The 71894-nt window shown below is 42.9% G+C and overlaps 2 protein-coding genes across 3 annotated transcripts; one reads left to right on the forward strand and one right to left on the reverse strand.

The window, feature by feature from the left end:
- The first annotated feature begins 6254 nt into the window (after positions 1-6254).
- Positions 6255-23976, forward strand: LOC110073583 (transmembrane protein 198). 2 transcript variants are annotated; one of them, XM_020782941.3, is made up of 5 exons: positions 6255-6577; positions 12208-12453; positions 15287-15862; positions 19618-19769; positions 21754-23976. In XM_020782941.3, the coding sequence occupies exons 2-5, from the start codon at positions 12267-12269 to the stop codon at positions 21889-21891; spliced, it is 1053 nt and encodes a 350-aa protein (XP_020638600.3). In that variant the 5' UTR covers positions 6255-6577; positions 12208-12266; the 3' UTR covers positions 21892-23976. The 2 variants fall into 2 exon arrangements, with proteins under 2 accessions (XP_020638600.3, XP_072847079.2); XM_072990978.2 differs by lacking the exon at positions 6255-6577 and adding an exon at positions 6600-7559.
- Positions 23977-28211: 4235 nt separating this feature from the next.
- MMP19 (matrix metallopeptidase 19) lies at positions 28212-59210 on the reverse strand. The gene is made up of 9 exons (XM_020782926.3): positions 40988-59210; positions 39207-39295; positions 38941-39071; positions 36217-36432; positions 34471-34716; positions 33228-33353; positions 31706-31870; positions 30340-30467; positions 28212-29476 (listed from the first exon to the last, which is right to left on the reverse strand). Exons 1-9 carry the CDS (start codon positions 41078-41080, stop codon positions 29249-29251), a joined length of 1422 nt encoding a protein of 473 aa, XP_020638585.1. The 5' UTR covers positions 41081-59210; the 3' UTR covers positions 28212-29248.
- Positions 59211-71894: the final 12684 nt, after the last annotated feature.

A 71894-nucleotide genomic window follows, 5' to 3' on the forward strand; every position in this document is an offset into this window, starting at 1 on the left:
TGTTTCTGTACTCCTAAAGATGCCTCTCCTAAAGATGCCTCTCCTTTTCCATGGAAAGAAGACTCCTTGAAAAAGACCTTGATGTTAGGAAAGTGTGAAGGCAAGAGAAGGACGACAGAGGATGAGATGGTTGGACAGTGTCATGGAAACTACATGAATTTGACACAACTCCAGGAAGGCAGTGGAAGATAGGAGGGCCTGGCATGCTTTGGTCCATGGGGTCATGAAGAGTCGGACACGACTAAACGACTAAACGATGACGAAAGATGCCTCCAATTTAAGGCAACTACAACCTAAATTCCTTGCCCTCTCCTTGTTCTTTTTTTCAGATTTAAACTGTGAAACAGTTTCTAAACTGCTTTCCATTCTCTTCCACTACTAGGATAGTTCCAGGTTCCAAAACCCTTAATTTCTCTATCCCAGACAGGAGAAGAACTTGGCACATTGGCTGTAGAAAGATTTGGCACATTGCCGTTATTTTCAGGACTTTTGCCACACATTGTTTGCCGACAAAAACAGTAATCAAGACTACCTAGATTCCTAAGACTAGAATGTGGTACTTGCCAAGGCTTTGCCATGGCAAGAATGAGCCAGTATAAAGTGGCAATGAGCCTGGCTCAAAAGAGGGTGAGAAAATCTTGCTGCCAGGAAGCATAAAGCCATTGGCAGTGTCTCGGAGGTTCTAGCAACATCACCGAGGGCTAGGCTTGGAAGGCAAAAATTAGAGAAGGGAACCAACCAACAATATAAAAGACAATGGACAAATAGTTGACCAATCTATCTTTGTGGGCGGGGGGGAGGAGGCCCTCATCATTGGTGATCACAGCAGGAGGAAGCCAAGTGGCTGCCTGCCACTCATTAAGGCCCTCCTGCAATGCCGAAGACAGGAGACCAAAGCTAACCTGACTATGGCCATTGCTGGGGCCATCTGCTTCTGCCTTCCTGCTTGCTCCATGATATCTCAGCCGCCTTTGATACCGTCAACCACGGTACCCTCCTGGGGAGGTTCTCCAAGTTGGGGATTGGTGGCCTTGCTCTTGCTTGGGTCCGGTCCTTCTTGGAGGGCCATCCCCAAAGAGTGCAACTTGGCCCCGTGGTCCCTCAGTTGTGGGTTTCCACAGGGTTCGATCATCTCCCCAATGCTGTTTAACATCTATATGAGGCTGTTGTGGGGTTGGGGTCATCTGGGGATGTGGAGCTTCATGTCACCAATACGCTGATGATACCCAGGTCTACATCTTTTTTCTGTCTGCAGTGGATGCCGTTCCGTCCCTTGGGTGCTGCCTGGAGGCTGTTCTGCAATGGATGCAGTCGAATGGACTAAGGTTGAACCCAGACGAAACGGGAGGTCCTGCGGGTGGGCCCCCCTGATATTAGTGGTTTGGGGAACTCCCTCTCTTTTTTGGGAGGATGACTCTCACCACAAAGAATTTGGTTTGCAGTCTGGGGGTCCATCCTGACCCAGTGCTTACCATGGAGACCCAGGTCCGTGGTTCAGTCTGCCCACTTACATCTTTGGTGGATTGCCCAGCTGCATCCCTATCTAGACATGGGGGAACTCACCACGCTAGTCCATGCACTCATAGTCTCAAGAATAGACTACTGTAATGCTCTCTACATGGGGCTTCCTTTGGGACTTATGCGGAAGCTTCAGATGGTCCAGAACACGGCGGCCAGGCTATTGTCACCTTATTTCCTGCACTCTGACCGCCTTACACTGGCTACCTCTCCGCTTTCACCTTGATTTCAAGGTGTTAACCATTACATATAAAGCCCTTAATGGTTTAGGAGCTTGATACCTGGCAGAGTGCCTTCTTCCGCCCAGTTCTACCCATATCACCCGCTCCAGTCAGGCTGGGCAGCTGAGTGGCCTAACGCCAAGAGAGGCCCGGTGGGGGAAAAAAACAGAAATCGGGCCTTTTCAGGAGTGGCCCCTCGGCTTTGGAACAACTTACCTGTTGAGATTCGCCTGGCTCCCTCACTGAGGGCCTTCAAGACTAACTTGAAGACATGGCTATACAGGCAGGCCTTCCCTACAGCCATTACCTAGCTAGCCTATCTCCCCTTTTCTTTTACTTTTCTCTCCTTCTACTTCTTCCTCTTCTTTTTCCCCCTCTTTCTTTTTTCCTTTCCCATCTTGGATTAATCTGGATTTTATCTTAGTTTATTTTTTATATGTAAACCGCCCAGAATAGGAAACTTCTAGATGGGCTGTATATAAATCTAATAAATAAATAAATAAATAAATAAATAAATAAATAAATAAATAAATAAATAAATAAATAAAGAAAGAAAGAAAGAAAGAAAGAAAGAAAGAAAGAAAGAAAGAAAGAAAGAAAGAAAGAAAGAAATGAAGAAATAAATAAATAAATAAATCAAATAAATCAAATAAATAAATAAATAAATAAATAAATAAATATTGTTAACCGTGGAATAGCTGTTGTCACCCTTGCATTACTTTCACATGGACATGGAGCAATGGTGAGGCTGACTGGAATTCAAAAGAGAAGGGAGGACGGAGGCAAGAAATAGAACCAAGGAATGATCAGCTTCCCATGCTTAACGTTTCATGAGAACTCAAAAGGTATTTCCATAAGATACAGTAAGAGTATCTTTTGATTCCCCCCCCCCTCTATTTTTATTTTTGCATTATTTGTAGGGATGGGAAAGATTTGTACAAGATAGGAGGATGGTGCTGTTTTTGAATCAAATGTTTACTGTAGCTATAGATATTTAGAGAGGTACTGTACAAAGGATCTTGATGAAAAAACAGATGTAGATCAATGGAACAATATACGGTATAAACAAGAAACCACTTAAATCTCTTAGTCCAAATAAGAGGAAAGGCATTAAAATAATTAATTAATGGTAACCATCTGCATTAATTCTGAGAAATATTTACAAAGAAATTATAGCAAGGTACTAAAAATCTAGTAGGAATATATTTCCATGTGATGCAACTGCAATGTTATTAAAGATATTTGGATGAATATATGTGAAGAACGGAATAATATTAATACCCTGTTTCCCCAAAAGTAAGACCTAGTATGATTTTTCAGGATGCTCGTAATATAAGCCCTACCCCCAAAATAAGCCCCAGTTCAGTGAAACCCAGCCCTCCACCATTGTGCCTCAACCAGAAGAAGATGATATGACTGTATTTGAATAAATGTAGATTGTTGTACATGAAAAAAAATAAACTATCCCTTGAAAATAAGCCCTCATGTGTTTTTTTGGAGCAAAAATTAATATAATATGTCTTACTTTCGGGGGAAAACGGTAAGATTATATATCTAATGTATCTAATGTTATGTATCATCTCAAATCTGCCTTACTATTATTGTTATTTGGTGCAAATAAGAATGTGCCACATAAAAAAGTGTCAACATTTTTATTAGTGGCAGGAATAAAGGAATAGTGAGATACTGAAAATCAAACACCTCAGTCTCCATAGGATAGTGGCATCATAGAATTGTAATAATAACAATGCACGATCAAGTCAATACAGTACTGACTTATGGCAATCCTTTTCAGGGCTTTCTAGGTACAGTATGCAAAAGTACTTTATCATTCCTTTCTTCTGGAGGCAATCAGGGGCTGTGCTGCTTTCCCATTACACAAGCAGGCTCTTTTCCCAAAAGGCACAGTAGGGAATTGAACTTTCACTAAATTATCTAGCTATTTCCACAACAGTATTGCACTAGCAGAAAAATGGTCAAAACAGGAAAGTGCTTCAGTATGTAACACAGACCATTTAATCCAGGCTTGGTACTGTTTTTTCAAATACAAAAACATTAACAATAGTACTCCCTGTTTCCCTGAAAATAAGACCTAACCTGAAAATAAGCCCTAGTTTGATTTCTCAGGATGCTTGTAATGTAAGCCCTACCCCAAAAATAAGCCCGTTAGGTGAAACCCCGCCTACCACCATTGTGCAGAAATCAGATGACATGACTGTACTTGAATAAATGTAGAGAGGTGTACATGAAAAAATGAAACATCTCCTGAAAATAAGTCCTACTATGTTTTTTGGAGCAAACATTAATATAAGACCCTGTCTTGTTTTCGGGGAAACATAGTACAGTAATACAAAAATGCAAGACATACATATCACTGTGGACACCTTATCATACACCTTGTATGAATTTCTTCTGTGTTGATTGCATGATAGAATTAAGAGTTCAGACTTAAATAGATTTTTGCACGTTTGCTTTCTTCAGAGGGATCTCTGACCTGGGCCAAAACCAACCTGCACAGTTAGGATCTCAGGTCCTCTGGTTACTCCTGTCCCTTTCCCAAACTCCATCTCTTAGATGTTGTGCTGTGGTAATTGTATAGGATTCCCCCAATCAGAAGGAAAAGGGGTACACAAAGCTGGCCACTCTCAGCCACTGTTTGTAAGCAGGGGAGGAGAGTTTGTCAATTTGTGCCTGATTGTGAAGGCCCTGCATCAACGCCTCATGGAGGGTTAAATACGTAGCAAGTGAATCCCTATAACTGTACCTCAATATGGTGCTGCCTCATGTCTTATTTCTTTGTTATGTTGTTATACATTTTGCAATGAACTGTTTGGTTCATTTATGTTCTATTATTTCCCTATTGAAGCAGTGCAGGTTTTATATTTGCTAACCAATTTTGTGTGTGCTGTTAAGTCTTGACCTATGGAGCTGGGGTCCCGAAGACAGCATGTGTCGTTCTGCCAACTCCTGCGACATTGCTGGAACCAGTTGTATTGGCTCTTGCCTTTCCATTGGACCACTTCAGCAATGTGGAGAGGGGGGATCTGCTGCTTGGGTAACAGCCTATCCTCCATATTATCTTACCCGGGCTTCATGCTCTGGAGAGGACACTCCTCGATTCAGAGCATGTTACCATAGTCTCTTGAGACTGAAGGATGCCTATGATGGTGATCCCTTTTTCAGGTTTTTCTAGGTAGAGAATACTCAGAACTGGTCGACCACTTCCTTCTTCTTGCGGCACCCTGGGGACTGTGCAGCTTGCCAAAGGCCCACACAGGCTGCCAATACTCATAAGGAGGTACAGTGTGGAATCGATCGCGCAGATCTCTAACCCACTGAGCTATCCAGCCAGCTGTAAACAACTGTAGAAAGCTCCGAATTGTACCATTTTACATGACTATGAAAAGGCCTCACGCCTCACTATGGGAAAGGTGTGTGCATATGTGTACTAGTGAGCTTGTCCAAACCGGACTGGCCAATCTCCCAGTCAGGAAGCAGGCAGTTGCATCCCGGGGGCCTCCAGTCTTCCTAAGGGGGCATCCCCATTTTCATCTACTCTGCTTTACGCCCAGGCTGTGTTTGTCCAGCTCCGGAGAGTCTGGCCTTGCTCCAGGCACCTGCTCAGACAGCTGGCCAGCTAGTAAGCCTGTGAAGAAACCTCATCCCAAACTGTTTTAGGTTGTCCACTGCCAGCATTCCAGGAAACTGCAGGGCAGCTGATGCTGGTGGGCTGCGGGCCCAAGGAACAAAGCCCAGGCCTCTCAGGAGGAACACAAACCCCTGAACTATCCTTTTCTTTCGAGGTGTTGCTATTTCATGTTTTGCAGTACAGTAGTTTTATTTCTAGTGATGGCCTTAAGTGCTTTTGTGGTTTTCTGCCCCATTAATACTAGTTTATATTTCTACACCTTTCCTCCAATTAGTTGAAGCCAACAAACATGAGCTTCCCAACATGACCACCATCCGGGGAAGGAGACTTTAAGAACCTGGGCCCCCCCTCTCCGGCCCTCCTAGCCCAGCATGGAGGGCACGTCTTGCTGCTGCGCCCGAGCGCGCAAAATGTATCTCAGGCCAGGCTGTTTTGCAGAGATCCCACCTTTTGAAAAAAAAAAAAGGGGGGGGGAGTGGCGGGAATGGAAGGCTGTCGGTTGCAAAGCCCCTGAGCTCTGGGAAAAGAGAACTGCCGCTTCCCCCCCTCGCATGGAAATCGTGCCTCTCCAGAAGCCCGCCAAAGAACGCCCAAGGGCGCATCATCCCCACCACCACCACCGCCGCCCCAATTGTGCTTTGCTCTCTCTCTCTCTCTCTCTCTCTCTCTCTCTCTCTCTCTCAGACAATCAAACAATTATCCGTCGTGCCTGGAAGGAACCAACCCTCGGCTGGGGCTGGGCTTGGGCAACTGTTTCCTCAGTGGCGGCTTCCCGACCCCTGCGAGCGCCCTGCGCCTTTCCAGCGCCTCGGCCCCTTGGCCGCCCCTCCTCCTCCACCACCTCCTCTCCCCCCCCCCGGAGCCCCCTCTCGTCCCCCCCCCCTCTCCTTCCCCCGCGCCCCGCCTCGGGTCACCCAACTTCTTCCCTGGCCCCTCCCCGCGCTCGGTGAGGTCACTTTTCAGCTGTCGTGGGGAAAAAGGTTATTTTGCAGAGATTTGAACGGGAGGCGAGAGGGCCCGGGGATGCTCGCCGCTCCGGGCAGGAGCCGGGGCAAACCGAGGCTTTTCTTTAGGCGGCTCGGTCCGCAGCTCCCAACAGCTCCTCTCCCGGGTGGGTGGAGCGGGTGGGATGTCGCTTCGGCACACCAGCCCTGCCTCTGTGCGGTGGTGGGAACCGTCCTCTAGGCTGGTAAGTTTTACCAGGGAGTTTGCTTCTTTTTTTCCCGGTCGGGTCCTGCGACGTGGGTCGAGAAGACGGGTCTATTTTGTTCTGCTTTGCCTTCGTGCTGCAACTAGGAGAGGGACCTTTTCCTGCCTGGATTCTCCCCAGGTTTTTTTTTTTAAATTGACGTGCTTGCTCTCTTCTGGCCGGACAGCTTGTCCTAAGGCAAAGTTTGGAGGGGGGGGGGGTCTTCCCTTGGTGGCTCTGAAGGGAGGGAAGCCGAAAAGAGGAGAGATCTCCGCAGGAAGCGAACAGTGGAAGGAGAGAATGGAAACGATAGGCTGGCGCAGCGGGTGTCCCAATCCTGATCTCGACGGTCTCGCAGAGCGCCTGCCTCGATCTCGGATTTGGGCAGCGAAGCGCAAAGATGAGCTGGAGTCAGAAACAAGGGACCGGGAGCAAAGAAGCTGGCTAGCTCTCCTCCTGCCAAAGAATCCCTGTCATTATGTCGGCTCTTTCCTTTTCCTGCCTCGCGTGGTGGAGCTCTGTTAACAACCAAGAGAACTTTTGTTAGGAGCGCTCTGGATTTTAGGGATTGTTGGCTTAATCCTTTCCTCCCACCTCCTGGATTCCCAGCTGCGTCCTTTCCTCCCTCCCTCCCTCCCCTCCACACAAGCCAGCTAGTAAGGGTATGCTAAAACTGATACAGTACTCGCTGTCTGATCCCGAAGGGAATATTTCCGTTCAACTCAGCACCATTTTCCTGTCTGGGATCCAAGCCATGGCTGGGGAAGAAGAGCCAGCAACACCTCTGTTAAGCCCTTTGTTGTATATCCATGTCCATCTCTGTGTGTACAGTATATATACAGACATCAATAGCCAGGATGTGGTGACCGGCTGGGTCAGCTGAGCTGCAGCCCCTGAAGGTGGCGGCACATGTACTGGAGTGGATTATTGCATTGGGTATTGCTTGAGAAGAGGGAGCATCGAGAACTTCTCATCTGGGAGAGTGAGAGCTTTTGTTTGAGCCGAGGTTTAGTATCACTCCCGGAATTCGTTTCAGACCGAACTCAGACATGAAGATCTTAAAAGCAAAGCAATCAGAAAGAGAGAGGATGAGAGAAAGAAAAGGAGTATTGTATTATCCCTTTCAAGACCCCCACACTTATTTTAGTGTGATTCTTCTGACAAATCACAGTCATAGGAATAGTGCTTCTGAGCATATGCAGAGTGCTTTCACCTTCTGCCCTCCCTCTGAATTAAGAAGAAGAACTCTTAAAAATAGGACAGGAATGGCTTTCAGCAGATTTGAGCTCAGACACCACAGTTTGAAGGAAAACTATTGAATCTGAGCTTAATTGATTCAGGTTAACTACTGTATAAAAGTTGCGGTTTCTACAACTGAAACTTGCCACACTGGTCCTTCCTGAAACAATAATCTAGAATCTCCTAGATGGTAAATTTTCAACCACAGAAATCTGAGCAGGTGGAAAGAAGTTGGACTCAATAAATCCTCCCTGGTATATAGGCTGACAGTGGGAGATTAAAAGAAGCTTCACATCTTCTATGTCTTCTTTCCATAGCTTCACAGAACAAGTTGTATAAAACTTGTACGCCATGTATATCATGTTGTTTCCTAGGATCCATACGTGAGCAGAGACATGCACGATCCTCTGACTCTTTATATAGGGGCTTTCCTTTGTACCTTTGAAAGACAGGCTATAGTGGAGACTTGCAGATTTGTAGTGCTTCAAATTGTTTAATAGGGGCAAGTTACTATTTAGCTTGATTTAGCCACCCTGCTGAGATAATTGTGATGAAAAAGGATGTCATTCGCCCTTTCAGGGCAAGATGGTGGATTCACATTAGTGACTGGGAGTGCAAACTTGAAGCAATAATGTGGATTAATTAGAACAGAATTATGCCTATAATATAGCAGGAATGTTGTAACCTGTTTACAGCCCTCAAATGGTGGCCTCTGTGCATTGTGGCACAGATGCTGTCTGAGTACGTTTTCTGTGCTTTGCCCGCCATTCACATCACCTCCTCTTGCCACCTGCCTGTCATTTTTCACTGCCGTGTTACAGAGCTGCTTTCTTTTAATTCCTGGGTAAGCGTTGACTGAATTAGTACTCGACTTTTAGGGGCATGCTTATGCAGTTCAGAAGCTAGCTGTGTCTGGGCCAGATGTCCCACTTGTCTATTATGGATATCCTTACATTGATATCTAAGAAAAACTCAGAACTAGGGAGTTTAATGGACTCCGCTCCCGCAATCACCTAGCTCATAGGGCCACGGGTTGTAGTCCAAAAAAGAAAGCTTTCCAAGTTCTGTCGGGGATATTACAGTTGGAAGACAAGCAAAGTTGGCATTGGAACTTTGCATATGGAAACAATGCTGCACAGAAATGAGGGGACCTGTTCCCCTGTTTTGTGAATCTGTGATGCCCTGAACTATGGGGATATTCTTCAAGTAGGAGGAGGCACTTGGCAACCCTGATCCTAGGTGGGTTTGTCGGGAGGGCTGTCTTTCTTCCTTTGCCTTCTACCCAACTTGAAACAGGACCCCTGTGAAAAATGATGGATGCCTTCCCTCTTGAAGCTGGGAAGGGAGCCCAGAAAGTTCTGGCTCCTCGTTCTGCCTCCTGCTCCAATTCACCGTGCTTCCCCTCCCAATCCGGGAACGGGACCCAGAAGTCCTGGCTGATGATCAAGTTTAAATCGTTGTGAATTTAGATGTAATTATGGACTTCCACCTCTTTGTGTCCCTTGTCAGCCTTCAAGCTACCCCCTCCCCCCCCCCCCGATGTAAAGCAAAGGGATTGTAGGTGGTATGTAGAAATGTTGGCTTGGGTTTGGCGTGATGGCTGCAAGACATGGAAAGAGGGTGAGGAATGATGCATCTTGCCCATTCCAGCTGGGGGGGAAGGGGGGGGGAGTTAGTCATGCTTTCTGCCACTTGAGTCATGTGAATAGCTTAACCCTTAGGGAGTGGGAAGAGGGTAGGAAAGGAACTCCTTGGGGAGCTGAGTGATGGTAGAAGCCAGGTGGATAAGCCCTAGTGAGCAATGAGCCTACGAGCAATTGTCCTGAATCCTACTGAAGGAGCATCTAGTCCAACATCTTGTTTCTCTTGGTGGTCAACCTGATGCCTGTGCGAAACCTGGACAAAAGGCGTGAGCACAATACTACTACTCCTCTCCCTCACTGAATTCAGAGGAGCCTAATCATGCTACTCGTTTGAACCACCCTGGTTTCCTCTGGACCTTCGGGAAGCTAACGCCCATTCCTGTTTTCCATTTCAGTCCATGTTCCGAAGTGTAATAGTTTGAAGTTACTGACAGCCATAGTTCATGAATGTTTCCCATTAGAAGTGAACTATCTCCCACTATTTCAGCTTTCTTTTGAGGATCCTGGGTTCTACGGCAAGAAAGAAAAGTTTCTCTTGTAGCCATTTTTATGTATATTGTTTGTTTGTTTGTTTGTTTGTTTATGGCCAGTATTTCTAGTATGTGGCTTTATATGCTCCTGGCATATCACTCCTCATCTTTTTTACTTGAGCAGCAAAGCAAAACGAAAACAAAAGGTCCAGATCCTCGCAGAGTGGTTGCTCCAGCCTCCTTGATCTTTTCTGATTGTCCATTTTGCCATCTTTTTTCTGCTTTATAATATTTCTTTTAAGATGTCTCAGGAGGCCTGGTTTCGAATCCTGTCTCTGCCATAGGAAACCACGAGGAGTGTGGCGCCGGCAAAACCACCCCTTAAATATCACACTTACCTTGAAAGAACATCAGTGGTTCCCAACCTTGGATAACCCAGGCATTCTTTGACTGCAATTCCCAGAAGCCTTCACCAGTATCTGTGCTTGCTGGGTTTTCAGGGAGTTGCAGTCCAGGAACACCTAGGTTACCCAAGGTTGGAAGCACTGGTATAGGATATCATGCAGGAAGATCAGCCCTCAGACAACAGATCACAGAGATCAAGAGCCACACAATCTAAGCACAACCTCAGACAACATTCTAATCAACAGAGGGTTGGCAGTCTTTTAAACTGGCAAATTAGTTTTACTTACTTTCAGTACAAAAACACAGAGCTTTCACCAGTGTCTGGCTACGTGCTCTGCTCTCAGTAGTCTAGGAAGAGAAGTTTAAAAAGATCCTGTACGATCAGCACAAATGTTTTTGTAATTCTGGAGGGATAGAAGCAATAATGCATGTTGTTTTGCTTTGCCCTTTTTTATCATAAGCAGAAATCTCTTTTGAACCTTGTTTAAAGAAATCTTCTAGACTATCAGTCATTTCCCACTCTTTCATGGCTTCCAAGACAGAATATAAATATGTTGTCTAATGTGGTGAAATTTTGTGCTGCTACAGTCCAAATCTGGGAAGGAATTTGTAAAGGAATAATTTTAGAATATCTGTAATTAGTATTTACAGTAGTTAACAGCAGCAATCTTCTAAAAAGGGAATACATCCGGTACTTATTATGCCACTAGGAGATTACACATTGGATGTATTTATAGTTTATTGTATTTTGGATCGTAGCCACTGACCATAATCAAATCTACTTACAGTGGGGTCTTGACTTGAGAACTTAATCCGTATTGGAAGGCAGTTCTCAAGTCAAAAAGTCTGTAGGTCAAGTCTCCATTGACCTACAGTGCATTGAAAACCGATTAATCCCGTAACAGGCCGTTTTTGTTCCATTTTGGTTTTTTTCTGGTCTGTAAGTCAAATCTTACGGTAGTCTCCAAGTCAAACCTAAATTTTGCGGCCAGAGAAGTCTGTAACTCAAAAACGTCTGTAAGTCAAGCCGTCTGTAAGTCAAGGGTCCACTGTATCTACCTTAGGGGTGCAGATTATAGTTGTATTATCCTCAACCCTTCCTCTCTCCATCAGGTACCCCTGGCACTGCTGTTCTCCTGCAAATTTGGCACCAGAGCCAGTGGTTTTAGAGGGCCCGGGTTATGAAATGCAAATCTGGAGCCAGCAAATAACTAGCAGGAGGAAGCAACAGATGGTTATGGTGATGTAGTAGGATTCACAGGTAGCAAGAAGGGCAGCACCCACCATGGTACCTGCATGCTCGAGCTGCTAACTTTTCTGCTGCCCCTTATCTTTTGCTCTCCTTTGACTTTTAGTTGGACGTGTGCATGGCACAGTCCACCTGCCTGGATGCATGGCCTAAGACAAAAGGGACCACCCTTTCCTGCCTGGCCAGCTGGGCTAGGTAATGCAGGATTGTTGCAGAGCAACCAAAGTACTGATAGGGATCATGGATGGATGGATGGAGAAAGTGGGGTGCCGGTAGTAGACGTATTCATCAGTAGTGGTGGACAGTAAAGCCTTCTAGCCTGACCAAAGTTCCCCCAAACCCCTAACAGTGCACCCAGCCTTTCCTACGTACCTTGCTGCCCACCTAGAAGGAGTTGGAGAAACAAAGAATGACCCAGAACATGGGAAAAAAAGTGGGCTTCACTTCTAGAATCATTCTGCAGGCATGGCTGCTGGCCCTGTTGGAGGAGCTGTCGTCCCAGCGGTAACTTTCCCCATTTCCATGGGCTACTGGAAAAGTCGAATGGGTTTGTGGCTCTTGTACATTCTCCGAGGTTGTTGTCTCTGGCAGTTTTGAAGCCTAGATGAAACTCTCTTTCAACAGGTGTCCTTCCCACTTGGATGGCTCTGGTGGAAAACTGAGGTGCACCTTGGCTGGTGATCATGGAGCCCACATCGCTTCTTCCTGTCCTTCTGACTCCTGACCCCCAGGACTTAAACCAAGGGACGACCGAGTCAAATGAGCCTGCTGTGGATCCCTGCAGCCTCCTTTCTGGAAGGCACTATGAAGTCGTGCCTTGCATCATCTGTGCTCTCTGCTGCATTTTTGGAGTGGTTTACTGCTGCTTTGGTAAGCAAAAGGAAAAGACACATCTCTGCCTGGGAGTGCCTTCAAACTTTCCCACTTGTTTTCCTCCCCTGCTCTTAAGGAGTTGTCTACAACTCTGTCTTTCTTGCTTCTACCCTATAATAGATGAGGACAAGTATCCTTTTCACTGCAGTTCTTGAGCAAAGACTCTGCATAGTTGGGAAGCTTCAGCTGTCCAGGGATTTGGGACTACAACTCCCATGATTCCTTATGATCACGACTGGCTGTGCTAGGAGCTGAAGTCTAAATGTTTTGGATGGCTAGTGTTTCACCAGTCCTAATCCTAGTAATTAGTACAACCTTGAAAGTAACTTTATAATTAGAACACAATACATATTTTTCTTATCAAATCAAGCTCCCCTTTTACATTCAGATGCTCTGGAACTACAGTATGTGCAATTCAAAACTTGGAAAAGTTACTACTGTTGAACAGAACTCTCCTGTCAGCATGGCCCTTTTTTAAAAGGTTTTGAATTCTTGGCAGTAACCCCCACATCAGAGTTCCCCCACACACCTGCAGGGATAGACAGGCAGACCAACACGCACGCGCGCACGCATGCGCACACGCACGCACACGCACACGCACACGCACACACACACACACACACACACACAGGGTTGCCCTACCAAAGTAGCCGATACAAAGCTGCCAGTGAATGAAAGTGGTAATTACATCTGGTATTTATCTCTACCAAATATGAACACTGCAACAAACATTAGTAAATGGCATATTTTGACCCTAACAAAAAGATGTTTCATAGTTTGAATCGTTATAAAGGCAGAGGCGCAAGCTTACACTTTCTAGAACTGTGGATGAGCTTTGGTGGGGAAGTGATGACATGCAGTTCCCCACCATAATAGAGTTTCCCTCCTAGTGATGACCCCTCCCCCCCATCCTCTCCCCCCATCCCTTCTGCTAATAGCACAGGCTCCACTCTCATGATGACGTTTACACATTTCTGAAACTGGAGTGCACATGTGCAATAAGGCTTACTCTTATTTTCCTTATTATTGCTGTCCTGTTTAAAGCTGTCACCATCCCACCCTAAGTTGCTAGTGTGCATTAAAGTATTTCAAGCTATCTGCTGCCTTCTAGGCTTATTGGACTATATCTCCCATCATGTAGTGGTGGGATTTGTAGTCCAACATACCTGAAAGGTGCCAGCCTGTGAAGTTCTCTCCCCCCCCCCCGTGCCTCCGCAGCTGAGGCCATGGGAGGAAAGGAAGAGGTCTGTGGATAATTTTTTTTTAATGAAAGAGGAGGAATGTGGTCTTCCCCTTTTGCAAAGGAGACCGTATAAAATATATTGCGGGCGCTACTGCCCCTCTTTTCTTTTTACCCTGTTTTATTGGAAAGGTACTATGGAAAAAAAAAACTCCAACTCACATTCTGAAACTCTAGCCTCATATGCTGTTACCTAAGCGTAACCATTTCTTCTCAAATAAAGTGACATCTGGTAAATCTGGAAAATGCAAGAGAGAGACAAAAAATAAATAGCTTCTTGGCCCGGGGTGGGTTAATTGGAATCTAACTCTCTAGATGGGGAGTAATCCAAACAAATGTACACTGTATGGCAAGTTTTCAGTGAACTTTTTAATGTACTCATTATTCTGGTGATTTTAACATTGAAAGAGGAAGCAACAAAAGTTTATAATTTCTTAATCTGGATGTTATACTTATGCTAAAAATTAACAAAACAGTGTTGTTGTTTTAAAAGTCGCAAATGTATGTGCCCTATCAGTGTTGCACATACATTTCAATGACACTAAATAGCCAGTTTCTTAACAAGAACAATGTGTTCTTCATACTTGATCTATTTCACATCCCTCACGTAACAATTGCTTTTACAGCCATGGTGATAATTGCAAGGCTTCGTCACAAACTGCATGAAACCTTTGTTCTGAGTGACTACAAAAGGAGGGCCAGTTTTCATAATCACACTTCTCTCGCCATGCGGCTTAGAGCGTCTGGGACTGTCTTTGCTTGGCCCACCAGCTGTGACCATCCTCGGACAACCTAGCTACAGTAGTTCATGTGCTGGGAACCTCGCTGTTAGACTACTGTAGTGCACTTTAGGTAGGGCTGCCCTTGGAGACAACACATACTGCAACAGGTGCAATATGTGACAACTAGATTGCTAGCAGAAAAACCCTTCAGAGCCCAGTTCTTAAAAAAAAAATTACACTGGCTGCCAGTACACTGCCAGTCTGAGTTCAAAGTGTTGATAATAACCTGTAAAGCCCTAGGTTTGAGATCTTGATACTTGAGGGGACATCTCTCCCTACATATACCTACCTCATCACTAACCTCTGCTTCCTCTCCTGCCATGTAGAATGATCCACTAAACTGTACAGAGATGCAGGGGGACTTTCTTGGTTGTAGCACCCTAGCTGTAGAACACTCTCCCCTTAGAGGCTTGGCTGACGCCAACTTTAACCTCATTTGATGACAAAATTAATCACCAAGGCCTTTGGGAATTAAGGATCATGGCCCAAAGGCTGTGGAGGCTTTTTTTTTTTAAACTGTTGTTGGTTTTAATGTATGTTTGCAGTTTGAATGTTTTAAATGGTTTTAATGTATTGAATTTATTGTTGCTGTTGTACAGTACCTGGAATTTTAGGGCATACTGTATAGTGCAATATAAATGTCCCAAATAAATGTTTTCTGTGCATTGATATTAGCAATTCACTTAATCCCCATAATAAGAATTTGGGTTATTTGCCAGTTGTCCTTGTCTTGGCCTGCCTTTGTGTTGGCAGAATATGCCTCCCATGAAATGTCTTTGGATGACTTTGGTTCTTTTTCTGCCCACAGGTTACCGCTGTTTCAAAGCCATCATGTTCCTCTCAGGTCTGCTCTTTGGTTCAGCTGTGATCTTCCTGCTCTGTTACAAGGAGCGCATCTTGGACACGCAGCTGAGCTTGGAGGTCAGCGCCGGCATTGCCCTGGGCATTGGAGTTCTGTGTGGCTTGGTCACCATGTTGGTGCATTCCGTTGGGTTGTTCCTGACTGGGCTTCTACTTGGCTTGCTGGTGGCCACTGCTGGGCTGGTGGCCACGGAGCCTTTGTACGAGCTGCGCAGTGCCTGGGTCCCTGCTGGATCTCTCTTGGGCTCTGCCCTCTTGGGTGCTGTCTTGGCCTTGCGTTGGCAGAAGACCCTCACGGTGATCTCCACGGCTGTGTTTGGGGGCGCCGTGCTAACCCTCTGCTTGGACTATGCTGTGGAGAACCTGGCTTTGGGCCAGCATGTGTATGACCGCCTCCGCCTGGCCCCTGCTTCCCCACTCTGCTGGTGTGGCTGGGCCGTGCTGGCCACCTGGCCCGTCCTTGCCTTAATGGGAATCCTGCTGCAGTGGAAAGTGACCGCTGAGGGCTTCTCTCACACCGATGGTAAGAGGAAGAACTTGAGCTTGTACATTTAGCCAGGGTCTGACAAAACTGAGGGGGAAACTGCTAAATGGGTTGCTTACATGAACAAGGCAGACATTTAAACATGTACTGAGTACTGAATGGTGATTGAAAGATATAGTTAATTGAAAGTGGAAACCTAACCTGTAAGTATTCACGAAGGCTTTCACGGCCGGGATCTGATGGTTGTTGTGGGTTTTTCAGGCTCTTTGGCCATGTTCTGAAGGTTGTTCTTCCTGACATTTTGCCAGTCTCTGTGGCCGGCATCTTCAGAGGACTGGAGGAGGAAATCTGTCCATGCTCTGTCCATGCTCTGGAGAGTTCCTACTCCAGTCCTCTGAAGATGCCGGCCACAGAAATTGGCAAAACGTCAGGAAGAACAACCTTCAGAACACGGCCAAACAGACCAAAAAACTCACAACAACCATCTAACCTGTAAGCCTCAAGAAAGCACATCTCTTCCAAAGTGTTTCTCTTCCTTATTAAAATAGGCTTTACAAGCCTTTGTTATTTGACTGGCTCTTGCTATTTAAGCTCTTAAGCGAACTTAAGAGTCCATGGTTTTCTAAGGTGATTTAAAATTATTCTGTAGTCAAGTAAATGTATTCTGCCATTAGTTAAATGTAATCTATAAACTTTACATCTTAGTGGATTTGGCAGAAAATGGTGAAAAAACCTTTAGTGAATTGAAATTACGGTAACCTTTGATCATTGTTACTTAAGTCTGAATGGGTTTATGGGAGAAAACATTTCTTAATATTAATTTCTTAATATTAAAATATTTCTTCATATGAATGCTTCTTAATATCAGTATTTCTTAATGTTAATATTAAGAACCGTAGTTATAAAATGAAACATTTGTAAACAAATGTAATGTAATGAAATACTACATATTTTCATAAAAGCAGGAGCAAAGCCCATTAAACTCCACATCTTCACCTTCAGCCATGTCCTAGTTGTGTGTGTGGTCATGGAGTAGTTGGCCAACTGGAAAAGTTGCCTATAACCTCATGGAACTTGTTCATCCTTACTTTGAAGGGTTCAGATCAACCCTTTGGATTGTGACTGGGTACTTAGAAGGAAGGCTGGATAGCTCAGTGAGTTTGGTATCCAGCTGTGGAGACAAAGGTTAGGAGTTCAATTCCTCACTGTGCATCCGAGAAGAGCTAGCCTGTGTGGTTTTGGGCATGGTGCAAAGCCCCAAGATGCCCCCAGAAAAAGGGAATGGTAAACTCCTTCTGAGAACTCTCTACCAATTTATCCCTGAAAAGGGTTGCCGTATTTGAAAGTACAGTGCTGCCTCGCATTACAACGTTAATTCTTTCCAGCGAAATCGCTGTAGAATGAAAACGTCGTAATGCGAAAATAAAAAGCCCATTGAAATGCATTGAAACCCCTTCCATGTGTTCCAATAGGCTGGAAACTCACCGTCCAGCGAAGATCCTCCATAGGGCGGCCATTTTCGGTGGCTGTCTTGCGAGGAATCCGTCCCAGAAAACAGCGGGGACCCATTTTATTTACCTGGTGGCCATTTTAAACTGACGATCAGCTGTTGGAAAATCGTCGTTTTGCGAAGAATCGGTTCCTGAAGCAGGGAACTGATCATCGCAAAGCGAAAAAACCCTATTCAGACCATCATTTTGTGATCGCAAAAGCGATCACAAAAACGTTGTCATAATGCGTTTTTGTCGTAATGTGGGGCAATCGTAAAGCACTGTAGACCATCTCTGAAATTCTTAGAGGTTAGAAAAACTGCAGTTTTCCCAGAATCCTGCAGCAAGCATAACTAGTGGTAATGGTCTCCCAAGCTCTGGAAGAAACACACTCAATCTACCTAGCATGTTTATTCAGTGCTGGAAGCGTCCTGTATGAATTTGAACCTGAGGCAGAATAGGAATAAAACAAGACTGGAAGCATATGATCACTACTTCACCAAATATGAATTGTGCACAGAGTCAATTACCCTGAGGATTTTCTTTCATTTTCTCTTAAGCCAGAGATGGACAGAGTGTGGCCTTCCCCCCATTCCTCACCATTGGCGAGAGCCACACATTCCACACCCCCTGTTTTAATTAAAAGTTCTAGTGATCAAGGCACTGAAAAGATAGATTTGAGAGCAGTACTTGAAGAATTCTAGGTGTGTGTCAGACACACTAGTCTTAATCTGGGGGCAGAAGCTTAGTGCCCTGTAAAGGTGTCCCCCCCCCCAGCCCGTGACCAGCAGAAGTGAAAACAAGTAATGTAGACAAAACTGTAAGTAGATGCACATTGGTTTAACTGTATATTTATACTATTCTTAGTTTTTCTTCGTGTGTACCTCTGTGATGAAACCATCAAATTAAAAAAAAGTACAAGTCATGGATGGAAAATCTTTACTCCTCCAGATGCATTGGAAAGCTGCAGCTTCCATCATCCATTATCACTGGTTATCATAGACTCATAGAATAGAGGAGTTGGAAGGCTATAAAGCCATCAAGTCCAACTCCTGCCAGGTGGTTGTCTAAATTCCTCCTGAATGCCTCCAGTGTTGGAGCACTCACCAACTCCTGAGGTAACTGGTTCCACTGTCATACCGCTCTAACAGTTAGGAAGTTTTTTCCTGATATTAAACCAAAATCTGGTTTCCTATAACTTGAGCCATTGTTGTGTGTCCTGCACTCTGGGATGATCGAGAACAAATTCTGCTGCTCCTCTGTATGACAGCCTTTCAAGTATTTGAAAAGTGCTATCATATGCCACCTAGGGCTGATGGGAATTGCAGTTCAACAGCATCTGGAAGGCCACAAATACCTGGTCTGGGTAACTGTGGATGAGGAGTAAACTGGAAGTATGCTATCAGGAGGCACTTCTGCCCCACTCCCTTGCCACTAATGTTTGTTGCACCTAGATCTTCAGTGCCAAAACTTTAGTGTCCTTCTCTCCCTCCCTCTGAGTCCACAAGGAGAATTTAGCAGAGGCAGAAGCATGAGCCGGAATATAGATAAGAAGGGTATAAACTGGCATGGAAGAACCAAACTACCTTTTTTTCTTCATTCTTCCAATTCCTCTGCCTTTATGACGGAGTTCTAGAACATTGGATTGGGGTTTGTGAGACCCAGGCTCAAGTCGTGCTCAACCACTATTTTTCTTACCATAGGATCATTGTGAGGTTAAAAATGGGTTCAGGAGAGAGGAAGACGCCTGCCCTCAGTTTCTTAGAGGGAAAATGGAGTAAAAATGGATCATGAGGAAGTACTGCTTATACCTCCACACGCCCTTGCACTCCACCTGGAAGTAGAGCAGTCAGATCTATAAAAGGGAAGCTGATATTCTCAGAGTTCAAAGGAGAACAGCAGAGGCAGCGTGACCATAGTGGAGAGCTCTGTTCACTTTCCTTGTACGTTGAGAAGCAGTGGGCGGGGTCAGCAAAAGTGAATGGCCCAGAGAAGGTTGTGGAGCAATCTTGCTCTTCCCTTCCCACATCTGATTTTGTGGTCAGGAATGGAAGTCTTCATTTCCCGCCTAGCTGAAGTGTTTCACTGCCGGAAGGCAGTAGTTTCTTGTTTCTCATCTCCCAAAGTTCTGAGTCTGGTTTCCTGTGGAAGGGAGTTCCACAGCACAGTAACAACCACCAAAAACCCTCTGTCTTGTCTTCTCACTAAGCATGCCTATGGGAATGGTGGCAACTGAGAGAAAGTCTCCTGGAAAGATGTTGGGACAAGCATTTTCTGGTTTAATGCTCCCTTTCTCTTACCCAGTGGTCTTGAATCGGCGCCAGAAGCAGCTGCAACTATTACGGATTCGGCAGCGTGAAGCCAAGAAGAGGCAGCAGAGCCAGGCTCCCCAAGAGGGGTCCTACCGACACAAAGCTACTGCAGTCAAGCGCTGTGCGGGAGATGTCCTTGCACCAGTGAGTAGTTGTTGAGATACAATTTCTTCCTCTTCCGAAACCTTCATTGTACTGATCTCCACCCTGTTTCCTATGTACCAGATCAGCAGCAGACATAACACATTACTTTTCTCAAGAAACACCTGGTGTTTTTTTTTACTATTATTAATGTTTCTAGGCTCTTGTTACAATCATAGCTATTATAATTATTTTATTTTATTTCCACTCCACCTTTCTCCCTGTAGAGGGACTCAAGGCACCTTTCAAATCATTTAAAAACACAAATATTTTAAAAATTATAATGGTAAAACCCACATTATGAAACAAAAAATACACAAATTAGTTATTAAAAATCACAAAATAAAGTATTGCTAAAACCAGTTAAAAACACATGTTTTAAGAAGGTGAAAGGACAATTCTCCCCTTAAAATTCTGTCCTCCACAGGAGTTTACATATTAAAAGCTTGCCTAAAACAGAAGCTCTGTCTGCAGAAGGACAGAAGGGAGGATCCAGCCTGATTTCCCATGGAAAGGTATTCCATAACGTTGCAGAAGCTACAAAAAAGGCCCTGTCGTGTGTACTCACTCAGCGTGCCTGTGACGATAGTGGCACTGAGTGAAAGGCCTCCCGTGAGGGTCTTAAAGCCTGGGAAGAGATATGAGCCCTCAAATAGCCAAGCAAAAACAACAGTCTTATTCTCCATGAATAATGTTTTATCAAAACTGGTGGCCATCATCGCCATATCCTCTCGCAGGAGATTTCAGAATGTAGCTATGTGCTGAGCGAAGAAGCATTTTGACTTACATTTGCTATCTATTTGGTAGTGTTTTCAGCTCTTTGTACTTTAGTTCCAGGGTTAAGCTTGGTCTTGAAAATGAGAACACAGCCCATTTGGGACCGCATGTATCTGTCCTAGATAGCTTTGTTTCTTCTAAAGGAGCCCAAATGAATGCTTCAAGAGTCCAAAAAGCCTATCTCATATGGAAAAAGATCATCTCCAAAATTTATTATGATGAGATAATTTGCTATTTGATTTGCAATATATGTGGCAGGTTTGACTGCTACTAAACATTAGCATGAAGCCGTCTGTGTGTGTATAAAGCAGGGGGGGGTGATGTCCCAAGGGTAGGCATGTCCATCGTTGAACTTGGAAGGCACTCTTGCAACCCCCAATATTTTTTGAGCTCAATACCTACATATTTTTTTCCACTGGAAAATTTGCCTTATATCCTCCAGCGACCAAATATTTTTTTTAAAAAAGAAGAAATATTTTGGGTGGGAGCCCACAAAACTTGGCTGGACTGCCCTGAATTAGCCTCAAGAGCACAAGGAGACCTTCTGAGGAAATAAATAAATAAATAAATAAATAAATAAATAAATAAATAAATAAATAAATAAATAAATAAATAAATAAGTGAATAAGTGAATGAATGAATGAATGAATGAATGAATGAATAGATAGATAGATAGATAGATAGATAGATAGATAGATAGATAGATAGATAGATAGATAGATAGATAGATAGATAGATAGATAGATAGATAGATAGATAGATAGATAGATAGATAGATAGATAGATAGATAGATAGATAGATAGATAGATAGATAGATAGAGGCAGGGAGCCTGGGGGAACCAGAAGAGCTTGAGGGCCCAAGGAAGGTGGGGAAAGATGGATTTGTGTCCAGCCCTAGCATAAATGTTGAAGAAAATATGTCTTTCTCCAAAGAGACAGGGACACAAGCCGGATGTGTACCTTCAAGTTGGGCTTGACTACAATCCGTTGATCCTCCCTTGAAGGCTTACATGTATCTTCTGCAATTGACACGCATTGGTGGCAAAAGACCATTTGGGCTGTGGCGGACTGAGTCGGCCTTGAAAAACATGAAACCCTTCTGCCACAGTAGCTTAATTCAAGGAAATATGCTGTTCCTGTTTCTTGGTTCATGAGCTGACATGTCTTCTTTTTTTCTCTCTCTCTCTCTCCCTTTTCCACTCTGAGAAGAGTTACATCCAGAGCCTGCGTGATCGCCAACAGCTGGGAACGGCCACCTCGCTGAGCTCCCACGCTCACACCACGGTGGATCTGGATTACGACAGTGGGTCTACTGTGCCTCTCACCATTCCCCGAGGCTGCCTCTGAAAAAGGGGTGACTTCGTCCCCCATTTGTGCCTTAAAGAGGGACATAGCCCAACTCAGCCCGAGGTTCTGAATATTATTGTCCTACACACAAACGTCCTTGGCTAGCCTGCGATTTTTTTTAAATGCCTTTTTTTAAATGTTTAGAATGGGTGGGCTTTGTTTCTTCCCCCTTTGGAAGGCAGGGCTTGATGCCCTATATGACTATATCATAGTAGGAGAGAAGGGATTTTTAAAAATAGTCAAATAATTTATTACCTATTAAGTCAGGTAAAGGAAGAAAACCACCTTATTCTGCAGGGTATCCACAGCTGCCTTCTAAGCTCTTCTGGAATGAACTGGCTACTCAGCAGTGCCTGTCCTGATCTCTGAGGCTAGTTTAGTGTCTGCTCTGACCAGGGTTGAGCTCAGCCACGATCATTCACTTTCCTTCGGAGGCCAGGGCTCTTTGCCCTAGAATGCAGGAGGGCTGAGAAACATTACTCTGTGCTAAGTACTTTTTGTGGCCTAGATCAGTTGCCTTTTGTAGAAATGCTTACCTCAGGGGTAAAACATCTAGGAGGTAACTTGAAATCATTAACACTACTACAAGTTCACGGGATAAACTTGCTTTTATTTGTGGTGCTTTCTCAACACTTTTGGTATGTGTGCCTTATGATGACAGACTCACGTGAGAATTTCCAGAGTTGCGTTACTTTTTTCTGTAAGACAATTCTGGGCTGCCTTCCCCAAGAAGGGAATGTTACTCTTCAACCTTCCCTGCCCTGTCTAGATGAAGATCTATGACGGACACTTTTCAACAATATTCAGGCATTCAGCCTTCACACAGTTAATGTTGCCTGACCCGAGTGTAGGGCTACACTCACCGCCTTGCCTCCGGACCACATCATTATTGGCCAGGCTCTACCACTGTCCGTGAAGGAGGGGAGAGTGCAGAAATAATGGTCCTCTGGATGATGTTGGGGTTCTAGTAAGCCCCAACTAGCATAGTGAATGACCAGGTATGGGCGGAACTGTAATCCTAAAACATCAAGGGTTCCCAATTCCTCATCCCTGTATTAGAGGAACGTCTGAACAGAGTTTAATGACGTTACCTGTAATGCATTACTTTTGAAGTACTGTAATGACATTACCATAATAGAACTATAGAAGAATGGAGCTGGAAGGGGCCTATAAGGCTGTCATGTCCAGCCCTCTGCTGAAGGCAGGAATCCAATTCAAAGTATACCTGACAGGTGGCTCTCTAATTTGCTTTTGAATGCCTCCAGCACTGGAGTGCTCACCACCTCCCTCGGTCATTGGTTCCATTGCCACATTGCTCTAACAGAATTACTTCCTAAAAGGAAAAGGATGATTAGTACTGTCATTGATTTTTGATATGATGAGAAATGTTTGATCCTAAAAGGGTTGCTTTTAGAGCATCATATTTCTGTTTTTTAAAAAAATTCTGTTCCTGTTAAAGTGCATTTTTTAAAAAAATATATATGTATATTTGAAAGTAACTAAAAAGTAATATGTTCCTGACATGTTACTCTTAGAGCAACTTTGATGAAGTAATGCCTAATGTGTAAAGTAAGGCTGGTGAAGAACTGTGAGAATGCAATTTGAATTCATGAAGGGAAGCCCTCATTTGTGCATCAGGTATCTTTCTTCAGGCCTTCTTCTCAAGTGGATGGATGGATGTTGAGACCGGACCACCAGGGTCCCAACAAGTGTGAACAACTCATCCTCTTATGTGACCGTAAGCCTGGTAGTAGTGAAGGCCAAACAGGGCCCTAATTATCCCAAGTGCCTTTTCTAATGGACACCCAGCCTTACTTGCACCAAAGTAGTTTTCAGTGTAACTTGACACTGGTGTTTTCAAACACATGTAGATAAGGATTTAAATCTTTTGTCAAAGTGCCAACTCTTTAGCTATAGGCTGAAAACACAGATTCCAATTCCTGAACTATTAATCTGAATTCAGCAGTTACACACTGGGTTTGGAACCCTATTCCAGGGATCTCTTTGTTATAGCAGATTATTTCCTGTGGATTGTTTTTTGTTACTATTTTATAATGTCTGTTCATAAAACTTAACACAGATGCATTTGTGCTGTATTATCTTTATCCACTACTTACACTAAGCAAAAAAAAAAAACTTGGGATGGGGTGGGGGAGTAACAACAATAATAGTAATAACAGCAACAATGTATTTGTTTGTTTGTTTATATTATGTTCTACATCAGAGTCCCTGCCAATAAAACCGATAGTGTAGAAACATGTGACACATTTAACCACAACCTTAATACAGTGGTGCCTCTCAAGACGAATGCCTCGCCGGACGAAAAACTCGCAAAACGAAAGTGTTTTGCGATTGTTGTGGTGACTTACAAGACGGCTTTTCCTATGGCCGTGCTTCGCAAGACGATTTTTCCCCCCGCGAGAGCGATGCCTCGCAAGATGAAAATAATCCATTCATCTTGCAAGGTTTCCCATAGGAATGCATAGCAATGCATTCCTATGGGAAACTGCGCTTTTGCAAGATGAAAATTTCGCAATATGACGCTACTCATGGAACGAATTATTTTCGTCTTGTGAGGCACCACTGTATATGTAATTCTATGGATGTACAAACATGCAGCCTACCTTTTGAGCAACCTTGAAAAGACAGCAGCTGCTCACACCCATTAGGTCAGCAGGATGACGTATGAGCCTGTTTTCTACTGAGTCAGAAATTTTGGCTCATCTAGCCCAGTGTTGCCAACTCAGAGTAGCCGTAGTGAGGGAAGAAGACATGCCTTGTTCTCTTCCCTCAGCAAGCTGATCGTTTTAATAGAAAACTGTATATTGAGCATGTGTCCTATCTTACTGGAGGACATGGAGATTTTAATGGCTCCTGAAGGGGCAAATTAGGCCTCAGGACAGATGTAGGTTGTAGGGAAAGTGGAAGATGGCCTGATTGTTGTTCTCGCAGGGGGCTGCGAGGTCAGGTGCCCGGTTGACACCCAAAACAGCTCCAGCTGGCTCCCCTGTGCTTTTGGAAGGATTTTTTAAAAAAAATTTATTTATTTATTTATTTTGTTACCCCAGCTATTCCAAAGCACAAGGCCAGCCTGGCCTGCATTCGTTTGGCAACCATAGCAGTGCCTGGTTCAAGGCACCATACACAGTACATGAAGAGCTGGGAAAGTGCTCCTGCATGCCTTTGCAGAAAGAAGGACACCCCCCCCAAAAAAATGTGACCAAACTGCCACCTCCTTCCTCAGCTACACTTCGGTCCAATAACAGTGAACTAATCCAGGGATCTCTGCAGCTTTTAGCACCAGCCTTGTTACTGTGCATCGCAGTCAAAAGGATGTTTGTTCCCTGCCAGTGTTTCTGCATAGGCATTGTGTGGCTCTTTTCTGTTACAACTGATGTGCTTCTAGGGGAAATCTTTCTTCACGTAGGGTGGCTGGTTTTATCCGTTCTGATCACATACCAAGAAGATGAGCTGTTTCTGAGGCAGAGGGCAAATTCGATCTTGATCTTGCCTGAAAATTAGCAGGGGGCAAGGAGGAAGTCAAGGGGACCTGAAGGTTCTTGCTTACATGTACGTGTATTTCCCATATTTACCGTGGTAGGTGGCTATTTAAATTTCTAACAGTGGGTTAGGGTGAAGCCATGTTGGGTATTCTGAGATAAAGTACTGTGGGAAATTTAAATGGCTGCTCAGTGCTGCCACCATTGAGGTGGCAGGCCAGGCAACAGGACTGGTGAGTGCCAAGTTCAGGATGAGGGTTTGTATACTTACATATTCATATCTGTTTCACCCGGCTATCACTTGTGTACAAGCAAATATTGTGGTTTTTTGAAGAAAAACTTGTGAATAGAAATGAGGGTACAGACAACAGTGCCTCATCTCATACTCCATGCAGTGCTCTGAGCATGGAACAGTGAGTCTGTCTTCAGCCTTCATTGCCTCTGGAATCATACTTGGTTTATACGTACAGCCAATTCCAATTCTCTCAGCACCCACAGTCCTGTTCTGCTGATTTTGGCCATCCCTCTTCGTCCACATCTAGACACAGCTGCTTGTGAGGGAATGTGCGTGCATGTGCATAACAAATCCTGCATGTGGGCAAGTGCCAGGAATTTGCTTTCTGAGACTACAGTGGAAATAAAGTGAAAGAGGTTCTGGTGTCCGGTTTTCAAAAGCTAAAAAACAGAGCTGAAGCTGTTGCCAGCCCGAGACTTAAGAGTAGGTTAGAAATGATCTCTCAGTTGCCAGGTTTTCTCTTATAATGCCCCATGATCTAGCCAACAGCTTGTTCTTTCCCTTCGCAATTCCCCTCTTTGTTATATTATATGTTCAACTTGAAGGTTAAGGTTTACTGTTTCCTCATCGTAGCTGGGCATCCAGTGACACAGTGGAGCCTAACCTAGCTTGAAGCCTATATCATATGCACACCTAGATTTCAAAATGTGCATTCCTTAGTTCCGTATTTCTTAACTTCCAGTAACTGAACTTCCAACATTCACAGCATGTGAAAAATTAAAGAATGCCATCTTGTTTAATTAAGTCTTATATACTGTATATATATGGCTGGGTTCACTCTGCAGGAAGAGTATGACTGAATGGTTCTATTGTGCCTGATGTGAAAAACATCTTCAGCAAGCAGAAGCTGATTGGAAGGAAGCAAAGCCAGGAAAAGGACTCGTACAGATTTGCAGCAGGTTGCCTCATTTCTGGAAAAGCCTACTGGGCAATTTCACAAGGTCTTTTTCATTCTCCTGGCGTGCTGCTGTCTCCTGTCCATAGTTTTAGGGATGTCTGTTTTAGCAGGATGAAAATCCAGGCATATATATAGTTTTGTTCTTCTTCTTCTTCATGCATCCCCTCACCCTGCGAGCAATCAGCCAGTTAGCCTGAGTACTGTCCTTTGTAGGAAGCAGCTGCAATGCGCATGTATATGTAGACTGGGGCCTAAGATTTTGACTGTCTGCCATCACCTGGGATTTGGGGAGAATGTATCCCACTGACTGCGCGCACCAGCAGCAGCACTTCCTCCTCCTCCCTGTTGGCCATGATGGGGAGGACTGATGGGAAGGGCAGTTGTAATCACATCTAAAGGTTTTCAGGTTCCCCAGCCTTGTAATATTGGTTGTATTAGGAAACAGCTGAGTTGAGTTGGTGGAATGTGATGCTGCCAGGAATTGGTCTATTACCAACCTGTGTTTCCTCCCTCTTGGGGCAATTTGGTTTCTTTCTGTGCCTGAGCAAAGAGGTAGAAAAGAGACGACAGGAAGCCAGGGCTAAGATAGAGTTCTGAATTGCAACTTCTGATAACATGGAGAGAGTGAGTTGTATTGCAGAACCTTAAAACTGGCCTTCCGCCTAGGACAAGTAATAGCATATCTTATCCACTTGCTAAAAAACTTTTGTGGCTTATTTTCTTTAACCAAATGATAAAGGGCTGTTGTGGGTTCCTAAGACACATAGGTTACTGGTGCACAGGAGTGCACCAATAGATATTGTGCAACAGCCCAATTCAGCATTTCATAAGCCAATTCAAAAACTAGAGGTGCCCCAAACAAAAAATAATTATAACACTGAAACTGGACCTCAAATCAGAACCAAATTTGGCACAGATGTAGCAGACAGACTGCTCTTGTTCTGTATCAAGTTTGAGGATGTTTGTACAAATGTTTTTTGAGTTAGGAGTTTTTACAAAGTAACACAGTTTTACCCCTATGCAGATGCCAGCAAACTTATGTGTCTGGAGATTTAAAACAGATCAAATATAGTGAAGAGACCAAACTTGCTTATCTTGAAAAAGAGTGGTTAGTCCCAGCCCCTTTTTTAATTTGGAAGGAATCCAGGCATCTGGGACTCTAAAACCAATCTTGAAAGTAGCCATTTGAGAGAGGCAAAAACTTTCTGAGTTTCTGGGTATTTCATAAAACAATCTTATTTAGCTGGAGGGTTTGAACTACAGTATAACATGACAGTCTTGACAAGCAGCCATTTCAGAATGTATCTGCAGCATGGTCACTTCATGGGTGAAACACACTGTTCCACCCTAATGAAAGCAAGAAACTATGAAAGTTAGGAAATGGCTTATTATCCGGTGTGTTACTGTATTATTGCTGCCACAGAGAGGAGAGGTGCCTGTGGGATCTTCTGCCTCAGGTGCTGAAATAACTTGTCTGTCTTTAAGTATCTCGACTGGGGACAAAGAGTTTTGTCCATAGCTGTTCTTCACGTGACAAAATGGAGAGCCCAGCAAACACAAACAAAAACATGAAAACATCACAATGACTGAATTGTTTCTATGCAGGAGAAAGAGAGCAACCACACAATAGTATCTTTGAAATTTATTTTTTGATTGTGGACTGAGTGAATCTGGCATAACGGCTGTCAACAGCCATTTATGTATGTTCAAGACCTGTGGATTAACATGAACACAGTCTGTTAGATATGCAAGATCACATGATTGATTACTATAGAATACCTTCTGGTTTTATCTTAGCAATCACGGCCAGCACCCCACAAAAAATTCAATCTTTTTCAAAAAATATTTATTTAAAAAATGCCCTGTACTCTAGGGGGCAAGAGCCATTTTGTTGCATACTGAGAAAACTCTATCACCCTTGAGCAGAGTTTCTAATTTTAAGGAAAATATGTATATATATTGGGGTCACTAGAGGGCACAGGGGGACTTTTCCTGTTAGAAAAATCATAAACAAAATATTGGAGGGCAATGCATGCAGCCATCAAAGATCCAGGGGTGAGCAAATGTCATACCAAAATCTCTGAAAAATGCTCCATGTTCTAGATACTTTTAATGAAACTTCAGCCTTAATTATTTCTTTTAGAAAAGTGTAACTCTTCTGTGGAAGAGATACAAGGAAAGTGAGCTGCTGAAACCCGACCCAGTGTTCATCCTATGGGCAGTGAACACTGGTGTCATATCCCTTCTGCTCTCCTAAAAAGTATCTCCAGCAACTGATTCTAGCATGTGAAGGCACAACCCCCAAGCCACCACCCTATTTCCCCCCTCTTCTTCAAGGTGTCCTGTATCCTGCACGTGGGCTCAGTACTTCTGCCATTCATCCTCCTGGTTTCCAGAGACATGGGCTGCTTCCTGAGCCCAGCATTAGAAAGCTATAAGTGTTTAATGCATGGAGCAAAATTCAGTAAGAGGGACAGAAGCATTACAAGATGTCAGTAGTTTTCCTTCCCATCCCTAACACGGTCCATGCTCAGAAGAATTGTTCCTGCATGGCACCTGTAGGTGGTGCCATTGTATCTGTTTTAAACATCTCATTGCAGAGTCCTAGGAGAACTGGAATTCATGCTTGTCCTGGTCTAGCAGGTCTGAGCATCTGCCTCAACATTAGCAGTGCATCCAGCGTTCAGCTGTGTTTAGCGGGTAGCCCTTCTCAACTCGCAGTTGGTCATTGAGCCTCCAATAATTCTTCCCTTTGAAAAAGTAGACCTTGCCATTCTCCCAGGTGAAGGCAGCATCCAGGTAGGAAGGGGCCCCAGTGAAAAGGGTGGAGATCTTCCTGGAGAGAGTGCTGAAATGGGTCCCCAGTTCATCCCATTGCCAGTAACCAGTACCCTAAGGAAAGAGATGATGGGAAAATTACTGATCATGGCTCCTCTGTGCATTTGGCTGTGTTTCTTCAGCAGTAGAAGAGAAGAATAGAATAATAACATATACCATGGCCATGCCCTGCTATTATGGAAAAAGTCATCATTGGGAATGAAAGCTTAGAGAAATGTGAAATTGCATGAACACTTTTTTAAAATGTTTGAAAAGCAAAAATGGGATATCCCAACCTTCCATTGTCTTAGTATCAATGGCAGAATGTTGTTTTATCATTACTGGGTATCATGAGATTTAATTCAGTGAGGAGTCTCCCCCTTCCATACTGTTCCAGCTCTAGAGCGCTGTTTAATACAGCTCCACATTTTTCTCCTCTATTTTCAAACTCACCCATCTGTCAAATCCTGTATTCAGAAAACATCTGTTTTGCCCATTATGTCTTCACAGAATTCCCCCTGCAGAACTCTGGCTTCCCCTCTTTCAAATGCCAGTGAATCACGATATAAAACTGTGTGGATTAGCTACAAAGGTTGCTTAAAGCAGTGCAGAGAAAACTGTGCTGTGATAAAAAGGATATGGCATTGTTCAGTAACTCCACACCTGAATAGCATCCCCACAACATAGAGTATTTAATTATCTAACTATCCATCTCCTTTGAGGATTCTTCACTGGTTCAGAATAAGTCCTGTCTCAATACTGAATAATTGTTAATCTCTTGAATCTTTTTTAAAGGAGAAAGGCAGAGTGAATGAATGAATGAATGAATGAATGAATGAATGAATGAATGAATGAATGAATGAATGAATGAATGAATGAATGAATGAATCAGTCTCTATCATCCTCATCATACTGTTACCATCCTCTTTGTTTTTTACCTTAAAGATGAAGATTTTCTTGTTTCCTGGCCAGTACAGAGCGGCATCTATTTTGGCTGGGATACGAGTGAGAGGTTTGGGGTAGCCAGCATCCAGCTTGAATCCTCGGTAACGCCACAACTTGGCACCTGCAGTCAGAACAAGGTAACTATGGATTTAAAATAGCAATAGCAAAGTCATGAACAACTGTTTTCACAAATCACAATCTTATGCTAGAGGCTGCGAGGCTTCTGATTTGCCTCATGCCAAGATGGCTTTTGGACCAAGCACTAGGAAGATTTTACAACAAAAATCTGAGAAGGCTGCAGATGCAAGCGGCTTATGCCCTATACTGACTCTTTTTCATCCCCATTAGAATGAACCGCTGGGTAGCTCAGTGGTTTAGATATAGATGTTGGGAGCTGGATTCCCCACTGTGCCTCCTTGACACAGGCTTACTCAGTGATCCATAGGGACTAGAGATGGGGGTATTCGTATCTGTATACGAATACCCCCACACAGCTCGATGTAACCATTCCTCGCTCCCTTCCAATCACTCCAGAGCTCCCGATCAGCTATCTACCCATCAGCCTAGTAGGGAGACTCATCTCCCCTCCTTCTGCCAGGAGCAGATAGCCGACCGGAAGCTCTGGAGTGATTGGATGGGAGAGCAGAGCTACCGCTGGCAGACACATGAGTGGACAGTCTGGCCCCAGGGGACCGGACCCTCGTTACATCCAGCTGTGCAGGGGTATTCATATACAAATAACTCCATCTCTAATAGGGACCCTTCCACCTCTGCAGTTCTAAGATTATTATAAGAAGCTGACGGATTAGAATACAGTGGTGCCTTGCTTTACAATTGCCCTGCATTACGACGATCTTTTAAAACGATTGTCTTAATGGGGGAATTTTGCTTTGCGATGATTGGTTCCCTGCTTCAGGAACCGATTCTTCGCAAAACAGTGTTTTTTGAACAGCTGATTAGCGGTTTCAAAATGGCCACCGGGTGATTAAAATGGCTCCCTGCTGTGTTTAGGGATGGATTCCTCACTATACAGGCAGCGAAAATGGCTGCCATATGGAGGATCTTCGCTGGATGGTGAGTTTTTACCCCATTGGAATGCATTGAATGGGTTTCAGTGCATTTCAATGGGGTTTTTATTTGCGTTTTACAATGTTTTCGCTTAACTGCGATTTTCCTGGAACAGATTATCGTCGTTAAGCGAGGCACCACTGTATCAAGAAAGTTCTACTGAGGGGAGGCTTTGGACAGGTATAAATAGAAAAAGAAAATTCCTAAAGAAACAAGAAACAGATAGTTTGGGGAAAGGGGACTTCTTTGTCTTGAAGCCAGAGAGAGAGAGAGAGAGAGAGAGAGAGAGACCTTTGAAGAAATAGGTGCGCCCAGTACGGGGAGAGTGCACAGCAGCATCCAACCAGCCAGGCAATCCCTTCCACAATGCAGAGATCTTCAGTGGTGGGTTGATCCCAAAGTCTGTCACTGTCCACACGTAATCGCCACGGAAAGCGTAAGTCTTGTCATATGGCCCTAGGGAAGGTGTACAAGAGGAAAGGTCAATGGTCAATCAGTGTGAATCTGTTCTCTTCTCTACAGTGTTCATCTTTTATTTCCCAAAGGAAAGGGGGAATGGCAGGTTGCTGCATTACCTTTAATTACCCACACAGCTTCTGAGTGAAGCTGGTGGAAGACTAGGGTTCAAATCCTCTGTCCCAAGGACTTGCTAGATAACCAGAGGCACATTACTAGCTCTCATGTCCCAAGGTTAAAGAGCTAACACAATGAATTTACTGCAACAGGTTACAGAGTTTTACAAGGGACTAAAAATACAAAAGGACAGCCAGTACAATGTCTCATTTGTGTGCCTTTTGTTCCGTCTCTCTTTAGTCTCACCCTCTATCACATAATGCTCTTCTTTACATGTCAAAATGGACTATAAGTTGTTAAGGAAGGGCATGTATGAGATTCCCATTGTTGCAAGCCTGGGGTGGATAGATTATGAGTGTGACTACACTGGATTTATTCACAGCCTGCATTATGTTTGAAATCACAGTCAGTGCTGTGGATTGATTTGGGAGGCCACAGTTCATACTGTGAGTCACATTCCACCCCTGCTTCTTTTCTTCCTTCCTCTGGTCCCACCACTGCTGATTCTTTTATCATTAGCTGTGAAGGCACTTTCTTATTTAAAGCTTCAGAATGGGTATAGAAATGTAGCATGGCAAGGTACTTTACTTTCTAAGAGTACAGAACATCAAACGTTTGAACAGTAATTTTGCAAAATACACCATAATTCATACACCAAGAAATTCCATAACAGGAATCACCACCTTCTGCTTCTCATCCATTATCTTTTCCCTTACTTTCAGATAATGCATGTAGGAATTACTTCATCTTTGTCCACATATGGTTTTAAATTATTGGCTTGACAAACTTTCAGATCTGCCTATTAATTAACAATACTGTACTAAGCTTTCACATCACAACAAAAGGGCCTTCCCACATGAGGCTTACTGTCTTTCACAGAATTCAGGATTATCACCCAATCACCCACATTAAAATCACAGTGCTTTGCTTTTACATGTCCCCCTGGGCTTGAATATCATATCCTAACTGCATACATCACCAACTAGCTAACTGCACAGGAAAAAGCCAGTTCATATAGTTCTGGCTTGAAAATGCAGCAAAGAAAAAAAAGCCATTTTAGGAGCAAAAAGGGACAGTCTAATTTGAATCATGTGATCAGTTAAAAAAACAACTTTGAATTCACCTGTTTTATAACTGGATCAAATCCAGCAGCTTTTGACTATGTAGTCACTCTCTATGTTCTGGGAAAAGGAGGAGCACTTGTTTAGCGCTGCAACTCTTTCATCTTGAGGAAACTCACCCAACATCATTGCATCCAGGCCATCTTTGCACAGGTTAGGAACTTTACTCGGCCTTAGTGAGACACTGGGGACCGTTGTGTGGGCAGGAGAGGTCACAGTTGCCATTGTTGACAGAGTCTTCTTCCCTGCAAGGAAAACAAAGACTCCAGTGATGGGTAGAGGCTGGAAGAAAAAAAAGGAGTAGAGGGCAAGGGACACGCTTGTCCAATCTACCAGGCCATCATTTGGCTCTGTCAGGATGTGTTGGCACTTTGCCTCCTCACCCAAGCAGAACTCTGTTCAGGCCTCAGGAAGAGGCTCCAGCCTTGCCTGGCAACTGCCTATCTCTCCTGCTAGGGAGCAGCAGGCAGCTCACTTCATGATTCAGAAACCATTGGCCTCCAGCCCCTTGCTTCTCATAATGGGAAACAGACCTCCCGGTTGCTAAGGGATACACAAGTTGAGGGAGAGCAGGCAGGCAGGCAGGCAGGGCGTAGCAGAGCAGAGTTGGAAGGGAAGCAGAGTAAATGAGAAACCATATATTGGGGTGAGGAGGGAATATACCATAGGCTCAGAACCATTATTTCTAGTTTGTCAAGAAAACACTACTTTTTTTTTTCCAAAACAGCCATCATGCTGTTACTAAAAAAATAAAAAAATAAAAAAGAGTATATGAAAACTTTTTTGCAATCAAGATGAACTGGGGGGGGAAGGGGGATGGAAGCAGAAGGTTTTCAGCAAATGTCTTCCTTGCTTTCACCTAAACACATATTTCAAGTGTAATCTGTCTTATGTATTTAAATATCCATAAAATTGCTATTTGCACAAAAATTCACAGTGGTTTACAAAATTAAGGTTTCACTAACCATGCATAGGAGGACAAGCATAAGCATTTTAAAAAACTCCCTACTTCAAGCCTTATTGTTTCCATGCCTTTTTCTCAGTTACATTTTCGAATCACCCCCATTCGGACTCAAGAGAGGCTCATGGTTGCAATGTACTTCAATAAGAACAACTTATTGAACTCCCAAAACAAGCATGGCCACTGCTGGATTCTGGGAATTGTTGTCCAAAAAAGTAACTCTTCCACACTCTGTCTTCATACAGACGAACTGGAGGGAGCCCCGAAATCCAGAAAGAAAGAAGCTGGGGGTGGGAAGCAAGAAGGAAGAGCAGTAAAGTCCATTACTTCATCCCACATCTGCCCCACTCATGTGCAAAGCAAAGGTCCCTTGGATAGGGTGGGCCCATCCTAGAACATACCATAGAGGGCCTGGATGCCCGCGATGTCATCCCGATGGAGACGAAAGTGTGGCCGATAGCCACTGTAGGAGGGAGCCATCAGTGCACTTGGATGCCGGGAGTGTCCCAGGCCCAGGGCGTGGCCAATCTCATGTGCAGCAATGATGCGCAAGTTGACACCGTGCGGAGTCCCTTCTGTCCAGTGCTCAGCTGAGTCAAAATGCACTGTGCCTAATTCGGGGATGTCAGCATGGGCCAAGACATGTCCTGAGGGAAATAAGAAAATGTGAATTATTTGGAAGCCAGCCTTGCTCCTGGGAAATCCTGTCCTATAAATGAACCTAGTTGTCTACTACAGCAGTGGTTCCCCAACCTTGGGCCTCCAGATGTTCTTGGACTTCAACTCCCAGAAATCCTGGCCAGCAGAGGTGGCGGTGAAGGCTTCTGGGAATTGTAGTGCAAGAACATCTGGAGGCCCAAGGTTGGGGACCACTGTACTACAGGACTGAACTCTATGGATTCCTTTGCCCAGCATGGAGTTCTTTCACTCACTTCTCTTCTCTATAAAATGCCACCTATGAGGCACCAATGGGTTTAATGCAGTTCAGCCCAAGTTGGGAAACCCATAGAGACATAGGTGCATTAATTGGACCAGATGTCTACAAAACAATTTAACTGGCGTGATTTACGTAATTTGGATATTAACTAGTTTAGGTCTGTTTTTGTCATGATTCAGATGACACACAGCAACTAATAAGTTGTTATTGTTATATGTCTTCAAGCCAGAACCAAGGTACAGTGACCATAACATGGTTTTAAAGGTAAATGGAATGAGTGGCGTGGTGGGATGTGGTGGTGCTGCGGGCTAAACCGCAGAAGCCTGTGCTGCAGGGTCAGAAGACCAAGCAGTCATAAGATCGAATCCACGCAATGGAGTGAGCGCCTGTCGCTTGTCCCAGCTCCCGCCAACCTAGCAGTTCAAAAGCATGCAAATGCAAGTAGATAAATAGGGACCACCTTGGTGGGAAGGTAACAGCGTTCTGTGTTTAAGTCGCACTGGCCATGTGACCACGGAAGATTGTCTTTGGACAAAACGCTGGCTCTATGGCTTGGAAACGGGGATGAGCACCACCCCCTAGAGTCGAACACGACTGGACAAAAATTATCAAGGGGAACCTTTACCTTTACCAGAGTGGTTTTCCCAGTCCAAAAAAACCAATGTGTTTCCATGACTGAGTGGGAATTTGAACCCAAGCCTCTCGAGTCTTAGTCCCTGATTCTATCCACTACTACACCACACAAGGTATCCATTTTTAGACTCAGTTATTTAGGCCAAGTGCTTCTGCCTGGTTAGGTGAAGCCCTGATTTAAGCCACGTTACTAGCTTATAGTACGGCTGAGACCTCTAGACTTTTTTAAAATTTCCTGTTCCCATTAGCCCTTGCACAGCATAGCCAATGGTGAGGAATCATGGGAGTTGTAGTCCAGAAATATCTGGAGGCCACAGCCTCCCACCTTCGGGTTGAAGTCAGCCCATTCTGGTGCATGATTTGCCACACTGGGGTTTCTGTCCTGCTCCTCTTGTCGTGAAGCCCTCCTTACCCAACCTTCCATCTTCTGTTCCCCCTGAGATCTCTTTGCAGTCCATATCAGCATCTCCTGCTGCAGATCCAGACTCCCTGGAACATCACCCACCCCTTCTTGATTCCTTTGCCACCCCCTTTCTAAGCCCCAGATCATGGGTCCCAGCCATGCTTAGGTCCGTACCAGGCCCATCGAAGGGCCGAGAGCAGCCCCAAGGAGTGGAACCGTGGAAGGAGAGGCGGAGGTCGGCACGGCCAGTCCGCACCTCCTGGAACGTGAGGTGTGTCACGTCACTCCAGTATCTGAAAGCCGTTTGGATGGCAGTCCGTGTGCCTGCAACCCCCAAATCGTCACTGTAGCTGTAAATTCGGTAAGTCAGGTGCCTCTTGCGCCAGCGACCTGCAAGGGGGGACACAGAGCAAGAAACGTCAGAGAGAACTTGGGAAATTCATCCCACGCAGAAGCAGTGTGGGATCCGAGGACAAAAGAGAGTCGCAGCTCAGCTTGCTGGACAAGAAAAGGATGTCTATCATATTATACAGCAATAGCAAAGTGGGGGCTCTCTGTGTATCCAAAATTATTTGTTTAAGGTAAAGCAGCATTTTTTATCAAGTGAGTTTAAAGAGTTTTCATTTTAAAATTCATTTTAATATCACAGTTAATTCTATCTTAATGTTTGCAATTTTACTGTATTTCAACTTTCTATTGTTTTTAATTTGCTTTGTAAAACACTTTGGATCTCAGCTCTGGGGAAAAGGTAGCAAAACAACTGAAAGGATGCCATCCTGCACAGGACGGAGTTATTCCCAGGATACTTCATCAAAGCAGGCTAAAGTTAGAAGATGTATGGGCAATTCTTGTTGGGCAGAGGGACTGAGGGGATGAGGTGAAGATAACTCCAAAAAACAGCTTAAACAGAAAACCAGAAGGGTAGGGGAAATGCAGTGGAGCATCATGGGAAAGGACTTGCTTGGCTGCTTACAATCCTGATGGTTTCGTACAGCACATTTTGTTGCAAGCCTCATATGGTCTGAAATCGTCTTAGAGCTGTCCCAAACAGCATTTTACCCCTTTAAATTCACTGTTAAGCTCTGATCTTGTTAAGCCCATCATTCTTCCATCCCGCCAATTTTTCTCTTGAGTACAGGCCTAAAAAGGTTTTTCGCTACTGACATCTTGTACCTTTTTTGCCCGTCCCAAACCCTTTGGTGAATTTCATTGCACTTCATAGCATTTCCTCCATAGTCTGAAGCTTCCCTTTTCCTGTTTTTGTCTCCTTTTTTAAAAGGGATCCTAGCACCTGCATCCCTAACCTTGACAAAGAGAAATGGGGGCCGGGGGGGGGAATTGGACGAGGGAGGTGTAGGTGTTGGATGCCAGGGGGGGCAGAGGAAGAAGCAATGAAGCAGTAGCAGCTGCTGGAAACCAGACCTGTCTGCAGAGGGAGAATTTGCCACACATCTGCCTTTCAGGTGCACAGGGGTTGCACAGCAAAGAGAGAGAGAGAGAGAGAGGCAACAAGAAGGGGTTGTGTTTTTAATTGCCTCGGGGGCTGCGCAGCTCCCTACCGCTCAGTCTTCATCTGAGTGTGTATCCCTGTAAACTCACGTAACTCATGTCCCCAAGTAGCAAAGTGGGGTTGGGTTGGGGGAGAAGAGAAAAACGTAGTATCAATGTGCTGTGGGAAGGTTCTGTGCAAAATCACGTGGGAATAACTCCCAGGGGAATCAATCAGTTAACACTTCCTCTTGAGTCACTTGGGATATGACTGGCCTGGATACCTTACTACCCTAAGCCGCTACAGCCATGCATGGTGTTTCATGGCCCTCTTGGGACTCGTGGCTACTTCACATCTTACTCACAGTGGATTTTCCCCCCTTACAGCTCTCTCCCCCCCCCCCCCAGGGCTCCCTGCTTGTGGTAAACAGGTGACGAATGGCAGTGGATTTCAGAAATATTTCTGGAAAAATCAAGGTATATAAATGAGCTTGCTCACTACAACTGGTCTTCTCTTGAAATGGGCATCTAAAAATAATTCTTTAGTATGTTTTCATTTGCATCCTCAACTTGGGGAGGGGGGGAATAGTGAATCCCGAAGGGCCTGGCTCCTAGCCCTCTGAGAGTGCAGTGTTATCAGGCAATTTTTTACGCTGACTAGCGGCCTTTCAGAGCAAGGGTTGCTCTTTCCATTATTATTTATACTACTTTGGATTGTGGTACGCCAGTACTACTCCATTTGGGGGCCCCTCCTCCTCCTCACGTCGCTGCATAGGTCTCTACACATCTGTCCCAAAGCCCTGCCTTGCTGAGTGTGTGCTGGGTTTTGCGGAAGCCAAGCAGATGTGGAAAGGATTTTCTGACAGCAGAAAAAGTTTGAAAAACCACAAATCTGGTTGCTTTCCATCTGCTGAATGTGCAGCCTTGCAGGCCACTGCATCCACTCTTCGCACAGAGAGAGCAACTGCACTAAGAGTCCATGCTGTGCTGGCGATGGATGAGTTAAGCCATTTGCTCACCCCAGGCAGGGAGTCTTGGAGCACCTCTTCTCTGATGATCTGAGACTACGAAATGCAAGCCTGCTCAAAATCTGCTCTGCACCACATTTCTGGACTCTGGTTCTAACTAGGATGATGGCTGGCCCATGGTAAAGTTGCGCTTGGAGAATGGAGATGTCTGTTAATATACCTTATAAGAACAACTCAGCTCTCTAACAATTAGGTCTCAATCATAGTTCAAAGGATAGATTTCACAGCTACAATCCAAACAGCCAAAAGCATCAAAAGTCTATTTTCTTCCAGGGAGGGGGATCCCCAGACCCATGCCCTCCTTTTATGCCACGGGATCATTTGCCCAGCTCCACACTTTGCCTCAACTCACGAGGTGAAAAGTAGATATTTGAGACCTCACCCAAGAGTAAATATTTGAGAGTCCTCTCGTTGAATGGGTCTTCCACACCACAACGGGGCTGCCGCATCTTGCCGAGGGTTGCTGCATCTACTTGCCCAGTGACAGGTAGTCCTGAGGCAAGCTGGAAGGACCTAGGGAAGCCGAGGCAGTGGGAGAGGAGTTAAACCTTAACCAAGTGATTAGTTGCTAGGCAACACATAATGGGAAATTATGGATGGGGTGAAGAGAAATCTTTGCAATAGGTGTTTTGTGGGGTTTTAGTTTACCTTAGAGCATCCTTGATTTCCTCTTGGGTGAAGTCATTAGAAAACTGCTCTAGTGGCTTCTGTAAGTACCCAAACTGTAGCAGATAGTCCTGAAAGGGTGCCATATATGTTAAAACATTCCCCTCAGGGCACATAAATAGACAACACAAGACCCAAGTCATTGGCTCACAGCCCTAGAGAGATGTGTCTTCTTGCAGAGAAGTCTCTGTGGTAATGTCTCAGGTTGAGCAGGACTCAAACCTGGGCCTGGTTTTCCCTCCATATAATGCTTCCATTTTAAATGCTCATTCTTTCTTTTTACAGAAAAATCTAGTAAGTGGGCAGTGATTGGACCTGTCTAAAGCCAAGCAGAGAACTTTGTGCACATTGTCCCTTTGCTTCCCTTCAGAGCAAAACATAGGGGAGGAAGGCATGCCCTTCATTCCCAGCTCTTCCCTTCTTTCCCTATTTAGGCCTCATTCCACTCCATCACATATAAATAAAAGCCAACTGTTTTCAGCTTGGAGGGTTTCCTCCTTCTCTGGTGGGAAATTGCTACTATGATATTGCTTAGTTGGCAAAAAACAAAACGGAGGTCTCAGCAAGCAATGATGTGTCAGGAAAAAGTGGTACAAAGAAGAGGCTGTTTCCTTCCCAACCTCTCCCGCCACATGTGCCATTCCTTAACTCTCCTTTCTTTGGAGGAGACGCCTCCTGGACCCCCAAGGGGACAAAAGGTCCAGCCATTAGGACGGATGATATAGTACTTAAGACTGGAAAAGTCTCCCAGAATTCCTCAGGCAGTAGGTGTGTGCGTCCGTGTGTCCGTGCGTCCGTGCGTCCGTGCGTCCGTGCGGGCGTGTGTGTGTGTGTGTGTGTGTGTGTGTGTGTGTGTAGCCACTGGGATTCTTGGAGCCATAGTTCAAAAACAGGTAACTTTCCCAATCTCTACCCATAGCTTCTTTTGCATATCATAGGAAAATGTGAGAAGTCTAGACTGAGGTCCTGAGTGGTAAGAAGAGAGCTAGAAGGGGATGGTGTTTTTGGCTAAAAAAACCCATAGAGAATGGTTTGGAAGCAATGTTACATTTTTGTTTAGAGCAACTGCATCCCAAGTTAAGAGTTGCCATGACATGGTCCAGCTTCTGGTGGGTGAGGAATAAGAAAGGAAAGGGATGACTTGAAAGCAAGTCGGTGACTGCGATCATACATCCTTCAGAAAGTTGTCTGGATTTAAGAAGCAAGAGCAGAATTATAAAGAAAAAGGAAACCCTGGGGCATCTGAGAAAAACTGCTTGTCCACTGCCAGTACACACTGTGAACATTTCACATTGCTAACCCTCCCAAGAAGGCTGCTTGCTTTCTATCTCTTGGGTGTGAATCAGTGCCCACCCACAATATTCCCCTTAATTGTTGGAGCAGCAGGAAGACCCAAGCAACCATTGGCTAGGGAGATCTTCCCTCAAGCTTCCCATCCCTGGGAAGAATAGGGTCAAAAGTACGGACCTTGCCAGTTTACTGTACTAGTCATGACTTTTGAGAAAGCCTTTGCATCCAGGGATCTAGGTTTCAGAAAACACCACATTCCACCAGGTATGGAGGGTCAGGAGGACCAAAGAGTTAGAAAAAGTTGGGAGGAAAAGGGAATCAGGGCTCGAATTAGAGTCTCATCCAGAGGCAGGGGAAGATCTTGCTCCTGTCATCCACACTCTCTAATCTGACCCATTGCTGCCATTGCATCAAATCAAGACTCACAGCCTGGATTTTCAAAGGAGGGGGGGCACATACCAGCCCCTACATACCAGGGCTTCTTCCTCTTCCACGCCATTGAGGGCAGCACCTTTGGCAGACCAGAGAAACGCATGAACCTGGAACAGCAGCATGAACCACGGCATCCTCACGTTCAGCTTCTCTGCAATCTCTCACTGCAAGATGGAACAGCAGTAGCAATTTTCTCGCAGGAAATCCCTGGACAATCCACCCAGCTTTGCAGGAAAAAAAAAAAACTTTTCTGCAATTGAAACAAAGCAGGTCCGGAACTTTTCCTCCACCTCCTCTTTCTGTAGCTCAAGCTTTGCTCTGCCTTTCCCTTTCTCTCAATCCAGCCATCCCCCATTCCCAGATTTATAAATCTCCCAGCAGCTGGAGTGACTCATTTCCAACTCAAACATGTTGCAACCACAACTCCTAGATCACCCTGGAGAATATTAACTCTTCAAAGAATAAGCTCTACACTGCCACAGCCATTTCCTGTTTGTGCTATTAAGAGAAATGTGCCACTGGCCAGTTTTGTTTTGTTCTTAAACCTGACAGACCTAACAATACTAGATAGTGAATGCAAAACTGGGATTATTTTATTTTATTTTATTTTGGTCAGTATATTCAGCAGCAAATGACCCAGAGCAGTCCTAGAATGACTGGGATCAAGTGTGGCCAAACCCATGTGCAAGATTTTAAAAAGATTTAGTAACTGTATGTCACAGAGATGCTGGGACTCTGATTTACCAGGTTATTCAGTATTGTCCAAATGAGGAAAAGTCCACCTCAAATTATTTTGACAGCTGTGAGTACTGAGACCCTTTAAATCTTTTCAGTATTGCACCATTTCTAAGGGTGCAGCTTCAGTCATTAGCAAAATTAATATTTTGTGTAAAACTGTAATATTTCATTGTTATCAATGAACAAGGGGAACAACATAAGATATTTCTTTAATTGCACATTCTATGCAATTACTTTGTTAAGTAATTTGGACACTGTTTTGAAAGGAGCACACTTTCAAACAGTGCAAAGTACGTTCTATTCATGTCTAACATGGGGGGTCGGAATATGATTTTGTGTCTGGACAGTCTGTAGGGTTATAAATATCAGCAAACAGCTATTTTTATTTTACAAAGATGGGTTTAAAGAAGTGTGAGGTCCACATGTGACTTCACTTGTCTTCTGGTATGCTTATAACCTAAATCAGTTTCTAAAGTCAGTTTGGGGCCTCGTGTTTTCCCATAATTATATTCTTACAGTTGATTGTATAATGCAAAAACCTGTCCTTTGGTGGTCATACAATGTGTGAGCTTGTAAGATCTCTGGATTGCTTCAAAACATGAATATTTTAATGACCATTGAATCAGTTTTTTAAAGTATTATTTTAATAAATATGTGATATTTTCCCCTAATAGCTAGCCCATCATTGCCTTACATTTTAAGGAAGAATTACAGAGTTCATAAGCAGAGATTTGGTGCAATATTTTTAAAGGGCCCTGGCAAAGAGAATGGCTGCCCAAGAGCCAAGCCAGGCAGTGGCAAGGTAAATAACAAAAGGGCCCAGAGAATCACTGATCAGTGTGGGCTAGGGTACAGGGATCAAAGAGCAGCATGTCAAAACAACCCCCAAGCCTTGGGTAAGCCTGTTATAGTATTTTTAGAAAGCACCTCTATGGAAGATGCAGACAGAACTGCAGGCTTTCCCACAGATGAGAAATTGCCTGAGAGCAGCCGTTCTGAAGGAAGGGGGGCCCAGGCACATTTGAAGGGAGGCATAGACTGGAGACAATTCTTCACAAAACCACCTTATAAGGTTCATTATGTGACTTATACAATCCTGATGTGGCCTATATTTATTTCATATTGTGTTTGTAGCTACAGTTAAAAAAGTTTGAGAATGGCTGCCCTAGACAACCTCATCCCACATTGTCATTCATTTTACCTCAAGGAGCTCTAAATACATGCTTCCAAAGCTTTGAAATAACCACTTAAAAGCAATGACTTTTTGTCATTCATTCTCTCCTTGACTCTGGGAACAAAAGTATAACCACATTAGATTCCAAATGTTACTGAACAGGTATTGGAGTTCTGGGGATTGATGGGCAACTGAAGACACCTTTCCCCCCCAATACTAAATTTGGTATTTCTTTCAGGACTTCCTTTCAGCACCACATTGTAGCGAATGGATTGTTTTGCTAATAGTATAAAACCTATAGTCAGGTCAACAATCTGTATGTATAATTAGCATCCTTTGCCTCACCTGAAACTATTTCTGTGGATGACCTGGTAAGCAAGGGATAGCATTTTTCTCTTCATGATTTGCTTACTATATTTTAGTTACTTTCATAGTTATGGGGCTTCAGCTTCACTTAATAGTGGTGGAAGAATAATCACATGAATCGAGTGCTAGCTGATGGTCTGCTCTGAGCTTTAAAGTGATAAAGAGATGCATGAGTAAAAATTGGCTTTGTACCAATGGCTTGCACCATTCCAATCTTTTTAAAATAGTTAACAAAATAGTAAGTACAGTATTGTGATTGACTGCAAGAAAATTAAAAATAGGAAATAATTATTTTTCCAACTGTAGCAACAACTGTTACTTACTACCTTCAGGGGAAGGGCACCTATAATTGTAACAAACTGTGTTTTAAAAGTAACATTCCAAGCCCTGCACATTTATTTGGTGTGGCAGCATATAGCTAGTCATTTTGAAGGGCTACATGTAAACTAAATAACTGAGAAAGCATCAAAATTGGATGGAAAACAGCCACCTAACTACACATAGTCCAATGTGAAAAAAATAAACTGATTTCATTTGCTAAATTGTTGAAAATCATTCTGGGTATCAAGCATAGGCACAGTATGAAATGCTATTTAATGGCAGATATTAACTTTATTTGGAAAATTTGACTTTACTAATTTCAGCCAGAACCAACCCAAAACATTTTGCTGCCTGAAGCAGAGCTGGAAATGACACCCACATCCACACTCATTTCAGTGTAATATATCAAAAACCAGCCATTTTATTTGTTAGCACATGAGGCAGAAAATCCCACAAGAACCTCTGCTCCAACCTTGCAGTCCAACTACTGTATAATGAATTAAATAGGAAACAATTTCCTGCTCATTTACAGCACTCAAAATCTGCAGCTTAAGGCAGCTGCCTCACTCTGGCAAATGTTAGGGCTGACTTTGAAAGCAACTAAGTAAGGATCTGTTCCATTACAAATCAACAACAACAACAAAAAACACACAGTTTGGTCTAGCCATGAAAAAATTTAATGTCTGCATTCCAAAATAACTTAGTGCCTCATTTCTAAATGGAGTGTCCACCCATGTCCCAGGAAGGATTTTTTTTATGGCAGAAGTTTACAAAACAGCCAGTCCTCCCTATATTTTCCCACAATGTTCATAGCAGAGAGAGGGAGAGAAAGAGAGAGAACTGCAATTCAGAAATTAACAACTGCAGAGGCCCTCATCCCTCGTTCCCATTGTTTGTGCCAGGAATCTGCCTGAAGCTTGCTAGCTTTATCTCAAGAATATTTTGGTTTTGGCCTTAACATGATTTCCTCCTGCACACGCTACAGACTTGTGAATCAACCAGCGATTCAGCAGCTGATAGAAACCAGCATCAAGAGTGCACAGTTTGTTACCCAGTCAGATACAGTGACTTACACTGAGTCAAATAATTTGCACAAGAATTATGAGTCAATTTGTATAGTCTCATATGTTTGTGACGTTTAATTTGTACTGTGAAAGTTCCCCATTTTCTATGGGAAAATTAGGATGGGGGTGGCAAGTCTGCCATCCACTTTCTTACTTCGTTTAGTTGTCGTTGTTACACTAATTATTTCTCCACGAATGGGGAAGATCTAAATGGAGCCTATCCTGACTGTCAAGACAACCGGGCCACAATCCTCTGCACTGGGTTTTCCGCTTCCAATGCTTATCCTAACTGCACATCACTACCGAAAGTACAGCAGTGAAGACAAATGACATCCAGTCGCATTGTCAGATATGCATACAAATGACATCTAAATAAGACAGTAACTCTTGTTTCCCCAGCATTTTCCAGGGCTGCATCTAGGATTAATGTTTTCCATCTATCCAACAGGGAAGTTACTACCACAAATTTCACAGCTTATTAGAACTGTCTTACCAAATTCAGCTGTCTCCACGTTCCCAAATTCAGACAGCTTCTGCCCCACTCAGCACAACACAATCCGCCAGTCCTTGTGGCATGCAAGGTGTTTGACAAACCCTCTCTCTTTGAAGGCACTCAGCAGGGCACTAAGTTCGCATGGCTCAAATAAAGGCTGCCAACATTTGCCTCTGTGTATTTGTTTCTTGAATCATGAAGCACATCATTTTCACTGCTACCACGTCTTATTGAGACGTGCTCCCACGTCTTATGTGGGAGAAATGTGACATCTAGCGACAGTGTCAACCTGCTTGATCATTTAGTTAGTTGACAACCCCCCTCTATCTCTCCTTTCTATCTCAATCTGAGGAAGTTGTTCCAGTTCTAGATCAGAATCTGGTGAAAGCAATGGGCTGGGCGAGGGTGAATAAACTGAAACTTAATCAAGACAAGACAGAGGTACTCCTGGTCAGTCACGAAGCAGATCAAGGAATAGGGACACAGCCTGTGCTGGATGGGGCTGCACTCCCTCTGAAAACACAGGCGCGCAGCTCGGGTGGCATGCTCCTGGATTCATCTCTGAGCTTGGATGCCCAGGTGCCGGCAGTGGCCACGAGTTAAAACTACTGTGCCAGCTGTGACTTTTTCTTGAGAGGTCTGATCTGGCCACAGTGACACATACCCGAGTCACATCTCAGCTGGATTACTGTAACACAGTCGATGTGGGGCTGCCTTTGGAATGTGTTCAGAAACTCCAGTGGGTCCAAAATGCTGCAGCCAGTTTGCTGACTGTGGCGGCTTACGGGGAACACATAACTTCCCCTGTTACAGCAGCTCCACTGGCTGCCAGTCCATTTCCGGGCACAATTCAAAGTGTTGGTTTTAACCTATAAAGCCCTTAAATGGCTTGGGTCCAAGCTATCTATTCTAAACAACCACATCACTCTCTATGAGCCTGCCCAGGCATTAAGGAGAGGCCTTTCTCTCAGTCCCACTGCCTTCACAATCGCTCTTGGTGAGGATATGGGTGAGGGCCTTGGAGTCTTTAATTACACAGCAATCTGCCACTACCATCATATGGAGTGGTTGAGGGGATGCTCCTGGCCTGCTCAAATGTTAAGATCATCACAAGAGGCCTTTCTCTCACAGGTGCACTTGGTCAAGACATGGGAGGCAATCTTCTCTGTAGCTGCTCCCAGACTTTGGAACTCCCTCCCACAGGAGGCCAGACTGGCCCCATCTTGACTGTCCTTCTGCAAGCAGGCAGAGACCTTTCTCTTCCAGCAGGCTCTTCCTTAGTGATTGGCAGTCTAAGAGGGTTTTTTTTTTTAAATGGATTGTTGTGCTCTCTTGGGTTTTTTTGTATTTTTAGTATTGATTTCATTTACCATTTTCAATATAATACTTGTTTAATTATGTTTTTAAAATATTTGTATACTTACTGTTTTTAGCTTTTAAATATTGTCTTTTTAACGATTTAAGCCACCTTGGGTCCTTTTAAGTAAAAAGGCAGGGTAACTATACAGTATAAGTATATATAAAATCATCCCACCCTATCTAGTTTTATAAAGCCCTATCCTCAGCACCTCCCATTCATATTTAGCAATTTATGAAGATGATAAGAAGTCATAATTGCTGCCACTGACCCCAACCTCGCCTTTGAAACTCGATATACTTCTTCACAGTTCCGCCTGTCTGGGATCACATATCCACTCCTGGTGTATGCAGAATGACAGGTGGCTTTTGCTGTGTGCCAGAACCCACCTGACTGACAGAGGGACCTTGGCAAAGCTCATTGGTCGCCATGTATCCTGCCTTATGGAAAGGAATTTGAAGGTGTTCCCTATGTATTGGCTGCCTATTCGTTGCCTGACCCAATGCAGAGGTGCTTTTGCTTATCTTTAGCGCTCTAAATGGCTCAGGTGCCAAATAGACAGAGCACCTTCTTCCAGTCCGCTGATCCATGTTGTAAAGATAATTGAGGAGGCTCTTCTCCATATTCCTTCTGAAAGCAAAGTGTGCTGCTTCTCTACCGCCCCATAGCACTTAAAGCACTCTCTGGGCAGTTTACAAGTTAATTATGCAGGCTACACATTGTCAAGCTGGGTACTCTTTTTATCAACCTCAGAAGGATAGAAAGCAAAGTCAACCTTGAGTTCACTATATGGGAGTGAACTACCTGGAATTGAACCCTGGGTCATGAGCACAGTTTTGGCTGCAGTATACGTAGAACCATGAGGCTCCTTTAATGTGAAAGTGCATTTTAAGTCTATGGACTAGAAGATTGACAGTAGCATCCTATTTGTGGAATGCCCTCCTGCAGCAGGTACACCTGGAGCCAACTTTGTGCTACCTTTAAGTGCAATGAGCTGAAACCCAGGAGGCCAGGCATGAGCAAATAAAATATTTAGCTTAATTCCCTCTTCACCCACCCATATCAACACTCATGTGCAATTCACTGGCAAAAATTCATCCTTTAAAAAAATCAGTTTGCACTTTTCAACTGGCTGAAAGATTTGCACTTCAATTTTATTATACTGATATTTTGATGTTGTTTAGTTTTCAGTACTGTATTGAATGGTCAATATTTATTTTTAAAAACCCATCCTATTTGAATGACAACATTATTTATAAGTACATACAAATTGGGCAAAAAGTACTGTTTGAACCAATTCCGAGATGCAAGCACCCCGGCTGCTTGAATGGGGCTCGTCACTCAACGCAGATATGAAGCCACTTTTGGCACATTATGGCCTTAGATCATTCAGACCAGGACTGCACCCTAATTAGTATACCAAGTAGTAGGAGCTGATGGGAGTGGCAATATTTGGACAGCTACACCTTCCCCATCTCTGCTGTAAACCATAGACAGACAGGCTAAAGAGAAGGCATGAGAAAAGCCAGAGGAAGTTGCCAAGGGCTTCAGTTAGCACTGGAATGAACTCAGAGTGCCAAAACCATCACTCACACGCCTGTCTTTTGTGTGGCATTTGCTTGATTTGGTAGTATCAACTAGAATGCAGGATCAATAGGCTACCTAGGCTGACTCCCTAGGTCCTGTTATTCCTCCCCCCTTTCCAAAGGTCCTTCTCAGATGAACTCAGGGAGTGTGAAAGAAAGAGATTGCCCCACCGGCCCCACCCGCCCTCCGAGTGATTTCGTTCAGCTCCATTCGAAGCTGAAGTATCTACAACTGCACCTAGAAAAGCTTCATATGCATCACTGGCAAACTTGATCTTCTCAATCGTGCAGAGAGAGAATGGGTATATATATATCTAGCTAGCTGCACCCCCTGAAAAAAACTATGCATTCAGACAACCTCTACACATACACATACGTCTGAATGCATAGTTTTTTTCAGGGGGTGCAGCTAGCTAGATGCAGATACCATGGGGAAGGGACATTACTAATTAAACAACTCAGAACAGCAGGGATCCTGAGGCTTGAGCAAATATAAAATTTAACTTAATTCCCTCTTCACCCTCCCATATCAACATCTGTGTTGATCAACTTTGATCCTGGTCTGGGTTTTGCAGGCAGAATAGAGCTCTATCTTCTGCTCTCAATTATATTGCTCGGTTGATTTCTATATATTGTCCATCTTATTAAGTCCATGTGAACAACTGCAGTAAGGCTCTCTGCGGTACTCTAGGTAATTGCAGTGAGCAATTGTCTGCTTCACTGAGTTATCCAAATCACTTTCCTGCTTCACTGCTGACTCCTAGGCCAAATTCTCCAATGATATTTGGTTCTGCTTTGTTTCCTATGTTTAGCCTGGAGAAAAGAAGACTGAAAAGCCATCTTCAAATATCTGAAGGCCTTCCACAAAGAAAACTGAGCAAGCTTCTTTTCAGTAGCTCAAGAGGACAGAATCCAAATTCTCAAGTTACAAGAAATAAGATTTTGCAAAAAAAAAAACAAAAAAAAAACCCAAAGCAAAACAAAAAATCAGGAAGAGGTGACATGCTTGGTCAAGGAATTAATTGTGTTCCTGCTCTTTCAGGGGAGTGGAACACCATCTAGGTCAGGCTGCATCCCCAAATCTCAAACACAAGAACAATCTACGTACAGAGCATTTATCTTGTCAGGGGTTCAGCTCTGGTCTTCTGCACCCTGTCCAGCGCGTTAGTTAATCTAGTCAAGAGTGTGCTGCTTGCATGGCCTCACCTGACTCCTTCACCACAACTAAGAATTACTTGTTAACTTTAGGGGGGAAAAGTTGCTATTAATAAAGCAGCTCATTGCTATTCCCTTGTGGGTGTGTGGGCATGTTTAAAAGCACTTGAAATTCAAAAATGGTTCAAAATCCTCTAAATGACACCAAAATGTAATGTTTTGAAAGAACAAGTCATCTCTGCATATTACTAGCTTTGGCAGCAGCGTTCCATTCCCCGAGACATCAGGGCAAAAACCTGAGGCTGGGCACATGTGATTCTAGAGGTGGGGTGGCAAAAGTAGGAAGGGGTCCAGAACTGTGGGATCAAACATGGGGAGAATCTGGACTAAAAGCTACAGAAATACCTGTATCTTTCTTTGAATATACTGTACTGGCTTTAACTGAAGCACTGTGTGACTGGTTAAGGAGGGGGAAGGGAAACAGGCAGTTCCATTTGGGGGGCATCTCATGCCTTAAAAGTGGGTGCGTTTCTATTTGTCATCTTCTCCTCATGCCCTTGGAAGGTGTTCTGAGTCTGGATTATAGGAATTTGTGGTGATGATATTAGCAGACTGCAGGAGGCTATTAAGCTGAGCTTGCATCTATAAATTACAAGTACTGTAATGGCTCAGCATGCTCGTGATAAGCAACTTATATTTATTGTTTATAGTCTCTCTATATGAATACTGAAACTCCTAAAGCTGATTACTACATGTTCAAGCATACTGAAGACCAACGAAGAGGCCTTCTCATAGCAGACCTTCCAGACCAATGCAGATGATGGAGAACACCAGGTGAAAATTATTTCCCTAGAGAAAGATAAAAGACAATGGCTAAGATGGGCATGATACCCAAGACCACTTGGTTCTGCATTTCAGGTGCATATCAAACCCTCGCCTTCCCCCATCTTAATATATAGGTAAACTGTGTTGCTGCATCTCTTCCGGCATAGGTAAAGGACTATCACTGCAGTTTTCCAGGGTAGCAAGAGCTGTGGGAAGCCAGCATGCACCTCAGAGCAGGTGGTAGGGGAGGAGGTTCGGATACCCTGGTGAGTGCTTTTGAGATGTTCAGCTTGGAAAAGAGCCGGCCTGACTTCTAGCTGAGGTTACGAAGGGATCTGTGTCCAAGCTTTTCTGTGCAACATATTGTCCATAGTAAGATTAGCAGAGTAGCTTCAAGACTGTAAAACATCTCACATGATTTTCTTCAGAAACTGTTGCAATAGCGAATCTGAATGATAGGCCACTGCAGTGTTAGCCCTGCATTGCAGAGAGGAAATTAAGGCAGATATGAGGTAGCCAGCCTTTCTTCAGACTTGGCTGAAGAAGGAAGATGACTCCCATTTCTTCAGCCAAGATGAAGCTCAACCTTTTCACATAATAAATAATAATAATAATAATAATAATAAACCAAAACCATGACTTGGAGCTGCTTGCTTGGTTGATTTCAGCTGTTTTCCAGAATGATTAAGTGGAAGATGGTGGCATGTGCGTCTTGTGGGGTAAAACTGAGGCAAGTGGCACAGAGATGAGGTGGTACTGCCAGGAACTGTGCACGATTGTCTGGAAATACTCATAGACAATGACGACCAACCCCCCCAAAAAAAGTGAATCACAGATCTGACAAGGAACAGAAAGTACAAAAAATGCTGACTTCATCAACAGGAAAAAGGGACGACATACTATTTATATCCCAGAAACAGTTGGATTTGTCACGTAGACACACATCACCCACCACAGTATTACTATCAAGTGCATTCATGGCCCCCTTCGGTCTCCACAGAGATGTATTTTGGCATTGAGGCATTCATTCTTCTTTTGCCCTTGGACTACAAAATCCCCACAATGTCCAGGGATTCCACAAGGAAACCATGGCTTCTACCTTCTAATTATAATGTGAATGGGTTGAAAGAAGTTGCAAGAAACCACGGAATCTAAACTTTCCAAAAATATGTCATTGTAATCATTCTTCAAATCCAAACAGAGCATTCATTCATTCATTCATCTCTCTCTACTCCGGGGAGCTCAGGGATGGCCAACTTTTCAACTGGCTTCTGATGCTGTGTCTTTCAAACATTGCAGGAGTTAGCAATGTTTGAAAGACACCGTTTTTTTATAGCATCAAGACAAATTTTATCAACTGCTGATTGAGCCATAGCTGAGAAGACTGGTTGACAAATCAGCAGTCACCAGTTCTCCCCAAACCATGTAACAGCAGACATGGGGAAAGCCAAGTTTATTTCAGGGAGAGTAGTATTTTGTTGCATTGTGCAGTGAGGTGGCTATGGCCCTCCTCTGCTTCTTCCCTACTTTATCCTCGCAAGATCCAGCTGAGAGTGATGGCCCTAATGCAGTGCTTCCCTATCTTGGGTCCACACATGTTCTTTGACTATAACTGCCAGAAATCCTGGCCAACACACCTAGTGAATATCTAAACCATCTCAATAGCATCCACCCAAATATACAATTAACCATGTCATACACAAACCTGACCTCCTATTGAGACACAAGGTCTACAGAAAACCCTCCACACACAGACCGGTACCTACACAAAAACTCCAACCACCACTCATGACAAAAAAGAGGATAATCAAAACACTGGTAGACTGTGCAAATCGGAACTGTAAAGCTCAGTTTCTCAGCACTGAACTCAACCATCTGAATTGGGCCCTACAGGGAAATGGCTGTTCCAAAAATGAAATCACGAGAGCCATCAAATCAAGAAAACAACACCAAACTGAAGAAGAAAAACAGCCACCCACAAATAAAGTATTTCTGCCATACATCAAAGGGGTCACGGAAAAATACAACAAATGTTATGGTCAGCAAAGGACAAAAAGGACCCCCTCACCTCTGCAGGAGTATACTGGATACCTTGCAGTTGTTGTCAAGCATACTGTATATTGTGACCACAAAATGCAGCATCCACACCAGAATCAAAGAACATGAAAGACACTGCACATTAAAACAACCAGAAAAACTGGCAGTAGCTGAACATGCCCTGAAACAAGCTGAACATGAAATCCTATTTCAAAACACAGATGTACTGGACAACACCAGCATTATAGACTACACAGGGAAACCATTGAAATCCACAGACATCAAGGATGTAGGAAGAAAGCATCAATTCATGCTGTAGGAAGAAAGCATCAAGTCATATAATAGGTGATAGGAAGGGTGAAGAGAGAGAGAGACATAGCCCAACTATGTTTCACTCTCTCTCTTTTCTAGATCTAAATGCAGATTTGAATACTCAGGAGTACTTTCTTCTTGCTTCTCCACTTTAGTTTAGAAACTTCTAAACAAATAAGGACTGCTGTTAAGGACCTTTTCTCCTGTGTTGTCCATAAGTATACATCCAAAATAATAAGCTATAAATGTTCATTTTCACTTCATACCAGTTTCTAGAATTACATTATTCTCTTCAACACTCATATGCTCTGTACTACATGTAACAAACAGTCCTGATACTGGCTGGATGGGAAAAGCCATGCAAGCACAAGGATATGTTCTGGGGAAACAGATGCTTCTTTAAATACTCTTGTTTGCCTGTTCCCCTCTATTGAATTTTACACATTCATAAAGAAAAAGATAATACAAAAACACCAGTTTCAACTGTCTTCTCACGAGCAAACCGCCCCAGAGCTTTCTATCATTTGGAAAGTCTGACAAGACCTGAAACAGATAAAAGAGGGACTGGCATGAAGCCAGCTGAGTGACTAAGGAAAACCATTTTGCCTTACGAGCACTTCCGGAGTTTCTCTCTGCCATCAACCCGAACTGAACTTTTACGTACATTTACTCCAACTGCAGGCTGCCTGTGGTTTTGACTGGGGGCTGGGGGGGGTGAGAAGAGCTTTGCATTTCAAGCTGAGGTGCTCACCCTGCTCAGATCACAGGCCACCCTGACTCCAGCCACTTTTGCAGAAAGCTCACAACGCTCCGCCTCTGAAAACTCGTTCCATTGCATATTATAATGACAGTGTTTTCCACACATTTTAATCTAACCAGAACCTTTTTTTAAAAAAAACAAGGGAATGTTCTTGTCACTATAGAATATTTGTGTTACTTAGCTTGTTTGCTTTTTCTGGAAACTGTCCTTCTGCCTTTAGCAGGAGCTGTGCGGCAGAAGGCAGCTTAGCTTAGCACTGCTGTGCATCTGTAGACAGGCCCGCGTTCAGTTCCTGCCTTTCTCTCAGATAGCATTGACGAGGATGGGCAGAGTTCAGGCCACTGTTTGGAGCATTATTATTATTATTTTAAACAACTAACAGTTGCTTGTTAACTTTCAAAAAAAATGTTGCTATTAATAAAGCAGCACATTACTATTCCTCTGTGTGTGTGTGTGTGTGTGTGTGTGTGTGTGTGTGTGTGTGTGTGTGTGTCTGTGTCTGTGTGTGTGTGTGTGTGTCTCTGTGTGTGTGTCTGTGTGTTGTTTTAAAAATACACTTGAAATTCAAAAATGGTTCAAAATCCTTTAAATGACTCCAAAATGTAATGTTTTGAAAGAACACGTAATCTCTGCATATTACTAGCTTTGTCAGCAGCATTCCATTCCCTGCGATGTCAGGGCAAAAACCTGAGGCTGAGCACTTGTGATTCTAGAGGTGGGGTGGCAAAAGTAGGAAGGGGTCCAGAACTGTGGGATCAAACATGGGGAGAATCTGGACTAAAGGCTACACAGCTTGTGGGAGAACCTATTTCTATGCCTGGGCAAATGTTAAAATGTGTTGAGTGGTGGTTGTCATTTTTTGCTGCAGCTCACATTCCATGCTGTCTTATATAAATTGTACATGATACGGTTGGAACACAGGCCCTGCACCACTGCTGCCAGGCTTCTTTAGCAAGAAGGCTCATGAGTTGTGATGCTCCTGCTCCACTCTTTGCCTTGTTCCATATTACATAATGGGACCAAGTGCAAGCATCCTCTGCTTCTTTCCTCAGCCCCCTTCCCTCGCTCTCACCTTCCTTTTGGTGTGTCAATGTTGTGGAAGTGCAAAACATACTAAAACAGTTTTTACACTGAGCCAGAAAGCCTTCAGGTCAGCTGACAATGGGAGGAGAGAACTGGTGGCTAGGCATTAAAGCCACCTCACACATCAATGTAAACTTTCACATTCTCCAGTGCTACTCACCCTGAGACTTGTCACCCTTTCTAGAGAAGTAGAGAAGCTTAGGAATTCTAGAGGAAACTAGCCAGTATCCTCAGTCTTGGCAACCTTGTTGTTCTGAAAGAACACCCCCTCATACTACCCATTGTTGTGTTATTTTGCAAAAAGAATGTGGTTAATTCCCCTTTACTCCTAAAAGTAACACCTTGCAAATAATGTTTGAATATACAGTATGATCGATCTGTCAGCTATTTTCCAAGAGAAACAAAACAAGATGTTCTCCCAGTATAGAGATACAGTCCTGCCAGATTACACAGTATTTTTATTTAAATTGTCTGAGTTTCTAAGCAAGCTTGAAGTGGATACTAGCTTTGTTTCTTCTTTTTTGTAATTAACTATTACCTTATCTGAAAAGCATGGATAAAATTTGGCTCAAAGATGCCTAGAATGAGTCATGTGTTTGTTTAGGAAAGGATAAAATCTTCTTCCCTCCTTTACTCTTTGTTGTTATGTGTCATCAAATCACTTCTTATGGCAACCGCATGAATTAATGCCTTCCAGGAATTCCTATCACTAACATTCTTCTCAGGTCTTACAAACTAAACACTGTGCTTTCTGTTACTGAGTCTATTCATCTAATCCTTAGACTTCCTCTTTTCCTACTGCCTTCAACTTTCCCTAGCATTATCATAGTTTCCAGTGAGTCTCAACCTCACATGATGTGTCCAAAATCTGATAAGTTCAGTTTAGGCATTTTGGCTTCTAGTAAAAGTTCAAACATGCCTTGATTTAGAACACATTTATTTGTCTTTCTGGCCATCCATGGTATGTGTAAAGCTCTCTTCCAACATCATATTTCAAATGAGTCATTTTTTTCCTGTCAGCTTTCACATCCAGAGGTAGAAGTTGGGAACTACAGAACGCATTGTCTTGGCCTTGATCTGCAGTTGTCCTTCCTCATACTTGCGGATCTTCTCTGGTTTCTTCATAGCAACTTTTACAAGTGCCAGTCCTTTGATTTCTCTATCTGGATTCATGAACTAAGTGCAGTAGAGAAAATAAAAAACAAATTTTTCATGGCCAAATTTAATTTTATGTATTTCTCCTCAATTTCACTTGTAGTCCTACATTTTCACTTTTGTCTTTAAACTAAACCAGGAGACATTTTAAGTCACTGTTAATTTCTGTCAATAATAGGGTGCCACTTGAAAAATCTTACATTATTGATGTTTCTTCCACCAGTTCTCCTCCATCTGAACACAATCCAGCTTTATTTTATCTTGATTTAATAAAGGGGCGGAAAGTATATGTATCTGTGATATGAGTTATACCATCATTCAGGAAGGATTGCATCACATGCAAGCCATCTATCTCCCTCTATTTGCCAGATAAGACAAAGGGATTTGGCAACAGATCCTGAAGCAACAACATCTGGCCAGGATGATTGATGATACTTTCTGTTTTGCCCCACTGCAAGTTTTATAAGGGCCAGCCTGAAGAAGAATCCTTCAGGATTCAAATACTTACCTGATTTACATTGATTGATTGATTGATTGATTGATTGATTGATTGATTGTATTTTAATGGATTTATAAAGGCATTAACCCACCCATCCACTTTTGAACTTGCACATGGCTTTTTTTCCTTTTTGTGTTTATATTGGAAACTCTGTGTGTTCTTCAATCATTGTATGCCCATGCTCCTGTGTTTGCACAAACACTGTGGAGAGCGAGAGAAAGAGAAGGGCATGCTCGTACAAGCTCTTTCAGTCTGTTTGAAGCATTCCACTGTCAAGAGAACAGATACATATCATACAAATGTGGGTGATACCTTTTATTGGACCACTTTAAAAATTACACTGGATTCCCAGTGTGGTGTAATGGACAGAGTGATGGACTAGGGTCTACACACAAATACAGTGAAATGCTGCATTACTGAAACCTTCACAAGTGAGAATTTTAGTAAGTGTGGAATTATTACTTTTGGGAACACGCATGCAATGTGTGGGAACAGGGTGTGGCAGCACTAAGACATGAGTACCATAGTAATCATTAAATGGGACACTGACCTCTTGAGAAAAGCCAAACTTTGTACCATATGCTTCTGGAATTTACAAGCACTAGAGAACACGTGAACAAAGTCATGAGGTCTACAGACTCCATGGTGTATAGAAAAAGTGTCTATGAGAGACAATCCAGGTCTTCTTGAGGTTCAGCATCTAGCAGCCCTTTGATCTCAATAGTAGGAGTGTAAAAACTTCAAGTCTTGCTGCAGAGACACTAGAGGTCCAGCCTCAAGAAGACATGGATCGTCTCTCACAAACATGTATTATCAGTTTTTGGACTTTTGTCTACAGTTCTTCTGCATTATCCATGAAGGATATATGGTTAGCCTGAGGAAATGGATTTTATACATGAAAGCTTGCTATTTGTTTCAATTTTAAGTGGTCCAATAAAAGATATCACCCACTCTTGTGTTTGTGCGTATACTACAAGTGATTCACTCAAGGTCAGATAGGAAGTTCATGGCATGAAGCAACCCAGTGAAACCCTACATCATGAGGTAGAACTTTATTTAACAAAAGAAAGGATGTGGGCAACCAAGCAAATATATTTGCTAGAACAGCAGAGTTGTCAAACCCAAAATATGTTCCCCAGCTAGAGATGTGCATTCCAAAAACTGGCATTTTCAGAATTATATTTATAGAGCAGTCTCTTCCGAAGGAGAGCAAGACATTGAATGGTGCTGTGGATCAGCAGCAGCTTATTATACAGGAATAAAAGATACAGCATCAGCTGAAATCCTGTGTTCCACAAAATATGATACATACAAGCCTTGGAAAGGAGACAGTGACACAGCTGCATTTTAGTCGGGTTGAACTGTAATACCATTACAATGAGGAAAAAAGGATGCTAAATTTTGTAAATTATGAATTTATGCTTGACGTATGTGCACACAAACACAATGAAACCCTGCACTACTGAAACCTTCACAAGTGAGGATTTTGGTAAGTTTGGAAATGTTACTTTTGGGAACACACATGCAACTTCTGGGAACAGGGTGTGAAAGAACTGAGATACGAGTACCACAGTGATCAATAAACGGGACACTGACTTCTTGGGAAAAGCCAAATTTTGCACCATATGTTGCAGAGATTTACAAGCACTAGAGAACACGTGAGCAAAGCCATGAGGACTACAGACTCCATGGTGTATAGAAAAAGTAAGACTAGATCTGAAGAGGATACCCAGTGTGGTGCAATGGATAGAGTGATGGACTAGGATTCTAGAGAACAAGATTTGAATCCCTGATCAGCCATGGAAATTCACTGGGGGAACTGAACGCTCAGGATTGATTCACAGTCATACACACAAAAGTTGGACCCTCCAAAATCAGGCAGTGCTTTACTTTTCCACCATGTAGAAGTAATCTTTCAGGAGTGTGAGAATGGCATTTTCCTGTTATGAAATGTGTATGACCATGGAGGTTGTTTCTGACATTAGAGAAACAAAGGCCAGTCCCAACTATACTAGTGTCCAAAGTGAATCAGCGGCTGAATGGACGATCATCTAAATCCCAGTGAGTCAATATGCATCTATCATAGTTCAGACGACAACTGGTTTTGGGCCAAAGGAAGGGGGAACTAGATTATTTGGGTGCAGAAATGAGTTCCACCACATCATCCACTTATGCCTTTCACTACTTAAGACATATCCTAGGAAGGGTTTTCTATGATATTTCTGCATTCCTATTTCATCCAGACCAAAACTCCTTTCCTTTTTGGCATGTAGATGAGTTAGTCATAAGCTAGTCGCCATGGAAACGTCCCCAAGACATTCACTGCCTCCCTCCTCTTCAAGCAATGAACTTTTTGATTAGTCACAAACCTTATCCCTAGCAAGCACTCTTGTTACCACATACAAAAAGAGAAAAAAAGAAAAAGGGACAAAACCCCTCAAGGAAGAAAGAAAGAGCTCTGCATCATTAACCTTAGTGAACTTACAGCTGGGCCTTCCCACATCTGGAATTCCTCAAGTGCTCTGAGAACAATGAAAAAGAATGACAAGAATAAAAAGCCATGGATATATATTAGTTCTGTGAAATGCTGGGAGAAAGGCTGCTTAACCTCTTGACACTTGCCCTTCGATCCCCTTTAATACAGCTTTGCAAGTAGGTTCACCAGTGTTGCTGGCCCACAAGCATTTTGGCCGGTTTGTCTGCCCACACACACCTGCTAGCCAATTGTGGCACACGAATGGCCTGAAAGAAGGATTTACAGACATTTTCCCACCTCAGCACTTTGGGGACATTTCTTACTGACCACAGGCAAAGAAACTAGTGGCCATGTAGAGGCCTGCTTTTAGCATGAGTGGTGCACACTCATTTTGTGTGGGAATAGTGAGTGTGTTTAGTCTGCTGGAGAAGTCATGGTGCCTGGATATTTTTTTAATTACTAAATAGAAAGTGGCGTGATGAGGAAAGAAGTATTGGATACTGTTCAGAGAAACGTGAAGAGAAGATGTTTTGGTTTCACCTCAAAGGCACAATTTTTGCAGTTGCAGGAACCCTTGGGTTCATCTTCATCTGTGAATACACGGGTGTGTTATAATACGTGTATTATATTGCACCAAATGTAATGACTGCACATTATATCTAAGCTTTAAAGAAAGTAGGCAGCACCTTGCTCTAAAACTAATTGTTAAATTCCAAAAGAAGTATCATTGCATATCTTCCTCAGGTGTTCATATTCACAGTGGGAGAGAGCAATCCATGTTAATAGTTTTAGGTTTTGTTTTGTTTTTAAGCTGTGTGCATAAAGCTACTCAACACTAGCTGTATTGCTACTCTTTCTTCCTTTCCCCAGCACTGGCATTTTGCATAACCTACAGTCATGGACAAAAATGATCATATATCTCTTTTTTTGATTCCATCATACAGACCTCTTGTTAAAAGAATCAGACCATCAATTAGAGAAATACAAGTGTGGCCAGTGGATGCATCTGAGCAACTTCAAGATTGCTTTAGGAGCACTGATTGGGCACTGTTTGAGGAGGACAATGTTGATACTTATGCCTCAACAGTACTGTTTTATATCAAAAGCTGCATCAATGTTGTTACTACTACCAGACAAGTACGAGTGTTTTCTAATAACAAGCCTTGGCTAAATAGAGAAGTGCGCCTTTTATTAAAAACCAGAAATGCTGCTTTTCATTCTGGTGATGAACTACAGTACAGAGAGGCTAGAGCTAAACTGAAAAGGGGCATTAAGGATGCCAAAGCTATGTACAGCCAGAGAATTGAACAACACCTTGAAAGTTCTGACACTCGCCGAGTGTGGCACGGCCTAAGACAAATCACTGGTCAGAGTAACAAAAACAGTCTGTGTAGCAGCAGTGATTTTTTGGCTGAGCAGTTAAATCAATTTTTCAGCCGTTTTGAGGTGGAAACAGGAACAACCGTTATTCCAGCACCTACTGTCTATAATACATCACTAGAATCTACCATCAACAGACAACCACTAGTACTGCAGATTTCAGATGTGAGACGCGCTTTCCAGAATATTAATGTTCGAAAGGCAGCTGGACCAGATGGAATCATGGGACGAGTTATTAGGGGCTGTGCTGCAGAATTAGCTGGAGTTTTTACGGATATTTTCAATCTATCCTTGTTGCAGTGTTCAGTCCCCACTTGCCTGAAGACATCTATTATAGTGCCAGTCCCCAAGCAGTCAGCTGTGGTATCTCTCAATGATTACAGACCAGTAGCTTTAACATCTGTTGTTATGAAATGTTTTGAGAGATTGGTGCTGGATTACATTAAGGCTAGTCTTCCACCTTCTTTGGACCCATGGCAATTTGCATACAGGAAAAATAGATCTACTGATGATGCTGTGTCCATTGTACTCCATACTGTATTGAGCCACTTAGAACATCAGGGAACTTATGCGAGGCTGTTGTTTGTGGATTATAGCTCTGCTTTTAATACCATTCTACCAAATAGGTTGTTTTTTAAAATGATCAACCTGGGATTACCTCAGGAGATATGCATGTGGATAAAGGATTTTCTGACAGATAGGCCACAGTCAGTAAGGATGGGATCTCACCATTCTTCTACCCTGGTACTAAGTACAGGAGCTCCCCAGGGCTGCGTGCTAAGTCCCTTCCTCTATTCCCTGTACACACATGATTGCACCCCACTGTATAACACCAATGCAATTATTAAATTTGCGGATGATACGACAGTGGTGGGGCTCATAAATAAGAACAATGAGTCTGCTTATAGAAAGGAAGTACAAAGGTTGATACTTTGGTGTAAAGAAAATCATCTCACACTTAACATCAAAAAAACTAAAGAACTCATAATTGATTTTAGGAGGAAGAGATATGTACATTTACCACTGTACATAAACGGTGAGGAAGTGGAGAGAGTTGGTAGTTTTAAATTTCTGGGTACTTACATCTCAGAGGACCTCTCATGGACTATAAATGCCAACATGCTAATGAAGAAGGCACAGAAGAGGCTGTATTTCCTGAGAATGCTCGGCAAGTTAAATTTATCTCAGCATTTGCTTCTGTCATACTATCGTAGCACCATTGAGAGTGTCCTAACCTATGGCATTCTGGCATGGTTTGGGAGTAGCTCTGTAGCGGACAAAAAAGCTCTACAGAGAACCATTAAAATTGCCCAGAATATCATCGGGCTCCAGCTACCAACCCTGGATGACATCTTCACATCCCGCTGTCTAAGGAAATCACATAGCATCCTGAGAGACTCTTCCCATCCTGCTTATAACTTTTTTGAACTGTTACCATCTGGCAGAAGATATAGAACAATTAAGACTCGGACCACACGTTTTCTCAATAGTTTTTATCCCAGAGCTATAATTGCAATTAATAATGAGCTTAAAGACCACCAGTAGTGAATAATTAGTTGGACTGTGTAACTTGGCCTGCGGTGTAGATGTTTGTATTTTTAGTGGGGGACTTTTAGTGGGTGGGGAGTGTTTGGGAATTTTATGTGTGTGCATGTGTCTGGTCTCTGGGTGTCTGTGAATTTCGTTGTATGTGTATATACTTACAATGACAATAAATTATTATTATTATTATTATTATTATTATTATTATTATTATTATTAAATATGGGCACCCTTGCAATTCTGTCAGAAAATGCAACCCTTCTCTCAGAAAATTGTTGCAGTTGCAAATGTTTTGGTACTCACATGTTCATTTCTTTGGTTTGCATTGGAACAACACAAAAAAAAACAGAGAAGAAAAGTCAAATCTGATACAATCTCAGCAAGTTTTCCAGCAAATTTGAAGGGTTTATCTGATTTGTCTAAGGATAAAAAAAGTTGCTAGATTGAAGGATTGGATTATTATAATGAGATCAAAGGATCAGATTACGTATAGTTAAACTTCAAACTAATAAACTATCATGGTATAATTATATCCAATTAGATAGTTGGACAAATGAATGGTTAAAAACTAATGACAAATGTAGAGAATGTACTAAGTATTAACAATTTCTATTATCACATGAAGACATGCGAAAGATGGTTTGAGGAAGGGAGTAGTAAGTAGAATTTATAACCTAATTTTGGAACAAGATGAAAAAGAGACTAAAATAGTAGGTTTGAAATCAATTTAGGAACATGATTTAAAGACAGAAATTAAAACAAAGGATTGGAAAAAACTTGGAAGATGAGAGTTTTAAGATTAATGTTGATAAGAATAAAAGAATTGTTTAAAAAATTAGTTTAAGGTGGTTGTGAAGGAGAGACAGAAAAAAGAGAGAAAGATCAGAGTGAGCCATCCTCACGAATAGAAACATCAGCGCATGAGAGGGGAATAAAGGAGGGAGAAATAGTTGAACAAAAAGAAGTAATGGTAGAGAAAAGGGGAGAGATAGAATTAAAAGAAGAAAGAGGAAAGGTGGAGGTTTGTCTATCAGAGGAGGGAGAAAGAGGAAAGGAGGAGTACGGTAGTTAAATGCATCAGTGTGGGAAGGAGATATAAAAGATCAAGGGGAGAAGAGGTTTTTTAGCATATCAGAAAGAGAGATGATAAGAGCAAGGGAGGGGAATCTACCTACAAGAAGACGCACAGGCTTTTGAAGGATTTTCCCAACTTGAGAGTGGGTGAACTACTACCTGATCCAGAGTAAAAGAGAGAGGGAAAAAGAACGTTTGAAACACTAGAATGGACAAGAGTCGTTTTTCCTCAGGGACAAGGACGTGGGGGGAAAGTGATCAGGCCAGACCCAACGTACAGTACAACCATCCACCGAAAGAAGACTGGGCTCGACATCCGTGCTGTGGGACGATATGCACGGTGAGGAGTGCCCCACTGAGGAACCCTACAGATTGGGAGCAGTTTGGTCCATCCCCCCAGTGAGTTGTCCACATCTACAAGCCAAATTCACATCATCACGTTATGAACAGTTACCAAATTTAAGTTGTTTTGATCTGATTGAAGTGATCATAGAATCACCAAAAGTTAATGAACATAAATTTGTTAATGTTTCAAAAGAGTCTCAGTCATTATTTCCCGCCAAAAAGGAGGAAGTGCTCCAAGTTTCAAATGAACCTAATCACAGTGGTACATGACTCCGGTGAAATCGAACATAATAAATTCAAACTATTCTAAGGCCTGTTGGAAATGTGATGAAGAAATTGGCATGTATTATCGTGGGAGTGTAAATTGATTCAGATATTTTGGAAATTGATTTTTAAGGAAATAAGTGATATATTTGGAGAAGATATCGAACTTAATTCTAAAATTGCTTTGCTGTCAATTTTTGATGAGACAGAACTTGATTATCAATTCAAAGGAATTGATTTCTAATTTTATGACAAGTGCTAGAATATTAATAGCTAGATTCTGGAAAGATAAAAATGATATTAAATTAGAAGATTGGTATAATGAAGTATGGGATATTACGCTAAATGATAAATTGACTACTGAAATTAAGATGAAAACAGGGGAAATAAGTTTAAATATTTTTTATGCTATTTAGGGTATATTTATTGAATTTGTATTAGTGAAAGGAAAGGGGAAAGCCTCTAAGCAACAATCAATACAATTTTGGAAAGGAGGTTCATAATAAAAGTATTGCTCCAAGGGTTCTGTGGGTACAGGGAAGCACTGTGTTTTAGATTGTATTAGTAAGTATTTTGTATTCTTATACTGTATTTGTTTTGGAAATTTTAAAAAAATGAAAAAAGGAGAAAGGCAGAACAAAAACAAATTTGAACAAAAGTAAGTAATAGTAAAGGGGAGAGATAGAATCAAGCTTTATTTTAAGAATTAACAAGAAAAAAGTGCTCTACCTTAATTACCTGATGGAAAGAAAGGGGCAAAAGAGGGTAGACACTCCTATTTTACTCCCACACCATGCCTCACCAGATATGTCATGGTCAACAATAGCAAGAAATACCTAGGAAAGATTGGAAGAAACCAGCACATGCAATCACACCACACACAATGCCAGCACAAAATAGCACCGTGGGAGGGGGGACAATAACATGTTGGGCTGAACAAAATGCACCAAACATTCATGGGAAACATCCGTTCAAACTGATACATGCAAAAACATCATGTGTACAGCAGAGGAGCAAGTGATAAGCTCCATGAAGGACCTAGAATTACACATCTGGCCAAGTCTTTATTTAGATGTGATTTTCTTTTGCAGCTGCCCCTCAAACAGGAAGAAAGAGCCATGGCAGAGCAGTTATACAGCAATACATGCTTTGTATGCATTAAATCTCAGGTACAACCAAAAGCATCTCCGGATAAGGCTGGGAAAGGTTATTGTCTAAAACTCTGGTGAGCCAATTAGTGTCAAGCATTCTTTTCTCAACCCTGACCCCTCCACATATGTGAATCTAAACTCACATCATCCCCAGTCAGGATGGCTCTGACTATACAGACTGACCAGGATGGAAATTATAGCCCAACACAGTTGGAGCCAAACAGGCTGGAGGAGAAGGAGGAAGAAGAGTGTATACCAGATTTGGGGACCCAGTTGCTCTCTGCTGTTTTAGACTAGACTCCAACAATCTTTTGTTATTGGCTATGCTGCCTGGGAGCTGATCATCTGGAGCAGTGATCCTCAACCTTGGGCCTCCAGATGTTCTTGGACTACAACTCCCAGAAGCCTTCACCACCACCTCAGCTGGCCAGGATTTCTGGGAGTTGAAGTCCAAGAACATCTGGTGGCCCAATGTTGGGGACCACTGATCTGGAGGACCAAACATACTCTACCCTTGCTATATACAAAGGCAGACTAGAGGCACTACTGGGTTGACTTAATTTTCCCCACGTTCCTATTATGGGCAAATGACAGTTCATCCCATACCTCAGATACCTCATCTTCCTTCTTTCTGTGTGAACATTATCCAGCAGAACTATCAATAATGAGATAAAGAAAGGCAATAAAATATTGTTAATAAAGGTGCGTCCTACCAATGGGGCTTTGGGAACATCAAAATAAAAACAAATACACAGTTTGGGGACAGTACCTCTCGACGTACGATTCCCAGAATCCTCCAGCTAGCCTTGCCACAGGCTGTGCTAGCCGGGGGATAGCTGTAAGAAGGGGGTGGGGTGTTCAAGCTCATCTGTGGCAGCAAAGATTTTCAGGCTATGAACTCCCAGTGGAAACCGGAGAACAAAGCTGGCATGGCAGTTCTTCTCAGTGTAGGATAGATATTTCAAGAGACGATAGGCATTTACCCTGCAAATGGTATAAAACTGCTTTCATAGAGAATTGCTGAGGTTTAAACCCTGACAACTCCCTTTGAAACAGATCTGGCACCAGTACTGAGAATAATGTCTGTCCAGGTCAAAGGAAATGGTAGTGGACTAGAAGGACCATAGCTTGGAGAAGTATGAACTACAGCTCCCAGAATTTTGCACCGGCAATGTCAGTGGTTGGTTGAAGAATCTTGGGAGCTGTAGTCCACAAACAATGTTTCCAAACTCTTAGTATTAGGCAGATTTCCATGTGTACTCCTGGAACTTTATTTTCTTTTTTCCTAGCAGAATAAAATCTGGAAGGTGCTTAAACACTATATGGTTTCTTCTAATGAACCTATGCAGCTCTACTAAATGAATTATATCTCTGTCTTTGTTAACCAAGAGTTTTGTTTTCAACATACAGTACCTAAGTAATCGACATGGAGATTTTCTGATTGCAAGAGGTAAAAAACAGTCCCTTGGTGGAACTATTTCACAGTTAGGGGTCTCAGAGGAACATCGAGATCTCCATTAGGTTGGTCTCTTCTTCCCGCTTCTTTTTTCAGAGAAAGAGCATTTCATATTTTAGAAATTCCAGGAGTACCATGTTGTCATTATAAAAGCCTTTATAAAAATAGAGAGAATCAAATTTTAATATCGGAGGCTTCCTTAAAAATAAGGAGAAATAATGACAATTTGACAATTTCATATCTCTTGCCCTTCTTCCCAGTAGCTCAGAGCAACATACAGTGAGACTTTCTTATTTTATCCTCAGAAATGAGAAGCAGTTTAGAAAGCAAAACGCTTTTGGTTCAAGGCTGCTCAGAAAGTTAAATAAACAGAGATTAAACCAGTTATATCTGGTAATATAATGAGGGCTAAAAACATATAGTATGTTAAATGCATCTTTGAATTTAAGGTATAGGCCTTAAAAATGCAGATATCAACCTCTAGGGAGGATGATAATGGTCAGCAAACATGGGTGAGAAACGTAATCGTCTTCTCCACATTGGGTTTGCACATAAATCCCATCTCAACAAGAGCAAATACACTAGACTCTAATGCAATGTTTACTCTGTCAAAAAGTATCCCAAGAAATGTTCAGCAGATGTTTCAAAGCTTTTAGAAGTTATGAAAAGTGCCGGAAGCATTCCCTCCTGTGGGAGAGAGAATCCCTTTTCTAAATGCAGCATCAAAAAAGAGAGTAGGCTTTACTGTTTAGTATTTGCACCTCTGTATTCAATTTATAAAGCTTTCATAAATGGAAATTAAAACCAAGTGACAGGCCTAAAAATAAATAAAATACCATCATTATTAATCACATACCCCTGAGTGAAAATTGCATTACTATCCAGTTTGTTTACATGGATTTATTTGCCACATGCCAGGAAAATCAAATACTTAAGCAAATAAAAAGGGTAAACACAAGAAAATTGTTAGGGGCTCTTGCTTAAGTTGTGATCTCAGAGTGGAGGCAGACAATTTCCTCAACCCAGTCTTGAAAGGTGAAGGACATATGATTGAAGCATTGTGAAGCACTGCAGGGGTGGAGGACTGCAAGATTTACAACTTAAGGATTGCAAGATTTACAAAAGTATGTGCAAAATACATATATTTTGGAGGAAATAATACTGCTTCCCAACCTTGGATCCCCATATGTTTTTGGACTAAAACTCCCAGAAGCCTTCACCACTTCCGTGCTGGTCATGATTTCTGGGAGTTGCAGTCTAAGAACATCTGGGCACCCGAAGTTGGGAAGCACTGGTCTTGTTTGAGTATTATGTTTTTTTCCTTGCATATAAAATTGCACCTCCGATTGTGCCACATCTTCTTCATTTCATCAGTACAAGGCGCAGGGGCAGGAGAAGAGAAAAATGTTTTCTTGTTGCTGCTGTTTAAGAAATTGGGATTCAGGAAACATCCATGCTTCTTCAGCAAAATCTATCATGATAGCAAATCTACTTTCCAGTGGCTCCTGCCATATAGTGCAAAGACAAGTTTTTGTTTAAAGCTGTTTTATCAGTTCTGAACAATTGGGCTGCTATGCTATCAAAACCTCTGTCGCAGATAAGATATTAGAAAGAGTATACACACTGAAAACAATGATGATTCAATCATATTACTTTCTGCATTGTAGCGGGAGAAGCATCTGTCTCTGGTTTCAGGGAAATAGCCACATGGAAAAACACAACAGGGAATAGCCAACAAAAAAAGTATTGCCTGTTCACACCCATCCCCATCCTCTGACACCTGTCTGGCACGTAGATGATGTCAACCTTCAGAAAAGCATCTGGGGAGCTGCTCCCTGGCCAGAACATCTAGGCGTGTCTGGATTCCCCTCCAGTAAAGCCCAGAGCAGAGCTGATAACGATGGGATCTCTTGGAGGTCATTAATTCAAAGGGTCACCACAAGTTGGAAGCAACGTGACAGAACACAACAATTACAAAAATCTGATTTTAAAAAAAACTGATGCTTTCTCTGACGTGCAAGGCGTGTCTGCCTTCTGCACAGACAACATGTTTCAGTAAATCCTTGTAATCAAACAGTAATTCCACACATTTTTATAACACTAAGGAAAACTAGGTAGAGAGGCTCTGAATTCAGAAGATTACTTTCACTCCTTCTGGACAACAAAAGCAGTGAGGAGAGAAAACAGGTGCAACTGCATGTTTGGGGTGAACCAAATATCCAGTCCTGGGTTCCTATTCATATCTGGGAGCACTTTGCAAACTTAAACAGAAACTATTTGGAGTCAGTCCTTTTGTTGCTAACTTACAGTAGGTCAGCTCTTGAGCATTAGGCTAGAAGTGGGGAGCCCCAGATTTCAATCCCTGCAGCCATGAAAGCTTGAGCCTGTTGCTATCTTTAAGTTTAACCTACCACATAAGGCTGTTGGAAGGTCACAAACCTGGGCTGGATTTAACAAAAGTATGCAACTCAACGCTTTTGGGGAAAGGAAGACTTTAAGAAAGTAAGATACCTTTAAACACAGCTCTTGGTAAACATTAATTGAAAAAGCAGAATAAAGGCAGTACAGTGGGGTCTTGACTTAAGAACGGCTTGACTTAAGAACATTTTGACTTAAGAACCGCTCTCATAGGAAAATATTGACTTGACTTACATACTTAGATTTGAGTTAAGAACTGAAAAAACCCACGTGGGAGGCAGGGAAAGTGCAAAATTTGAACTTTCAAATTTGAACTTTTAACTGTTGGCCAGTGAAAAGGGTGCCTGTCTGCTTCCTCACTCCTCCCAGCATTTAGAGCGTGGATTGGGAGACAGTCTTCAGACTGCCTGGTACTGTACTGCCTGGACTGTATTTTCCCTGCCTTCCCTGAATCTTTCTTGACCTAAGGAAAAAAAGAAACAAAATATCCCCTCTAGTGGTCGAAGGCGGAATAGCAGCTTCCCATTAGTTTCTATGGACGGAAAAGAGCAGATACGGATCAAATGGTTTTCAATGCATTCCTATGGGAAATGCAGATTTGACCTGAGAATTTTTTGACTTGAGAACCGCCTTCCAATACGGATTAAGTTCTCAAGTCAACACCCCACTGTACAGTTTCTGGAATGATAGATAGGTAGATAGATAAAACCTTTATTGGCATAAGTAAAAATTGGACATAGTCACGGTGGTCTGTTAGGTAACGACATATATAGGCATCAAGAGGGCAGAAAAGTGTTAGACATCCTTAAAAGGACAACAGTTCATCTCCTAACAATAGTATCAACGAAGTCTGCGACTCTACAATGTCATTCATCTCGGCCGTCAGCATATAGCAAACTTTATCCAGATCTGACCTCCCTTCCAGCTTTATTAAAATTGGGGCTATCAACCTTGATCGGCTGATCAAGTGAAGCGGGCATTTCCAAAACATATGAACAAAGGTTTCCAGCACCCCCTGTTCACATGGGCAGTGCCTCTCAGAATAGGAAACTGCATTAAATCTGCCATATAATACAGCAGTAAGCATGACATTGCATCTGGCTGAAGAAAAGGCCTTATATTTTGGGGGGCAGTTGAGCAAGGAAAGGTAGGCAGCAGGTTTACCCATTTTAGAAGGAAGGTGGAAAAACAATGGCGAACAGAATTTATTGGCAGCACGACAAAGGTCCAGGAATTCAATATCCAAAATTCTTCTTTTAATAATTTGTAAAGCTAGCTCTTGACTTAGAGCTCCAAGGTGGTCACTATCTATACCAATTGATCTCAATTTTTTTCAAGAGGACTGTTGACCCAAAAGGCGGGACAGAGTCCTGCAGAAGCTGGTATAATAAACTCTCCATGTTTGAATTGTAATAGATGCTTAACCAAAATTTGAACAATCTCAGCCAAGCTACAGTCTATATTAAAGATACTCTGGCCTCCAGAAAGAGAACTAAGTAGGGCACGCATCTAGATAGTCCTAACGCTTTGCGTAAGAAGTAGGACTGTAGCTGTTCAATCAATCGGATCCACAGCACTTGCCCAAACTGGGAAACCATTGTGGGCTTGTGGAATAATTTTGGACTTGAAAACTTGTAATGCTGCCAGGACAAACCAATTTCCTGAATTATGGTAAAAATGAAGAATAGATTGAGTAGTGATCTTAGCTGCGTTTATAGCCGTTTTTCAATGGGGGACCCAAGAGTATAATGAAAAAGAACACCTAAGTATTTATACTGCTTAACCTGTTCTAAGTGATTTCCATTTAGGTTCTATTGAAATTGTTTCCATGTTTTGGCAAAAAACTGTATTTTGATTTATTATAATTTAATTGCATTTTATTTTTTCTCAGATACTCTGCACATCCATTATCAGATGTTTAAGACCTGGATGAGTGCGGGAAATGATTACTGCATCATCTGCATAGAGTAGCATCTGGATGGGACGAGTTACCAATTTGGGAGGGGGGCCACTGAAGTTTGTCAAACGGAGCGAGATCATTCATTAAAAGATTAAATAATAAGAGAACCAGGATGCAGCCTTGTTTCACTCCCTTGTTAGTTGGGACCTGGTTGATTACTTCCCTTCTTTGAGAAAGTCAAATTTGGCATGTTGTAGCAGAGGAGCAGTCTTTTATCAATGTCCAAATTTTCCAGTTTGTCCCATAATAGTTGTATACTGTATCTATTGAATCAAAAAACTCCCTTTAAATCAAGGAAAGCCACACACAGTTTGGTATTAGCAGATTTTAAGGTGCAAGAGTATCAAGCAATTGTCAATTGTGGACTTGCCTTTCCTAAAACCAGCTTGCTCGGGGACAATAATAGATTGATTGTCAGTCCAAGAGGTGAGTTTGTTTAATAGGTATTTAGCATTTAATTTCCCAATCACTGATAGTAAGCTAATTGGCCTATAATTTTCTGAGAGGGCGGGATCCCCTTTTTTATAAATTGTGGCTGCAATGGCATCGGTCCAGGCTTTAGGAATTGACCCACTGTTGTCTATAGCAGAAAAGAGGAGGGCAAGTATTGAAGCTCACCAATCAGGGTCACATTTCACTAAGTCTGGTGGAATAGTTTCAAGGCCAGCTGCTTTTCCTGCTTTTAATTAGGTTATTAGATCTTTAACCTCATCAGTAAATGCTGGAGGCCAGGGAGTGAGCTCGATTGTAGAAAAGGCGGAGAAGGCACTGAGTGGTATATCTTTGTTAAAGAGGAGCTTGGAAAAAATTGGACCCACCTTTTGGAAGATATTTTGGCAGGGTCGTGCCCCTCCGTCCTAGAGGAGGAACCAGCCACAGTGGCCCAGAAAAACTTGTTATTTTTCAGGGTCACTGCCTGTAGTAGCATTCCGTTGCTCTAAAATGAAGCTTTGCCTTTTTTTTCTTTTATTGTAGTTGTTTGTTGTTTAGTTGTGTCTGACTCTTCTTGACCCCATGGACCAGAGCATGCCAGGCCATCCTGTCTTCCACTGCCTCCCAGAGTTGGGTCAAATTCATGTTTATAGCTTTGATGACATTATACAACCATCTCGTATTCTGCTGTCCCCTTCTCCTCTTGCCTTCACTCTTTCCCAACATTAGGGTCTTTTCCAGGGAGTTTCCTCTTCTCATGAGATGGCCAAAGTATTGGAGCTTCAGCTTCAGGATCTGTCCTTCCAGTGAGCACTCAGGGTTGATTTCCTTCAAAATGGATAGCTTTGTTCTCTTTGCAGTCCAGGGGACTCTCAAGAGTCTCCTCCAGCATCACAATTCAAAAGCATTAATTCTTCAGCAGTCAGCCTTCTTTATGGTCCAGCTCTCACTTCCATACATCACTACTGGGAAAACCATAGCTTTGACTATGCGGACTTTTGTTGGCAAGGTGATGTCTCTGCTTTTTAAGATGCTGTCTAGGTTTGTCATCGCTTTCCTCCCAAGAAGCAGGTGTCTTTTAATTTCATGGCTGCTGTCACCATCTGCAGAGGTCATGGAGCCCAAGAGGTGATGAGACCAGTGGCCATGATCTTAGTTTTTTTTATGTTGAGTTTCAGACCATTTTTTTTTTGCACTCTCCTCTTTCACCCTCATTAAGAGATTCTTTAATTCCTCCCCACTTTCTGCCATTGGAGTGGTATCATCTGCATATTGGAGGCTGTTGATATTTCTTCCAGCAATCTTAATTCTGGTTTGGGATTAATCCAGTCTGGCCTTTTGCATGATGTATTCTGCATATAAGTTAAATAAGCAGGGAGACAATATATAGCCTTGTTGTATTCATTTTTCTTTTATACAGTCCTCTAAATGTTTTTTAGGGACAGATATTTAAATAGTGATTGGTTCAAAAGGATTAGGAAAGGAGTAGGACAAGGCTGTATATATTGTCCCCCTGGGACACTTC

Source organism: Pogona vitticeps, chromosome 2, assembly GCF_051106095.1.
Source record: "Pogona vitticeps strain Pit_001003342236 chromosome 2, PviZW2.1, whole genome shotgun sequence".
Taxonomy (NCBI): domain Eukaryota; kingdom Metazoa; phylum Chordata; class Lepidosauria; order Squamata; family Agamidae; genus Pogona; species Pogona vitticeps.

Bases quoted from the DNA above. Each gene is read 5' to 3' on its own strand.
- LOC110073583 (XM_020782941.3), top strand. From the start codon at position 12,267: ATGGAGCCCACATCGCTTCTTCCTGTCCTTCTGACTCCTGACCCCCAG. The intron at 12,454-15,286 runs GTAAGCAAAAGG...TTCTGCCCACAG, and splicing joins AGTGGTTTACTGCTGCTTTG to GTTACCGCTGTTTCAAAGCC. The intron at 15,863-19,617 runs GTAAGAGGAAGA...TCTCTTACCCAG, and splicing joins GGGCTTCTCTCACACCGATG to TGGTCTTGAATCGGCGCCAG.
- MMP19 (XM_020782926.3), bottom strand. From the start codon at position 41,080: ATGCCGTGGTTCATGCTGCTGTTCCAGGTTCATGCGTTTCTCTGGTCT. The intron at 39,072-39,206 runs GTAAACTAAAAC...CGGCTTCCCTAG, and splicing joins GAAATCAAGGATGCTCTAAG to GTCCTTCCAGCTTGCCTCAG. The intron at 31,871-33,227 runs GTGAGTTTCCTC...CACCTTCCCTAG, and splicing joins CCTGGATGCAATGATGTTGG to GGCCATATGACAAGACTTAC.